At 38.5% G+C, this 72,089-nt stretch overlaps 1 protein-coding gene across 2 annotated transcripts; it reads right to left on the bottom strand.

Annotated features, from left to right (window-relative positions):
- Window positions 1-19,644: 19,644 nt before the first annotated feature.
- LOC149932387 (sex peptide receptor-like) lies at window positions 19,645-29,713 on the bottom strand. Of its 2 annotated transcripts, none has more exons than XM_090155463.1 (2): window positions 29,397-29,713; window positions 19,645-21,911 (listed from the first exon to the last, which is right to left on the bottom strand). In XM_090155463.1, the coding sequence occupies exon 2, from the start codon at window positions 21,787-21,789 to the stop codon at window positions 20,554-20,556; it is 1,236 nt and encodes a 411-aa protein (XP_090011589.1). In that variant the 5' UTR covers window positions 21,790-21,911; window positions 29,397-29,713; the 3' UTR covers window positions 19,645-20,553. The 2 variants fall into 2 exon arrangements, with proteins under 2 accessions (XP_090011589.1, XP_090011590.1); XM_090155464.1 differs by lacking the exon at window positions 29,397-29,713 and adding an exon at window positions 25,454-25,507.
- Between the last annotated feature and the right edge of the window lie 42,376 nt (window positions 29,714-72,089).

Genomic DNA, 72,089 nt, shown 5'->3' with positions numbered 1-72,089 from the left:
ATATATAAAGTATATATATAAAGTATATATATATATATATTATATCAAGAAGCGCAAAAAGTAGTTTTCGCGTGCTTGATGGCGAAACCTGACGAGGGAGAGGCTTTATGTATGTAACCACTCCTAATTAGAGGCTACATGGTTTTACACTCTCGGTAATGGTGCTTTTTGGAAGCTCGAGCTACAGCTGCGACTGAGAATATTTAACGTTGCCCGCAAGACGTCGCGAAAAAAACCCCGCGAAGGCGAAAACCTATTATGACCTGAGCGCTTTCTTTCCTCTTTAGACGACCGAAGAAGAAATATTTTTGTTACCGTAGCCCAGCCTTTCACTTTTTGGCCAGTCCAAAAAAATATGCAAATTCGTTTCGTTGGACGATAGGAACAGAAAAATTAGGTTCAGTCTACTGTGTATAACATTTCCAGCCAAAGATAAAATTCCTTGAACTGTTTCTTAATAGGAGATTCTATAAACTACGGGTTTATGTTAGTTTTATAATATGTAACATAATTACTCATAAGTATGCCTCTGTATAATATTCCCATTGAAAAAAATTCAATGAGACCTTGTTTCACGCGGAACATACATTGAGCGGACCCAAAAATGCAAAAATGCTTATAATCCTTGCGCTATTGAAAAGGTTACCATCCAAATGAAATCATGTGATCGCGAGGCACGAGCTAAACTTGACATGGACAAAACCAGAAACGCGCGAGGAATTCACACTAACTTCCGTTTCCTATCAGTAAAGTTGATGACGCGTATTTCGTCACGGAGTTGTAAGTGACGTAATTTACGTCATATCCCGTGAACAAGGTTTCATTAACGAAAATGCTTTTATGGCATACTTATGAGTGATTATGTTACATATGGTTTTATTGAACATACTGTTAAAGATAGGAGCGCGAGCTATTTTTTTAATTTAAGTGACTGAGTGCAAAATTGCGCGAGTCAATTTATATCAAAGAATTGAACAGCGTGTGCTAAAAAAAGGCAATTTTCAACAATGTTTTTATTATTTTATATTATAGAAAGAGCTATTAAACGTTGGAATAGTTCTTTGTATAAAAAAACGTCACCTTGTTTTTTTAACGTGGCTCTTACGTCACAGTCTTTTACTATTACAAGTCTACGAGCGCCCGCTACGGTCGCCAGAGGAATATAGGTTTTTCTAGCGCGCGTGCAAATCACCCGTGCAAAGAAAAGCGCGTGAAAAATCTAAACTTCAAGTAATTATTAATTTTATTAATTATTTAAATTCACGTTTGATTTTTATATTTTTAAGCATTAACAAATATTCTTCATATCTGCGAAAATTACAGCGCATTCTTTTGGTTGGAAAAGTTATTGTATAAAACAATTACGAGATTTAAGATGGTGTAAATAATTATCTTTAAATTTAATATTAAACAACAATGCGTAAAAATCACAAATAATGTAATTAAATAAATTGAAATCTAAAATGTTTTTCTAAGATTGTGTTTTTCCATTTAAACAAATTACATTGAATCACTTAAAATTTAAGCTTTTCAAAATCGTCTTTTATCAAACTTCCGTGATATTATTTCAGAATATAAAATATTTTCTTGCTCATAATTAAACAGCCTCAATTTTTCTTGTTGATGTTATTTTAGACCAATATTCCATATTTACTTAGGTGTTTTAACACATATTTCCAGTAATGTCCGGTGCCAGCTGTGCCGGGTTACTGGGACTGCTGTGTGCTCGTCGTTCCCCTTTGGGAGCTCTCTCCAAAGGGTTTGACTCTCTACCTACGTAGGTAGGGTGTCGGCTGGAGTTGCTACAGCATCCACTTTTAATCCCACTGCTGTGTGCGAAGTGGGGAATGGTCCACCCATTGCTGCACCTTCTGCTGGGTTGAGTGGCTTGCGTCAAAGGTGCGAGTATCAGTAGTAGGGTACTACTACCCATGTTGGATTTGTCACCTGTCCGGGCTTGTGGACGCTGGCGTAGGGTACTTTGATGATAGACCTCCAGTGGTATGGTCTCTGTTACTAGGTACACCGGCGGGCTATAAATTCTAACACACTGTGTATAAACTAGAACATTCCGCGGTGGATCAACGAATGTCACGTTTTTCTCCCTAGGAACACTGTTGATTGGCCTTAGGATGAAAGGTCTGTAGGCACTTCTATTCCTACCACCTTATGCAAAATTCAGAGCTGGTCGCGTGTTTTCTCGCTCCGTTCAAGTAAATGACGAGTTTAGATGTCGTGGCTGTGGCTTGCTCGGCTTATACAGCTTTTAAAATCTTACATTCTAAATTTAATTATTTTAAAGTCTTTAAACTTAAAGGGCAACGCAAGTGGCCATGAAGGGGGGGGGGGGTGCTTGATTTGGAACTATGTTTTCTACTACAAGTCGTAAGGAGGATTTCATACCTTGCGGAAACCTTATTTTCCTTGATATAGCCACGTGGTGCAATTCCGTTCTCATTCGCAAAATTTTCGGTTTTATTAGCTCAACACCAACGATTTTAGGCTTAGCTTAATTTATTTTATTATGAAGAAAAGAACTGAGTTAGTTTCCGAGAGTTTGACGTTGATATTTTCGATTTAACAATGTTTTGGAAAAAATTATTGGCCAATTGAATGTTTTCATTAATTATGGAGATTGAAACATAAGGCCTTGGACGCGGTATATCTCTGCCGTAAGCGTCACACACTTTGCCCTATTTCCAGTCTCCCTTAACCATTTCTAAATCATTATACCCTGACAGAATATTTATCTTTGTTTTATTAATTTTTTTTGTGTAAAGGATCCGATTTATTGCAGAGGGAAAGGCTATGGCAGATAGCGCATGCGCAGTCTTTCTTTTATTTATAAGATAATTTACCCCCTGCATGGCCACTTGCGTTGCCCTTTAACTATTGATTCTATCGGAATATCATGTCCCGCCAGAAAAATTAACGATCCACTAATCCGGAATCGTGTCGATTATGCGGGAAGATTATTAAATTCAACGAAGCTATAATTCCTTCCGCGTTCTAATTTACAAATTATCACGCGACGTGTCTAGGTGCCAAATCAGACGAAATTCTATTACTCCACGATAACGATAGAAAAATAAACAAACATAAATGTTTCTCTTGCAAATCGACACGACCTAAAACCTCATTAGTGATGACCCCAAACATTAAAAAATACCAAACTCCTGACGGTCACGGAAACCTTGATACTTTGGAAACAGATAGCGACAATGAACTTGTCTCTGATAACAGCAACAATGATTCTTGTAAGCCTTATATAACCAAACCAACTACGCTGTGAAATATGTTACCTAAAAACTCCAAATACTGTTTTAAAAATGAATTATGTGATGTAACGAAACAAAACTTAAAATTTAAGGTTGCTTAATTTAAATCCCAACCATTCGCTTAAAATCTTGTGTCTCGATAGCTTAGTCAAACCAGATGATCACTCAGACGGTTTTATCCAAGTAAAAAACTAACGCCATAAAAAGCGGAAACCCTCTACTTTCTCATAGGTTCTTAAACCAAAGATCGATATCCCCAATCACAATCGTAACTGCAGCATTTAAAAAACAACAAGAAGCCTTTACTCGTAGGTGGTAAGAAGTCTGATAAGATAAAAGCGATTACTAGATCTTTGGAGCTAAAGAAAAAACCTCTTTTTATATCCAGATTGTCCGCAAATGTGACAAACGACGAACTTAGAAATTACGATATAAAAACTAAATATCCGCATTACTCTTCTTTCTTATTTGTAGTGTAGATAAATTCGAGACATTATTCGATCCAATTCATTTCCCTAAAGATTGTTTGATTTTCGAGCTCTATGATACCCTTAAAGACGACCAAAAATACGTATTGGAAGATAGTACTAAATTAGACGATAACTTATTTGGCTTGAAGAATGTTAGCCCTAACACCTAAAAAAAACCAACGATCAGCCACAAACTAAAAATACAGAATGTTCGCGGGTTAAATAATAAAGGTGATGAAATTGTATACAATGTTATAGATTCAAACTCACCCATCTTGTCTCACAGAGACGTTTTTAAGCGCGACTGCCTCAAATCATGTGATCGTGTAACTGATTGCGGTGGGACCCTGACAGCAATATCTTCAGATTTTACATGTATAAGAAGACGTGACTTCGCAGATGACTTCGAAGCTGTTTAGTTACAAGTATCCCCTGCTGACTCAAATTTATTACTTGGTAACATTTACTGGTCTCCAGCTACACAAATCGATATGAAGTACTTACACAGATGCATAAAAACCAACTTATTTTTAACGGTGATAACATTCTTCTATAGTCGATTTCAATTGAGCTAAGGTCGACTGGAAACGTCATGATCGCTCGAAATGTCGTTATTATGTTAAGCAGAAAGCAGATATAATAATCAGCTAGGCTAATACCCAAGGTACCACCTTAGGCCTAAGTCATCATGCGACTGTTGAAGCCCTTAATTCAGGTGGCCGGGTTACAATGCGTAGGAGGGTGGTGGCAAGCCCTGCATGCCACGAGATCGAGCCAACAGCTCCCAACACTAACTATTACCGTTAACCTAGACAAGTTTTTATATTCGACTTACAAAGGAGACTAGCAGAGTTGTATATCTTGGATTTCGTTCAAACTCGGGTGGTAAGTAGACCTTTTTGTATCTTGAAAATCCCTAAAAGGGTGGACAACAATGGGCTTTCGTTTTGCCATGGCATCCAAAAATGTTTTCGACTACTTAAAACCTGATTTTCTCTACGGAAATTAACATTGGAAAATCGAAGGTTTCTCAAAAATTTAAAAAATTAATTAATTAGAAACAGAATTCAGAAGCTGTGTATAAATTTGGGTAAATTTTGGTAAATATACGTAAATAAGGTACGTTTGGTAAATTTGCTTAAATATGGGTAAGTTCGTTTAAATATGGGTAAATGCAAGCAGGGGGTAGAAACGTACGAGAAATGCGTTGTCTCATGCGATTCCCTAGTGGGAGAGGTGGGGGTGGAAGTTTAGTCTGAAAAGTTTCAGCGGATTCGTCTGTTTCAATATATGGACCTCGTGTCCTCGTTCGGGCCTCGGGCTAAAAAGGGATCACGCTTATTGTCAAGAAACAACCCAAATCTAACAAGTCGGCCAAGGCCGTAATATTAGTTCCACATGGATGAATTAATTAATTATTCTCTAAGCCTTGGCGCGTGTCAAAAGGTTAAGCATTACGTCAGACGTAAGCTTCTTTATCTGTATTGTAAGTTTGAGCTCCGTATCTCAAATCCACTAGGAACTACGAAGAAAATTCGCATACGCTCACTAACCCTTTGCGCGCGTTAAAAGAGTTAAACATAGGGTCAGACTTCAGCTTCTTAAATATATAAAAAGTTTGAGCCCCGTATCTCAAATCCAGTCAAGACTGCGTAAAAATGCTAAGCCTTCGTTAATTTAAAATTAAGTCTGGTAAAATATCCGCAATACCCTAATACCTACATCAAGTTTCAAATCGCACGCGAATAGCGTTAAAATTAGGCCAAAACAAGCTAAGCCTTGGTTAAATTACAATTAAGTCTGGATACCTCAAATCGCACGCGAATAGCGTTAAAATTAGGCCAAAACAAGCTAAGCCTTGGTTAAATTACAATTAAGTCTGGATACCTCAAATCGCACGCGAATAGCGTTAAAATTAGGCCAAAACAAGCTAAGCCTTGGTTAAATTAAATTTAAGTCTGGTAAAATATCAGCAATGACCATCCTAATAACTACATCCAGTTTCAAAGTTATACCTCAAATTGCACGCGAATAGAGTTAAAATTAGACCAAAACAAGCTAAGCCTTGGTTAAATTAAAATTATGTCTGGTAAAATATCCGCAATACGAACCCTGATAACTATATCAAGTTTCAAAGTTATACCTCAAATCGCACGCGAATAGCGTTAAAATTAGACCAAAATAAGTTAAGCCTTGGTTAAATTAAAATTAAGTCTGGTAAAATATCAGCAATGAACATCCTAATAACTAAATCAAGTTTCAAAGATATTCCTCAAACCGCACGCGAATAGCGTTAAAATTAGGCCAAATCATGCTAAGCCTTGGTTAAATTAAAATTAAGTCTGGTAAAATATCAGCAATGACCATCCTAATAACTAAATCAAGTTTCAAAGATATTCCTCAAACCGCACGCGAATAGCGATAAAATTAAGCCAAAGCATGCTAAGCCTTGGTTAAATTAAAATTAATTCTGGTAAAATATCCGCAATACCCATCCTAATAACTTCATCAAGTTTCAAATTTATACCTAAAATCGCACGCGAATAGCGTTGGCAATACACGGCTTCGATAAGTGAGTGTCACACTTATTTATTTCTTCTGGCCATACGCGGCTTCGATACGTAAATCGCGCACTCTGCGTAAGGCAAAAACGAACGTCAGCGGGAATGTGGTTTATGCGGCGCCCAAGGGCCCCTAATTTTCCTAGGGCACCGAAACCTGGCAAACCGTTAGAGCTAAAATAAATACGTAATTTAAAAAAGAAATTAAATTTTTAAGTCACTCAGTTGGGTAATAATCAGCGTGCGTAAATCAACGCTCACAATCGGAAAAGGGGGGCTTTTGCGCCCCCTGTTTCCACGACAGAGCTGAAACGTGCGCACATTGTAGAGGTACAGCGGTTATATAGATTAAAACTTAAACGGAATTTAAAAGTCAATCGTATCCAAAACTGTAAGACTGCGTATTTTTTTTTAAAGTGTCTAAGGGGGGTCGGATAGAAGAGGCTGGCAAATCGCCGCTAACTAAATTTAACCCGTGAAACTTGGTTGTGCAGATAGAGGCAACCATATTAAGTATTCTTAGAAAAAACGGTGGGGTTATTTCACCCCGTTCAAAAGATATGGAAGATGTTGCAAATGTGGACGACGACGACGACGACGACACTTCACAACATTCTAACGAAAACAATAGTCCCACTCTATATATACATATAGATGTGGAACTAAAAAGCCAAATGGTTAGTATTACAACTTTAATTATCATCGATGTAGTCATAAATTGTTTGTTTTAAATATAATTTCAGGGGTTAACTTTAAAAAACGCTTCAAAATTAATATCTTTGCCCAATGAAGAGATTGAATCTCCTGATTTACCTTTTGTAAAAATAAGTTTTAAGTGCTTAATTTCAAATGTTTTTCTATATTTTTATTCTTTGTAAACAGCTTTGCTTAGATAAAAATTAAGGCAAATCCAATAAAAATGATGACAAATGAATCATTCCATTACCAACGTATTAATAAACTTCGCTACAATTTCAATTTAACCCAACTTATGATTAAAGATGATTTGAGATAGTTCTTACAACTCTTGAATTGGCAAGATTTTCCCAAATTTAGTTTACACCTTGGTAAATAAAAAAACTTAGTTTAATATTATATCTGGTTAATGTAACTTAAAACAAATACCTTTGAAATCCAATCAGTAAAGTAAAGAAAATTTACGCTTCAAATCAAACTTGGTCGAACCAAAGATGGTCGAACCCTTGGGCCTCGTCCTCGAGTCCCGATTTTTTTTTTATTTAGTCAGCCCCGACCGCGAATACGAGATTTAAAACTGAACCGAACTGAATTTTTCAGACTTTTTACCCCCACGCTATTACATTGCCCCCCGCAACTAGGGAGCCCGTAGGAATCTCGCCGCATTTCCAATCTAGGGTACGTAGTCTAGATTATCTTTAATGCAAGTAATCTTGGATATAAAATGAGGGAAGTTCGAAAATTGATAAAGTAATATTCAAAATGAAACATTTTATTGGGATAAGAAAAGGAAGTTCAATAAACAATTAACAGTGAAATTGCACTACAATATAATTTACCCATTTAATGTGCATTTGTCCAAATTTACCCAATTTACACATGTTCTGAATTCTGTTTCTAATTAATTAAACTTTTAAATTTTGGAGAAATATAATTCACGGACCCTTAAAATCTTCCATTTTTTAATATTAATTTCCCTAGAGAAAGTTAGGTTTTAAGTTAAAAGTCAAGAGATTCCAACAGTTGACCGGTTTCGCCATTTTGGGGCTTATCAGTACTGTGTACGAACTCTGGCTTTACTCGGAAATCTGCCGATATCAGTAAAACTAATAAATGTTTATTAGGTTTTAAGTTGTCAAAAACATTTTTTACCGATTATTAATTGAACGCTCATTACAAAAATAAACACCCACTATATTAAAATGTATGCAACCATTTTTATTAGCACTTTCGCCTCGCAGCAAGAGGAGCCGGGTTCGATCCCAGCTAGTGGCACTGGGTGAAAATCCGGAACCACTCCTTCCGCGTAGAGTTTGTAAGTTATCTCCCCACTGGTTAAAAGGGTTTTCCCCAAGATCTTCGGTTTCCCCTTCCCATAAAAACTTGCTGAGGTTAACGGTAATAGTTAGTTTAGGGAGCTGTTGGCTCGCGTGGCATGAAGGGCTTGCCACCACCCACCTACGCATTGTAACCTGGCCACCTGTTACTTGATCACGCACAAGCAACATCGCTTATGTGGTCGAAGGTGGTGCCTTGGGTATTAGCTCTATTTTTTAAAAAAAAGTCATATTCACGATACGTTTCGGTGGACTAGATCCGCCGTCTTCAGTTGTTAACACTATTATTTAGTTGCCATGGCAAAACGAAAGCCACCCTTTTTAGGGATTTTCAAGTTACACGAAGGTCTATACTTACCACCCTAGTTTGAACCTCGGGTAGCCTCCTTGTTAGTTCAATATAGTAATTTACTTCAAATCAATCATGTCAAAACAATATCGTAGACTGATGTTTAGTTAATAATAGCATTACATCCGATCGTTAACATCCAGCAATTTGTGTCACGTACCACCGCTGTATAGACAACAACCACTGTAATATTTGCAGTAGCTACCAATTTTAATAGCTACCTTGCCTTTTAAACTGGTCTCCTCTCTATTTTATACACAACGTTAATGATGCAGTTATACACAAGATTGACAAATCATCTCAAATCTGGCATCGATATCTTTATTCCAAAAAGAAAGCCATAAGAATCACCCAACTTCAAACCTCCCAAAGAAAAATAAAGCCCAGGCATACCCAATTTGGCTCTCCCAAGAATTAATTAAATCTCTCAGAAATAAGAAATTCCTTCATCGCAAAAATAAACGCGAAGCCAGCGTGGCAAGCTACATTAAATTCACCGAACAAAGAAAACGCACAAAGACTCGAAAAAAAAATATGAAAATGCTGCAACTGACGGCTGTTAACAAGATGAGGTTTTACTAGGCAATAGTATTACACCAAGAAATTTCTTTAAACTTTTCATAACTGAAAACGATATAGGTGAAGCCATAAATAAACTAAAACCTAATATCTCTAGTGGCTTTGACGGCATCCCTAACTTTGTAGTGAAAAGTTGTTGCGATTTGCTAATTGAACCTCTACAACAATTCTCTAACCCCCGGAATTTTTCCTAGTTCCTCAAATATTCAAAAAAGGCTTTAAAGGGGACCCTACTAATTACAGACCAATCGCTGTATTAAATTGCTTAAGTATGGTGTTCGGTTTCATTATGCATAAGCATTTAAGTAATTGGTTTCAAGTAATTATACCTGATACTCAGCACGGATTCATCAAAGGCAGATCCGTAGAGACTAACATACTCTCTTTCTACAATCAAGTCGTCACCGAACTCTCTAAATCTCGTCAAGTAGACACCGTCTACATCGATCTCTTCAAGGAATTTGATCGTGTATAACAGCATAGCCTTTTACAAAAACTGTCACTTCTTGGTCTCTCTGGATCTATTGGAGTGGTGCAAGAGATACCCAGAAAATCGGAAGAACTTCATTAAATGTAACGGGGTAGTTTCATCAGTGGCGTAGCCAGAAATATTTCAAGGGAAGGGTTCAAATTATGTAAAAACCCTAAAAAGTTGCCTGATATATAATGCAAAAATACTCGATGACTTTCGAAATTCTTTCAAATGTCACGTATCTCGACTTGTTTGATTTCCGCTATGAGGTCAGAGTGAAATTGGTGTTTTTAACAGTTTATTTTCATAATTACAATAATAGTAAGCTCAATTTTAAATTATACAGTTAGCTATCTTTTGCTATTTCGGTTAATTACAGTTTAGAAGTGGTGCATACAGTGACCTAATTTAAGGTACTCACCTGTAACAGAAATTGAACACGATTCATCGAATTTCAATTAAAGTGAACCAGTTAAACCAGCTCAAGTTGATTCTGCAAGTCGAAAGAAATATGTCAAACTGCGCTAATCAGCCGTTAGTGATAAATTATGAAAAATCCAATAAAACAATATAGAAAATTGCTTTTCCAATTGCCCTCCGTTTCTAAATTGGAATATTTCGGTACAGGAGGTTAATTTTAAAGTTTCAATAAATCAGAAGTTTGAACTATGTATCGTTCCGAGTGTATTCGCTAGAGACGCTATAGAGAAATAGGATCGGGAGAGGGTGGCCAAAGGACAATTACAATTAATAACCGCGTATATCATTACTCGTATGTCAAAGACAGTCAGTAGCATCTTGTAAAAGCCTGTAAAATATCGACTTCCGCGACTCGCGTTGTTAATTAAAGTATCCGACGGTTTTGACGCCGCTACTCCATTTCACGAACGCGAAATTTTTACACTTCAAAATTGCGCGGTGTTTTTATTTGCTTTATTTTCGGAGAAAAATAACGCGAGAAGAAAATAAACAGAGTTGGGTGATATTTCATTTGTAAAGGCCGCGGCTACGAAATAAACCGTGGCAGCGCGCGCGTAGAAGGTTTGCCAGGAAGAAGCGTACCCCTACAGCGAGAAAATTAATCAAACGTCAACGATATCATCCTTTTCTTGCCCCCGCGCGCCTCCTTCCCCGCCCGTCGCGCGTTCTCAAAATGTACCCCGCTCTGGAAAACAGTAAACATTGGGACCGCGTCTCTCTTCGCTACTACACCCCATCCATCGGGCTCACCTGAGACTACGATGAATGAAGATAACCGAGCTATCGCATTTGGAATTAACTCTCCGGTAAGAGGCGTTACGTCGGATGTGGCATAAATAAACAAATGGCGAATTTCTAGCTGTAACGAAAAATCTAGCGTAAAAAAAGGACTTTGCTGATGGCGAAAGCCCGAGAAAGTGAAATATATAGTGTGGAAAGACAAATGTCAGACGGAACATTACTTTCGCTGTATCTTACTATTTCCAAGCGTATCCGCGGCTCACGGATGGGACGCTACGCTTCCTCCCTCCATCTCATTTGAATTAATCGCGACGTTTTTGCAATTATCTTTCCTTAATTAGGGTCATTTTCACGATGGAAAAGCGAAGGCAGTTAACGCTGACTTTCGCGTGAAGGCGCTGGAGATTAAATCGGGAAGTTTTATCCTTTTCGGAATCAGCTTGGTAATTTTTCCGCCATTACCCTTGCATTGGCGTTTTCGCGAGTTATCGTAATTGAATTGCCGATAATGTCGTTTCAATAGTATCCGAAAACGATAACCGTCTTTCGATATTAAAGTTAGGGCTATTTCTAACGAATCGATTTTACGTCATAAATCTTTTTACTCAAATTAAATCGTTTAGAAAAGATAATATGCATTCCGAAAATGGACGGAGAGAAGGTCAACATTTAAATATATAGCGGTATATATAGCTGCACCAAGAATGTTTTCGTGGTTAAATGATAATATGTAGCACCTCTGTTTTCATGATGCCACACAGACAGCGAAAGCCCGTGATCGTACCGAAGCGTTTCCCCCCTCCCGGTAGAAATAGGGCCAGATTACACTAGGAAAGGCGAGGGGGCGTGGTTTTTCTTCCGGGAATAACGAGGCGAAAAGGGTGCTATTATCTGCAAACCTGAATTCATTCTTGGGTTCACAAATATCTTTGTGGCGTTATCGGCTTTTATAACCTTCTTGATAACAGTTTGCATTTTAATAAATCACAATATGCGGTATAACGTTGTTAATCCCGGTAATAAGAGTCAGGCGCGAATCACAGCCATATGTTAGAGGATATTAGATTGTCTGGAATATTTTGAATAATTGAATATATTGATTAGTCTCAATTTTTTGTTCTACTGAAAAATTTACATATTAAGTGACTTTTGTTCAAGTTCCTTAATGCGAACCCTTAATTGATTTTCGGCGGAGCCCTTATTTCGCAGGGCTAGAAAAAGGGTGACTCTTTTAAAAATTAATTTTTTTCCATTTTTAAAAATTTTAATTTTGATGATGAAATGTTGCGTTAATTTAAAAAAAATCTAAATATGTATACAATAATACATCAGCTTTATAATTGATTTATATTTGTTGGAAAGTCGAAAATAAGCATAATAGTAATCGCTCCCCAACAGTTATAATATATTTGCGATAAAGAGTTTCTATTCAAAATCTATTGTTCTATTGAACATATTTTGTAGAATCCAGACTTATCATATAATACGTATTTTCACTTTGTTATGCATCGTAAAGTGGTATCACACTATAGTTTCCTGCCTGCTTTTGTCGACCGGAACTCCGGAAGTACATTTGGTGAGTCCCTTTCCGCGACCCGATTCAAAATCACTCTAGAATAACATTTTCGTCCTTGTTTTGCATGAAATCCGTTATAGTTTTACATATTTTTGAAGGAAGCAGTGATGGGCGCCCTCCTCTCATTTTGATCGGTTTTATCATTTTGAGTGAAATTGAGCTGTACTTCAAAAAAGGAAAACGGAAATGAAGAGATCACCGATTTCACCTCTCAAATGAGCAAGAAAGAACAGGAGCACCGATTTAACCTCTCAAATGAGCAAGAAAGAAGAGGATCACCGATTTCACCTCTCAATTGAGTAAGAAAGGAGAGGAGCAAAAATTTCACCTCTCAAATGAGCAAGAAAAGAGAGGAGCACCGATTTCACCTCTTAATTGAGCAAGAAAAGAGGAGCACCGATTTAACCTCTCAAATGAGCAAGAAAGAAGAGGAGCACCGATTTCACCTCTTAAATGAGCAAGAAATGAGAGGAGCACCAATTTCACCTCTCAAATGAGCTAGAAAAAATAAGAGCACCGATGAAGCTTTTCTAATAACCACAAATTTAGAGAAGCACCAATTTCACCTTTCAAATGAGCAAGAAAAGAGAGGAGCACCGATTTCACCTCTTAAATGAGCAAGAAATGAGAGGAGCACCAATTTCACCTCTCAAATGAGCAAGAAAATAGAGGAGCACCGATTTCAACTCTTAAATGAGCAAGAAATGAGAGGAGCACCAATTTCACCTCTCAAATGAGCTAGAAAAATAAGAGCACCGATGAAGCTTTTCTAATAACCACAAATTTAGAGAAGCACCAATTTCACCTTTCAAATGAGTACGAAAAGAGAGGAGCACCTCAAAATATCTTAATTACAGGAGCACCTACGATGGATTTTAAATTTATAACATTATACCATAAGTCTATGATACTGTTCCATAAGTTTGTCACTTTGGGGAATATTTTACTGAGGGCTAGTAACTAAGTGACGTCATTACAAGAAGAAAATCTCCCCCTAGCGAGGCGCTGTCAAAGGCTACGTGCGATGCGAGAGCAAGTGGACGCAAAACGGCTACGAAGCACGTAATGTCTGGTGAATAGCTCTTAGTAAATTATTTGCATGTGAAGAATAGGAAGTGTCACACTTTCGTAACAATATTACAGTTACGATTATACTTGTAAATGTACTAATCGCTTGTATAAATTTAGTGAAAATATCGATTAACTCGTGTGAATTTTGGAATTTTAAGCGAAAATAATCGATAAAATACTCTTTAAGAAAGAGAAAAATGAGAATGAAGACAACATGATAGGTACGCCTATTTCTCCTCTCAAATGAGCGCGCAAAGAGAGGAGCACCAAATTTTGCTCTCAATTGATCGTGAGCGTGAGCGTATATCACATTAGCGAATGCGAGCGCGCGTGAGATGAGCGGCGGTTGAAGCAAATGCCCATCGTTGAAGATCAGGAAGCGGCGGAGCTTTGTATATGCGGGTATGAAAAGTTTTCTTTTCGCGGTTTATCAAACAAAGAAAGCGCCGAGGGGCTCGAAACGGAGTGAGCCGCTGTCGGATGGTGGTGTTATATATATACATACATCGTATACGTATCTTTCTCTCGAGAGTTTGTACTGGAATTGAAAAGCATTCTCCCCCACGTCCTTCGCGTCGCCAAACAATACTCTTCTAAGAAAGTATCATCCACGTCGAAGCCGCAGAATCGAGGACGCCGTCTTTACCTGTTACCGAAAAAGCCGTCAAATCGTAGGATTTTTGACAGCTAGAGTGGACGCGACACGAGTATCTCGTCCGTACAAAGACTCGTAAGCCTATTTTTGAGAGCTCCGCGATAAAAGCAAAGGCCAATTAACGGAGTGTGGCATTGTCGTTTGTCATTTAATAAAATTGGAAGAATGACTAGTTTCGAATATACCACGTCACGAGCTTCCGAAGCGCTTTTGGCAGTTAAGTGGGGGCTGCTAGAAAGCTCTCAAATCTTATAGGTCGTTTACCTCTAGCGCACCGTAATGTTTGTACGCGTTGATTATTCCCGGATCCCCGACATTGCGCGATTTCGGACCATATCCTGACACGGAATTCCGACCATTGATGCGAATACCGGGTGTAGCTTTAGGTCTCGGACATGTCCGTGCTTTCCCGTCACACGCTGGTGTACTGGAATTCGGTATTCCAATACGAACGAAGGCGACAAACTAGTGACTGGCTCTCCGAATCAGTTCCCCCATCTCGCGCTACGAATATTTATTTCCCCTTCACGGAAACTCCGGCTCGTTGGAACTCCTTCGTTCGTAGGAGCGTTGCGAAGTGTCCCAAAAATTTACAATACATTCGCGTGTTGAAGGGAAGCGGGGAGTGGCCAAAGGGGAAAGGGAGCACCCAGTAACGATTTTCACATACCGACAGTTAATAGTTTTATCCACTATTCGATATAGGAATGCGGATAAGCGGTCAAACGCTGTTGTAATGGGTAAATCGTATCAATACGTTCTTTTTAGAACGTTATGAAATATCCGGATTACCGCGAGCCAAAAGTTCGACGACCCTTTCCTAATTCTTATAAATATCTTCTCGAAGCGATCAGTAAATCCCTGGGTCGCCGCGAACACGATTATGATCGCCAACTTCTTTTAAATCCCGGCGCACGTCTGGCGATGGATCAACCAAAATGAAATAATGTAAGCTTTCAATAGGGATATACTTAAAATGAGGTTTCGTTCAGATTGTACCATTTGGGTCTAACTTTTTTATTAACAGCAATCGCGAGGATACTGCCGTGCAAAGCACAAAAGCATTAACGACCAAAACCAAAATATGGAGAAAACTTTCTTTGCCTTAAGATACCCCAACTTACTTCTTTCAAGTTTATATAGTAGACTTGGATTTTTCAACTCAAATTACATTCTGGTACTAAACAATTTACAGGCCAAACGATATTTCAGAAATCTCATTGAAACCATGTCTTAAAACGCGAAAAAAATGCGTTTTGATTTGACTTTTAAAGAAAATAAACACATTAAAGCTGGTTTCACACTCGACGGAAAATTAGCAGCGTAAAGTTGAACGTTAGCGGTATATCGAATGGGAATCAATTTTCAGCTCGGCGTTTATTATCGTATTTCCGGCATATTTTCCGTCGAGTGTGAAACCAGCTTAATGCGTTTTTTGTTTGAACATAATGCAAAAACTTAAAATAATGCGTTTTGCAACAAGTCATTTCTCTAAGAACAAAAATTTTAAATTCGAAAATTAGTTCAAAATTGAATTTAACGTATAAAATAAGGATAAATAAAACCAAAATCTGTAAATCGAAAATTTGGTCGTTAATGCTTTTGTGCTTTGCACGGTAGGATAGCGTAATGGCGTTGTGAATCGGCCTCAATTCCTGGAGCCGGATCAAAGGAGTCGAATACGATTTTATTTCCCTTCTCGCGCGGCTTTCTGATTGGACGGAGTCTCGCGGGTTTAAATTCAAAACCGGTTCAAAGCTTCATCTCGTCGCGGCTAGGCTGCATTAAGGCGAAGGCAAAAGGGTGCTTTATCCTTCGTCCGCGCGAAGGAAAAGTGTGGAAAATTCCTTTAAGCTCGTAATCTCGGCACCTGGGCCTTAATTCTGGCCGGTCTCCCGAGGGGGGTTGAAGAAAGTAAAGCTCTTTCTCCATCCTTTGTTACGAACTGGGCGTCGTCATCTTTCGTTCGTACGTGGTCTCCACGGGACTCCAGCCCAGCCTTCATTAATCTAATACTTACGAAAGAGAATGTTTTTTAAACGTGCCGCGCTCCGGCCTTAAGGCCCCGCGCGTGCACAGCGAGGCCGAACTCCCAGGCTGCGAGAGTCTCATTTTCGTTCCGTGCCAATAGTTCTTTCATCACATCAATCTGCCGCCTCCTTTTTCGCCGCTTAAGATCGCTCCTCCGTACAGCACCTACTCGAAAATGTTTGCCCACCGATTCGCCCAGATTTCTCTGAGGTGAGCGCATTATGTTATTGCGAATAGCTTTTCAATCAATATATACAGTCGCGGGATTTGGCCATCGAACCGAAAGGAGCCCTTCGTCGCGCCACTCCGAGAAAACCAAATCATCTATCGGGACCCCTAAAGCCAACAAAAGTGATTTTCCTCGAGTGTAAGATTTGCCGCTTTGTTTACTAAAGAAAAATCGATTATCAGATGTATATTTTATCCCCGGAAGCAAAAAAAAATTCGTATAACGCGTTCGTGAAAATAAATTATATTCGCTGCCAGAAAATCATTTTTCCTTTTAAATATAACGTTTTATGAAATATTAATTTCAGTATACGAAGTAGTAGTAAAAATTCTTATTTTCAGCGCCCGAGGTATAAAGATTTTTTATGAAAAACTAAAAACCAGTAAACGTTTTTCAATACGCGACGGTAAGAGCCTTTAGCGTGGAACATTTATTAGACGGCTCGTATAGATGGCGCTAGTAGACCATACCCTGTAAATTAACTTTCCTCCGAACACTGGTGTAATGCTATTTGAACACTTCTACAGAGGTTTTTAGACCTAATATTTTTTTGAAGTACAAAACAATGTTTCTAATTTTAACTTTTTATTGGAACTACAAAGTGTACAGAGAGTCAATGGTATTATTTCATTATTTAACTTGTACAAGAAGCCGTAATGTAAATACGCTCGCGGGTTTTCTCAGAGTATTGGTACCGTTAGTCCTGGAAAAACTGACCTTAAATCAGAATTATTACCCAGAATTTTAGCGTAGCTTTAATTTTACACAATGTAAGCGAAACAAACGACGTTCTATATAGAAACAGAAAAAATATTCGGTTTTTACATGTACTATAAACTCATTCTTAAATCTGTCTCTTATCTTTAGAAGCCTCCAGTTTTGTAGCCTTTAAAATCCTTCCTGGAAGATAGTGCTTTAATGAGGCGTTTCGTGCTAAAGAGGGCGCTGGGAGGGGGTTGGGAGGGCGCTGGCAGGGGGCTTAAACAGTTCACCAGTAAAAGGCGTATATTTCGAAGCGCTCTTCGTGAGCGGCGGCCGCCTTTTTGGGGCATTTTTCCTTTTCACTTGACAGAACGAGTTATTAGGCTTAACGAGTACGGAAAGGCAAAAAGCGCGACTTGTTTAAGCCCGAAGAATATCGCGCAACACGCTCTGTTAACCCTCGCTCGTATTAACGTTAAAAAGAGCCTCTAAATAACAAAAACGCCGCGCCCCGAAAAAACTTGATCTTAACGAAAACGGAGCTGCTTGAAGACCGTAATACCCTGGTGTTTAAAAAAACTGACGTTTTCCGAAATCTGGCCCAAAAGCATTAGCGTATGAATAGCCGCTCGATCACCGACAGAATGAAGAGAGCTTTCCGACTGTAACGCGGGGATACTATCCGACATTGTCACGCGTCGTCGTTATTAGAAAAAGCACGCTAGGATTACGTTGGTAATTTATTCCTAAATTATCGTTGTTTATTTCTCGGTCGCTTCCGTATAGATATGTCGCGCGAAACCTATTAATAGATAACTTGAAATCAATACGCCAACACGCCGTTCTTCGGGAGTTTCGCTTAACGGCGCAAATTTTACCCGGGCGCCGATATTTTTCCAGTGATGGGCCTTTTGGATTTAATCTAATCTCCGAGCTGGTAGAGCCTAAATCACGAGTCGCCTTAAGCGATACCTCAACGCGTACGACACCGCCTCTGGATAATAGGAAATGGTCGGTCTCGCGGATGAGAAAATATTGGCTGTTGTCATCTCCGTAGGGAATGCGTTTGGGCTATATCCCTCCCGAAATAACACATCCCTAAGCTCCCAGGGTCTCCCCTCCCCGCCTCTCATCCCTCTGGACTCGCGGAGTTTCCTCTTTTTTGTCAGTTCTTCGGTTGGTGGTCGCGGTCCTACTCCGTAGCGCGCCTTCAATCAGCGAAGGAGTCGCTCTTCCAATAAAATAGGGGAAGGAGGTTTCTCTATAAAAATATTTAACATGACCGGAAGGAAGGGGTTTATTACTATTTTTCTTCGGCTTCCTTCGGATCCTTCCTTCCTATCTCGTCGGAGCGGTGACTCGACGATCCACGCTTTTCGATATCGTAAATCAAACGCCCTAAGATATAGAGAGTATTCGCTGGTGGTGCTGGTGGTCGGGAGAAAGTCGTCAGCTGTTTGCGGCTCTTCTCGACCTACCTTCCCGTCCCCCCTCAAGGCCTCGTTATCCGCGGAGGCCCCCGAGGGACCGTATTCGAAACAAATGGAAAAGGAAGGCCCGCCGTTGTACCCCTTCAGACTCTTGGTCGGGGGCTTAAGGAGTCTGCCCATCATTTAACTTCCGTAATTGAGTTTGATAGGAAAACTCGGCCCGGACCCGAACTAATATATATTTTGTTTATATAGAAAATATATAGCGTAGCAAAACACGCGAATTAATGACTTTTGGCGACAGTCAAAATGTTTGTTACCCGAATGAGTTCCCCCGCGCGGCCCCTCTTTGTCCGCGGGTGTATCCCCGGGTGGTTTCTTTTAAATTTATCAAGCTTGTTTTCGATGTCGCCTCGCGTTTGTTCAGTCGAGTGAACGCGAGACGTAGTTACTCTTTCCGCAAATTGCTATACGCTGTCAGGCTCGCTTCTGTTGGAAGAAATATTTATTGGATACGCTCGTTTTGACGTTAGGATATTTATTTTATCACGCATTCCCTTCATCAACAACAAAATTACTCGCGGCTCAATACGAACCCGATTTTATTCTTCAAAGTAGTTAATTGAAGATAGCCTTATAATTCGCTTCGTTTCGGTTTCATTCTCGCTGCTTAGAAACCATCGATCGCGCGGTACTTAGAAATAGATTTCCAAGAACTTTGTTCTTTGAGAATACATCGTACATATATCTATATTAGAAATCTCGACAAAGCGTACTATATGAATTTAAATTTCGAAAAATGGGAAAGCCAAGTTTCGTAAAATGGAAAATCCGACTGAGTCGCGGAAGAGTTGATTAAAAGAGCTTGTTAACCCGCTCCAGCGTTTCGTCTAATTTTGGAAAGTGTACACGGAACGAGACTTAGGACGCAACTTTTCCAATTTATTCAGATTCTACATTTACATTATATATATACTTTCGGAGAAAACTTGTAAACGAGCGAACCTTTCATATAAAACAGGACGATGGTATTTGGTTCTAAAATATACGATTAATTTTTCCGTTGAGATAAAGTGGCATTTGTCAAAGCAAAGGAGAGCCCCCGATATCCTAAGACTTGGCAATACCACTTTATTATTTTTATTATTTATATACTTTCGACTAAATAAAATTATACTTCCAATACTTTTTCCAAATTGTTTCCAAACATCGAATAACGATAAAATTTGATATACAAAATGTCTTACAAATACATTATATTGGCTATATACGCGACCGTTTTCTCTATCACAGTACCATCAACAAAAATAACATTTTGAACGTTATATATGTATATATGTTTTGTCTTTTCTTTAATTTCTTTGATTTTTTAATCTTATATTTATACTTATATATATATATATTAATATATCTTATAGTAACGTAATCTCGAATGTTTCAAGTATTTCGGTGAACAGTTTATAACACATTGGCGGAAACGAAGAGCCACGAACAACGCGTGACTGGGGTTTAGAACGGTTTTATTTATTACACTGTATGTATGGGCTATATAGATGATAGGCTCTGTTAATTTATTTACAAATGAAAGACAGGCAGCTTGTAATCGTAACAACTTGTTTACCATTTCGGGACGCTTATTTCATTCGAATTTAGTGAAGGATTTGACAAATAATATTTTTGAAAGGCCGCGGACAGTCCATAACAATTAATACGAACGTTTTTTTAAATCTTTATCATTGGAAAAAAGAAGCTTTTTTTGGAAACACGCGTGAGAGTTTGAAGCTAGAGGATATAATTTGTTTAAAAAATACTCTTTCCGTAGATTTATGATAAATATTCGGTGAGATTAGAGCGAGTTCATTACCCCGTATGAAAATGAGGTATCCCTCGTTAGGATTATAAGACTGTCTCGTTGGTGGAGGTTCGCGGTCCATTGACCAGGGAGTATCTCGAAGAGCCCTCCCGTTTGCTGACTAAATAACCGGTCATGAAGAGGTTCTTGAAGGTTTCACGAAACTGTCGACTCATTCCGCAATAGATGGCGAAGTTTACCGGGTAGCTGAGGATGATGAAGAAGTTGGTGAAGAGGATGGTGGCGTTCAGGTCATCGTAACTGGCGATGTTTAGTTCTAACGCGTTGGTCATGACGTGGAGCAGCGTGGTGACGGCCAGCGGAATCTCAACGGCCAGGAACACGGAAACCACCACGATCAGCATCAGCGTGGTGCAATTGCTATCGCGCAACTTTTTACACTCGTTCTTTTTGTTCTCTTTGAAGAGCCTGTCCCTTTTGCGCTGAGCCTCTTTGAGAGCGCGGAAAAGCAAAACGTTGAGCACCACCAGGGCGGCGCACGGACCAATATGGACGAACAGAATGCGAAAGACGTAGTAGCCCGTGTAGTACGTGTTAATCGAGACGATTTTGCCAACCCACTCGGCCGTCGTCATTTGGCAGCCGGTACGAACTTCGCCGTTGAAACGAAAATGAACCGTTCGGTATTGTCTGTCGAAGAGGCGAGTGGATTGATGAACGAGTGAGAGGACGAACACCCAGATCATGGCCCGAGCGACTCGAGGGACCGTGCACCAAAATCGAGCGGCGGTCGGGTGGCAGACGTAGATGTATCGCTGAACGGCCAAGACCAGCGTCAGCCAGATGGACGCCGTGTGGAAGAAAGCCGGCACCTGCTCGATCATGCAGTGGTAAGCGTAACAGGCACTGATCGGATACAGGACGTTGACGTGGTTGCCCAGAGTATACATGTAGAAGTACCACGGAGCCGGAAAGACCAGAGTCAAGAGATCCGAGATGGCCATTGTCAGCAGGACCATATTGGTGGGTGTTCTCATATGCGGCTGCGCCAGAACAACGACGATCAGCGTGTTGGCGACAATCGTGACCAGCAGCAGGAAAGGCATAATGTACCCGAACAAGGGAAGGGCGTACTTGAAAGGAACGTCTCTGGTGACGTTGACCAAGAAAGGAACGGGCGCCTCCGCCAGCAGCGAACCGTTGGAGCTATTGTCTCCCGCGGCCACTCCCCCTGCAAAATCCGCCAGCCCGTAGCTGACATTATCGGTGGTGTTGAACTCGACCAGAGTCGTCACTAGGGATTCGGTAAAGACGTCCATCGTGCTTAAGTCGTCGTCGAATCGCCGCTCTCGTATTGTCTCATAATAATGGACTCTTCGACAGCAGCTGCGAATTACGCCAACCTCCCGATGACTGTTGAGGAACCGCGCAGTGTCGCCTTCTGAAAATGGAATAATAAGGTTATTATTATAGATTTGTTATCACTCCCGATATCTCGTATACATTATGTTCCTAATAGAGAAATCAGAGAAACCTGACAAGCTCCCTCAATTCCATATGGAAGCCCTTATTAAAACCCCTCATTGAGCGGCGGCGAATCCGCGCGAGGATGATATCTGTTCCTTTTTAATTAAACCGTAAAATCCGCGATAAAAAATAATATTGGGGGGCAAAGAGTGTCCTCTTTAAAACTCGTTAACAATTTTAAAAAGTTCCTTTTGGCCCGCTGGGTTTTTGTGATTGAATGCCTCTTATCCATTAAGTACACGTTGATTAACGAGCGTAATAATGACGGACCTCTCCTTTACGCGGCGAATTCGCGATTTCAAGCCTCCGCTTTTAAATTTCTAATTTTGGCGGTCCTATGCTAAATACGTCCCGGGTTTTTAACGAAAGGAAGGAGCCGAAGAATAGGAGCGGCCGTACGAACTCGAGCGAGCTTTCGTCGGTACTCCGATACGATTCATTAAGCCATAGTCGGCCAACGTCAACATTCGCTATCTAAAGACCTCCGCTGTCCATCTCAACTTCTGGTAACAGTTTCGCGAAGAAAGGGCTCGGGCTAGTAAGCGAGTGGAGACAATTTTCCCTTCCTCGCGGAGTCGATAAGCGGCAAAGCCTTTGGACGTCGAAGCTTAATCTCGGCGGGGAGGGACGGAATATGGCGGCCCGCCACTCTTTATTCTTCTACTTCGTTTATCGCCTAATCCTCAGTATTACCTCTTAGCCAAAAGAAAATATAAAATGTAAGGCCTACTTAAGGGTAGAAGGTGAAAAGTAAGAGAGCGAGCATTACCGCTAAACATTTCCGATCCCGAGGCGCCAGTTACCGACTTTCACCGCCAGGAGGCACTCGGAAGAATGGAGTATTACTCGACGTTATGTTCTCGTTCGATAGTCCAAAAAGCTTCTGGATCACCTCTTATATATATATAATATTCTCCCCTCGAAGAAAAGAAGCCTTTTACGTCTCTATAAAAATAACGGAGCTGCCTGTCTTCGAAGAGAATCCCATATAAAACCACTCTAATGTTTACCGTAGCTATTTCGAAAGTTGACGAGTGACCGGGTTACTTTTGTTCTCTCCTTGAAAAGACAGTCGCCCTCTTTCTTCTTTCACGTTCTTTGATTGACTGAAAGCTATTTTGGATCGGTTTATCTAAACAAAATTGGACTGGCAATCGTATTTGTTTCGAGTTTTACGAAGGGAAATAGCGTTTTCAATAGTTGACATTTCTTTGGTGTTCGATCAATTTGTAGTTACGGCTTTGGAGTGAGGGAGCTTGGTTTCGGATATAAACGCCGAATAATGGTTTGAAATAGTCAACTATCGGGATTTAGATTTAAGATTAAGACGTTTTAAATCACAAAATCCAAAATAGCAGCAGTTTCATTTTTATTATTTTAGTATATTTATATTTTATTATTAAATTCATTCTGTTAAATTTTATCGTTCAATTACCTTGTACTCGCGAGTTCATTAAGGTTAAAAAATGATTGATATTTCAAGAGTAAATAAATATCTATCTATGAGCTCATTTGGTAGCGCTCACTGAGATATTGCCCAGTTTGTGAAATTCTACTTAATCCAGCCCTGGCAATACAATCTATAATAAGCTGTCTTCTACCTAAGGAATTATCATTCAAGTATTCTTCGTATTTGCAATATAAATCTAAATGTTATAACTGAGTTTCATAATACTAATTTATTTGAAACAAAATATACCGCAAATATCAATTTAATTACCTCCTAACTGTGGCTTGAAAATGACCTTTTCAACGAATCAACTCTCGTACTCGTCTAAATGAGAATATAATTTGGCCGAATTTGCTTTTGATCATTACAGTCATTACGCATCGTCGGGTCCCTTTGGCGCGTATTCGACTCGCGCGGATGGGGGATAAAACTGAGAAATGAATATACGTAAAATCTCTTCAGAGTGAGTTTTCCCACGACTACGCGCTCTCGGATAAAGGGATAACCTTCAAACGTTAGTGAACCGATATTCTGCCAAGCTGATTTTACAAGACCCTAATGTGTTTATAGATACTTTAATCCTCCAAATCTCTGGTTTTAGTTGGAAGCAGGCAAAACTGGCGATTGACCGCGGTCAGTCGGCGTGGCAGTGGAGACGCGGCTCGTCCTCTAAGTGGGCTATGGACTCCGCTCGTTTCTAGGACTCATTGGATTATAGAATTTGACCGATCGAGTATGGCGTAGTCCGGACATTGGCGCCCTTGATACCGCGGGCCAATAGAATTAACGGTTATTAACGGCAAGCTCTCTGCCTCCCACGCGCGAGTCTCGCCTTTAAGCGGAATGAATCGAAGCAACGAGCCCGCTGACTCCGCGAAAGTAATCCGATTAAACGTGTTTAAAGCCTAATCCCAAGACCAACTGTAAAACCAGCGAGCGACGGTGGCGCCACCGCCAGATCAAAGCTAGACGAGAATTCCTTTTCAATTTCGACTAAAAGGATCAAACATCCGAAGGGAAAGGTTGCCGCGAAAAAAGCTCCTCCTTCCGCCGCTCCGGAAAGACCATTTTTTGCGTTCTTTTTCCGCAGTCAACTAATTGTACGCCTCAGTAGGTGGATTACCCAATAATTGAATACAAAACGAAAAAGAGGGAGGTTAAATCGGTACGCGAAGGGGTAATGTAAAATGCCTTTTCTAATTAGCGGAAGAAATGGTCTGTGAGAAAAGAACTCATTTGGTTTAATGGCGAAACAGCCCCGCGGGGAAGCCTTCCGCCAATGATTCAAGAAAGAAACTAGATTAATTAGTACTAATCTTTTATGCCGTCTGTACTCGAAACCCAATTGCGCCGAAATGGAAACTGATATAAATAAACTGGGGTATAATGAAGCGAAAAACCACCCGAATCGTAATGCTCAAAACTATCCATTTTAGACCTACTGACTCCTGTTGATGTAATTTAACCACAGCACACCGGTGTTCAAGGAGAAGCTGCTACCTTCCAGCGGGCGGCCATACTAAAATTGAGGGGTAGGCGTTGGTTCTATCGAATAAAGGTTTTTATATTTATATATCACGATGTGGTTGTTTTTTTATTACTAGGCCTTAGATGGAAAATGACCAGTGGAACAAGATTTTTCACTATATGAAATAATTTTTGGAAAGAGAAAGGCAATAACAGAAGTATGTTATATATTGCTAATGTTATTCGCCGGTTCAAAAGGTGTTTCGACCGAGAAAGCATGGCTTATAAATAATTTTAAATCTTTACATTAACAACGCGTGATAAATTTCAACCATTGCACTCGATGAACAAATTCGAGGTTTTGTAGGAGATTCGCTCCTATTACAATTTGCGTCGAGCCAGCAAAATCAAGTTTCATTTTAATGTCTTAAATGAATTATTTCCACGTTAGATAAATGTTATAAACTCGTGGCATAAGTAACATAATAACAATAAGTATCACACTTCCTATTGCTTTAATGCTAATTTTCTAACCGAACCTTTTTTCGGCACTGATACTCTTCAAGCTGTGACTTGGACTCGCGACTTACCGTTTTGGATGACTACTTTTTGATAAAAATTTAAGCCTAATATCGGAGAGCACGTTCTGGAGTCGCGAGGGGCTTTGGCTTTGTTTTGAAGACCGCGTGCGAATCATGCGTGATAAAAAACATGAGCTCGTGGCGCCGAGAAAAACGTTTTACATTTTTATCATTTTAGCCAAGGTTTTAGCCTAATATTCCGCCTATCTATCGGAAACCTGATATTTTGGCTTAGCGGAACTCTCACATATTTTAGACACTAGAGGGTTCTGTGCTGTGAAAACATCTTGATAACGCAATAGCTATGAAAATCAGTTTGGTTGTAAATCTTGTTAATTGTCATACTTATTGTTATTATGTTACTTATGCTCGTGGCAATAATCGTTAAGCCCTACGAAACGAAAAGAACATTGCGTGTTAACCGTTTGTTCAAAATTGCCTTGGTTGGTAATCGGAATCGACCTACTTATTGATGTTAAACCGTTTAACACGATAACATAAATCCGAATAAACGGTTTAAATGTTTACAGCGTGTAAACGTGTTCATAGAATGACTCTTTTCTACAGGTTTATTTTTAAAGTTTTTAAAATATCGAAGAGTTAAAATTTTGAACCGTAAATTGAATACAAAGTTAAACCTATAAGTTTCCCAATAGGTGTTTCCATTAAAAAAAAAACAATAAAAAACTAAAAGTTTGAAATGATTTTCTCCGCGTCATGAGATAAAGCTTTTAAGTACTTAATTGGCACGCGCGTTTCGCACGTGGATTTCAAATTTCAAAATCTTTATCGACTTCAGATCGCGCTCTCTTTTTTTCAATTGACCGATTTAAAAATTAGGTTTTCACGCGTGACAGTACCTTTACATTGTAAGGTATATAACAGGCTTATTTACCTGCTTTTATCTAGGAGCAACAAACACAGCACCCCACACAAGGAGAACGCAGCCCGTCAAAAGTCGTCGATTTTCTTGCGTACAGTTTTCATTGGTTAGATGCAATATCGCCTGCTGCCGTCGGAAGGGGAAAAATCAGAAATTGTCTTCCCCCCCGCCTGTAAAACTTTCCGCATAAAGGCTCGTCAAATTAAATTTGTACGCAACACTGCGTTAGCGTGTTTAAAGACTAGCCGCGTTCTCCGTGCTGTTTTTGCTCCTAGGCTTTTATACCCTAACATGGCTGCGTATTTTCACGCGCAAAATGAATTTTAATATCCCCCAATAGCTAGTGTCACTTACACGTGACCTCCCGTATTTTATAGAAACAGACCATTTATTGTCAAATTTCGCTTAACACTTTTTAAAGATACGTTTGTTTGCGAAGAAACACGTCCAAAGACTGGTACGTGATATCCGAAGTAAATTATCTCTAGACACGACTCAAATGTCAACGCGTCGTTGGAATCGGAAATGTTGTAGACAGCAAATGGTTTCCGTTCGCATTCGGCCCTTTTTCCCCCGACGTCGGGTTAAAACGAGTGTTTGTCGTCTTCGGGTTCCCCAAACTAGATAGAAATTTAATCACTAGAGCGGAAAACGACGGGAAGGGCGCTCTCTCAAAAACCGTGTCGTAGTGAAAGAAGCCTTCGCTGGTCGTAGTGCAAATGTTTCGCGAAGCCGTGCTCGGATTCCGAATGAAGTAGTTCTCCCTTTATAAATAGAAGGACAATCGGATTAGAAAGATCTGGCTTTTGATAGGTTTTTTTCCGGCCCAATCGATCCGCGGCAAATAAAAGGGCGCGTATTACGGATCAATAAGATCTCGTATAAACCCGTACCGTTGCCGCGCTTTGCCGCTAAATAACTCGCTAAAATAGCTGCCGGTATTGCCGAAAGGGGTTCGAACTATCGCTTCGGAAATAACAAAAAGAAATTGCGATACCGGGAGGCAAAGACTCCTATAACAGTCAGACCGGCTTTGCGCGGAGCTACGTCTTCCGTCGCTCGAGAGATTACCCGCTTTGTCTCTATACGGCGAATAGCTTCGGGCCTACTGTAAAGCTACTCCGGAAGGACCGTTGGACTTTTCGTCGAGGGATTCTGAAATGAGCCGGGCCTCTTACGCCCACTTTATTTATTTGAAATAATAAAGATGAGAAAAAGGCGAATCATTTCCTCCTATCACTATAGAATCATAAGTGGATAATAAACATAAGTATGGCACAGAACGAATTCGGTTATTGAAAGTCTGTCGTGGAGTTATGGCGAAATAGGAAGTTTCCGAACAGGAAACTCGTCCCTTCCTACTCTTTCCGTTGGCAAAATAGTTGGTTAGTTTGATGGCGAGAAATACGAGCGTACACGCGTTAAAGGCCTAGGTTTTTTTTCTGCCTGTCCCCCTTTAAAATAACTTAGTGGAGCGCAAATACCCTGGTGGTAGGCCAACCGCTGAACATGTCGGCCTAATTTAAAGGGGGACAGGCAGAAGAAAACCTAGGCCTTTAAGGTTTGAAATTCGAAAAAACTAACTTCTGAAACGGATCCAGAGTTTATAATAGTAATTTTTATCTTCCGATTCAATAATTCATCATTATTTTCCAAAAGTAAGAGTTAATTACACTTTTGAAAGCATTTCAATTGTCAATAGGCCTTGGCTGGTCCGTCGTAAAGGATACCGGCGGACCGTCGCCGATTTTCCGGGCTTCCTCCAAATACTAGGAGCAGTTCGCGGAGAGTTGTCAGTCCGTCGGTACGTAATGGCTTACGATGTCATTGGCGAAACGGACTCATTAAAAAAATTGCATTGGTTGAATAGGAAGTGTCATACGTATGTTTCTTATCCCCTTATGGTAGAATGGATGTCCTTTCTCTTTTTATTTATTTAGCGCTGAATAGAAATAAGTAAGGAAAATAATTACCAATGTAGAACATTTCGATATTACGTCAACATTTTTAACAATCTCGAGAATTAATCATATCTTTGACATCAAAAGTCGGTAATATAGTTGTAAATATTAAATAACTTCTTTCAATTTAAAAAGTTCATAGAATTGAAATTGGAACTTATATCGCGGTCGAGAGAACGACCCGACCCGTATGAGACTCTGCATAAACAGGTTCGAGGTAGACAGATCGCGTCTGCGTTTTGTCTATTTCTGCGATCCTCTATTTTGAAAAGGGAGCGAGAGAGCCATTTAAATGATAATTTTCCTTTACAAAAGACGCGTGAAATTTGCCTATATACAGGTACTATTATATTCTAACCTAGTTAGGAATTTTGGTCGTCACGGATTCCAAGATTCACGTTTCTCAGAAATTTAGTCGGAAATAGTTCAATTTCGAGATACGGTACTATTACCAATTGCCCCTTTATAAATTAGAACTATAGGAATTTCTCTGTCAAGTATCGCTAGGCGACTAATTAAAATGGGAATACCGGAAGTGGCAGGAATTTGACCTTGACATTCGACAGCTAATTGTAGCTATCGCTATCTAGCGAGATCGTTTAAAAATTATAAAGCGGAACCTTAAAACTCTGACGAACTCCAGATTTGTTTCGGAATACAATCGTAGACATTAATTCGAAAAGCGGCTTTACGTAATTAGCGTAGTTACATTGTAGAAAATGACGCTTAAGCGTTGACCATTAGCGTGTCTGGGCAATTTATAACGGCCATTTCCCCAAATGAAACCTTACTTGGTCTGGTATAAACCGGAACATTTATTTATTTGAAACGCAACTTCCTTATATCGCGAAATCGTATCAGATTCGCGCTTGTTAAGAAACGTAAAAGCCGAGAAATTAAGCCGTCTTGATTTAAAGCGTACCCGCAAAAATAGGAAAGCCTCCGTCGAGAGTTTTAGTTTCCTCTTGAAAACTACCTGTTGCCGTACCCGAATATAGCTTGGACACACCCCACAACCATGCAGTAAGGCAGGCCTAGTGGAAAATCTATCGCTTACGTAATGTTTCTCCAAGACGTCCGGAAAAGATTCTTCCCGCTTGATGGGGTAGAGCCGGCCAACGTTTTTGCCTAACGGTCCGGAACTTTCGTAAACCGCGAGACCCGCGGTATAGAACGTGTAAAAGTGTGAATTAATATCTTAAGACAGAGTAACGTTTTTCGACGCGCTTTTATTGGCGCGAGAAATGGATCTCGGAATGGCGGAGTTCCTTCTGCCGGCTAAGTAAGCCGGCTCACGCTCTCTCGTGGACTCTCTGGGATCGACTGAAGCGCTTCTCCCGGCGGATCTGGCTCTTCTCGGGACGCTCTCCGGCGTGTCTATACGCAACGCGAGTAGGAGAGCGAACGACTCTATTTCTCTCTCTCTTTTCAACTCGTCCAGTTGGTTCTTCCCCCGCTTCCCCGTTTCCGATTTCCAGCACCCCCTGTTTGCGGCGCTTTCATCGGCCGGATTTCGTTCCGTTTCCATGGAGATTCTAGAAATCGACTTAACCCGAGCTACGCAGTTTTCTCTAAGTAAAAGAGCGCGCGGCAACTAAAACCGAAATAAAAAGAACGACAGAAAGCCGCCTTCACCGTTGGGATTGCTCAATCCAAATCCGCTCCTTCTCTTATCGGAGAACACTTTTTAACGATTTTATACTCGTTACTACGGACAGTTTAATTTTGGAGGACAAGGGAGTTGGAATATTCTTCGATCTCATCTCGTACCGGTCGAATCGAAACTCGGCGAAACAATTTGATTTTTGTAACTATTCAAAGCCCCTCACGACTCGAACTCTTTCGGGGTTCACGTATTTCATTCGAAGTTCAAATAGCCAGCCGAAGTTACCTCTTTCACTTAATCTAATAAAATTCGGAATTGTTGGTAGTTTTTCTCCCCATACATTGAAGCGAGGTTTTTTCGATTTATTGGATCGGAATTTCAACCCTTTAATCAAAGTTTTTCTCGAGAATTGATTTTTACGAGATAGATGACCTATTTACAAAAAGTTATCTTTTAGGGTGTACGTTATTACCGTCTTTTTTTTGTAATTTCGTGGTAAACATTCATGAAATATTTCATTTCTTTGAATTAATCATAGATATAGGAAACGTATATAAAGGTCTAGATAAAATATTTCAAAGGGAGTGAATACGGAGATGACAGCTAGCAGAAACGCGTAATTTCTGCAGGCTATCCTTATAAGACGCTATCTATCGGTAAGAAAGCTCGTGCTATCGTCGCGAGAGCCATTGTCTCCTGCTTAAAAATGATACTAAAAGTCACCAACAGATGGTGTCTAAAGACCACCGCCTGCGGAAAGGTCAAGCACTTAGTACTAAAATGCTAAGAGAGCTCGCGCTCTTGGTCACCTGCCTTCCTCGGTGTCTGCTAGGTGTCAATTCCGTATTTTATGTTAGGCTTAGACGCCCCGAAATTTATCTAGACCTTTATATACATTTCTTATATCTATGGAATTAATATAGCCTCTGGGGAAATTTGGGGAAAATATTTTCTTGTTTCCAGCAGGTCGGAATTATCTACCACCCCAAGAAGGTATTTATTTATATTAAAATAATTAACAAAGCCCCGTATCTCATTGGTTCCCTAAATCTGACGTCATCACGCGATGGAAGGGCATATATATTCCTCCACGTCCCGAGGTTAAGCTTATTAGCACCATGAATATATTCATTTCAACCATGAATATCGAACTATATCATTACCCTTTCTACCATCTGGGGCTAAGATGGGCGGTTTCTTTCTGCGTTTTACGTAATCACTTGAGCCAATCAGGAGACAGACATTTGTCATTGAATCGATCCACAAAACGATTCCGGGATTGCGCGATTTAACCGGTGAAGAAAATGACTCGTGATTCTTAGAAAAATACCTCTACTACTACAAAATCAATTGATAATCATAAATAAAGGAATTTGTTATTCATATTCTTACCTATTTTCGTTCAATCAAAAAGATATGTATTAAAATTTTAGAAACAAAATTTAACGCTAAGCCTTGGCACTGAAAATTAGTCAAGTTTCAAAACGTTGCCCTTCAATATAATAGGTGGATCTTAAAATTCATTTTGCGCGTGAAAATACGACGGCATGTTAGGGTATAAAAGCAGATAAATAACCTGCTATACCTCACAATGCAATGCTTGTTTTCCACTGGCGCGCGCAACGACGCGTTTCTCAGCTTTGAAACGTTCAAACGTTTTTACGCGCGTAAAGAAAATAACATTATGACGCGCGCTAGTGGAAAACAAGCTTAAAGGTACTGTCACGCGCAAAAACGTAATTTTCAAATCAGTCAATTTTTGAGCGGCGGCGCGTGACCGACGTCATGATAGCTAAGCCCCTCCCATCCTAGCGACTGGGGTCAGACTATCTAATGCAGTTCGATATTCAATAGGTGGTTTTTTTTCGCCTGTTCTGGGTTTTTTGAGCAGGATCAAAAGTGTAGCCCTATGACGTCATTTTACTCCAATTCTATCTTGACGAAAAAAACGAGTTGGAGTAAGAAGGGAGTAGTTAGAGGTTAAAGGTTATATATTTGTTTTGTTTTTAAAATGACGACCGGTGGTGAGATCATCAATATAGGACTCATTTTTCTTATTTCTTTAATAATAATAATAATCAGCTAGGCTAATACCCAAGGCACCATCTTAGGTCTAAGTCATCAAGCAACTTTTAAAGCCATTAAATAGCATTTAACAATTGGATATTCGTTATTAAAAGCTTGCCACGTGTGAAGATGTTCAAAACCCGTTATGTTTTCGTGAAACGAAATTTAAGCAGACGAATTTTCTATATAAGCTAGATTACTCCCTCTACACCTCCTTTCGAGGAGGAGTAAAAAGTGTAACGTTTGACCTCTGGAACAAGCGAACAAAATTCGGGACAGGGTAAATCTTACCCCGAGAACAGGCGAATAAAACGTTTTAGGGTAAAAAGTTTACACTTTTTGTCCTCGGACAGGCGAAAAAAAAACCACCTATTGTTGAAATGAATTAATACATTCATGTCAGTACTTTATTGGCACGCGCGTTTCGCACGTGTACTTCAAATCCCAAAATCTTTGTCGACTTCCGCGCGTGCTCTATCTTGAATAACTTTAGCTAGTGACGTAGAAAAAACATTTACACGTGACCTCCCGTATTTTATAGAAACACTTATTCGATTGATCGTTTAGATTACAAGTTTTGTAAAAGTGTTTAGTTTAATTCAAAATTACACTCTATTATAATTAAAACGGATCGTTTAGTCAAGACTAAAGCTAGTTTTTGTTGCACCTTGTCAGGTATCCAACATCAGCGCAAAATTACCTTTTCTGTAATTTTATTTTGGTGGAATGTTTTATGAAATATACGAACAAATATCACCGCTACGCCACTGCCTACAATTATCGTAAAACGTGTGCTGGTGTTCCACACCCATTACCTGAAGTTATATTCCCGGCCCAAAAATGCCTATCAATATGTCCTTTAGCAAAGCGTGCTTCAGATAACAAAGTTTATATAGATTAAAAACGGATAGAGTTATGTCAAATATAAACATTAATATTTTCCCGTCGTTATCGTAGCGGCTGATACTAGAGGCTTTACGACAAAGCTATCATTAACTTTATAAACATAATTTGTCGTACAATGTTGTACATATAATTTATCGTTATTAAAAAATATCCAACATACGCTGTTAAACCGTTAACAAAAGAACGGTAAAATTATTGACCTCAAATATTTGTTTCGCGTGTGGTACTCCTAAAATTTAGGTACGAAATTTATGGGGAGTGAAATAATACCACATTAGGGGTAATAAACGATGTATGAAATTCAGTGTATTTTTTCCGATTCATTTTATGAATTATTCAATCCCGAAAGATATCGTAATTTTAAATTCACCCTACGCTATGCATTATTTTCACCATATTCTACGCTTGAAAAAAAATCGAACTTGTATCTCGGCTTATATATAGTCGAGGGACTTCAAAAATAGAGTTTGGAAAACTTCGCGGCGTTGAATTTGTACAATAATGATTTTCTCGGGGAGTTTTTTAAGACTCTCTCGTGGGAGCTCCAGCCTAGGTTCTTTCGGAGTTAGTTTAAATTGAAATGCCACATCTTTTGGGCTAAGCCTTATACAGGCATAAACGGATCTAATTTGATCTTATACCAAAGAATGTTAATGGCTTAAGGCCACGTAAACAATGTTGTTAATGTATTCAACCATAGTGGATAACGTGGCGTTCGGGACCGGCTCAGTGGCACGGCGAGTCTAATCAATAGTCTAACGAGACCCTTCAAGACTGAGACAGAGCTTTTAGTAAATTAAAAGTGGAAACCTAGCGCTATGTTGAAACGTGAAAGGGTCAGTAAATTCTACGCGAGTAACCTTGTGTCAAAAATATCAGGTAACCGACGTTCTTAAGTTCAAGTTCATAACGTCAGTTTCACTGAAGTACTTGTTGATCTACTTCCTGAGACATACATCGACTTATCCTAGCAATTCGTCCAATCTATAAGCGGATATTGTGGGGTATTCTCTTAAACAGATTCTTATATTTCTATCGCAAATTAGTTATTACATTCACGAGGTTTTCCTTGACGTTCACCGCTAAGTTTGAAGGAAACGTCTCCATTTAAAGGAAAAGTCCAGGTTGGGTAAAACTTGGGTCTATTTGAAAGATCATGTTTAAATAAACTCAAAAATATCAGTCGTAAAATTGTATCTTTTTTTTAATGACGAGAAATTAATTTTTAAACGAGCCAAATTTACCCGCCAAGCGATCTGCCATTTTGTTTCGCTGTGACATTTTAGGACTTTAATTACGCGCTGTTCGCGCTAGAACAGCGCTCTGTTCCCTGCGCGCGCTTGTTCCGCGTGCGCTCTGCGGAGGGAAGGCGAAAGAAAATGGGTAAATTTGGCTCGTTTAGAAATTAATTTCTCGTCATTAAAAAAAGATACAATTTTACGACTGATATTTTTGAGTATATTTCGACATGATCTTTCAAATAGACCCAAGTTTTACCCAACCTGGACTTTTCCTTTAAGCGTTAGACGACTTTCTTGTAAGTCAAAAATGCAAGGTTCCACGCAGTTTCTAAAAATGGTTACTAGTAGGGACAAAGTCTCTTAAAATACGTAAGTAGATTCTCGCTAATAACGGTTCGCTCGAGTTGTCAAACTCCAGACGATAGAGACCGGTGCGAAAGCCCTTTCGCGTCTCTCAAACCGCTTTTATTTATTCCATTGTCCATCGCGGGAACGGCGTCTACAGAAGCCAGCTAAGGAGCCAGCGGATGGCGGCCGAAATTGATAGGTAAGGGCGACGGAACGGAATGTTTTCAAGAAAAACCAAGCCAGTAAAACTCGGATTCCTGACGTGCTCGAACCCGGATCCCGGGCAACTAATTCTAACCAATATAACCTCCTCGAATATTGTAGAAAGTCTTCCGAATTCTTAGACTCTGGCATCGTACACTAATATTATAGCCGCTCTGTTTGTCTATAAATCCTATATTTAGAGCGGGTTTCGCATCTGCGGAGAAACTGAACTCTACGACTCTTTCTATGGAAAATAGTTTCGCGTTGCGCGGACACGGGAAATATTGCAATTTGAAGCGCCTCTTTTCGCTTGGCACGTTTTAATCAAAAATTGGAGACGGACTGAGCGAGCTTGCAAAAATGAGCGCTACTCAATTTTCCCATCAACTAAATTTGATCCGAGCCAACGAAACTACTCGAACGCGTGACTCAAATATATCTCGGGTTAGTTTTTTCAACTGCCGGAACGCTGCCCAAGGTTTTCCTTTGGTTCCAATTTATTCGCCAATGTTGACTTTGCCTATTTCTTTCCATATATATGTCTCACCCGTTGTAAGCCTGGACGCCCTTGATATTTTTGTAAACTCGCGCGAGCTTCCCAACGCGTGCGAAGAAACATTTCGATAATACGGTTAAAACGCCCAGTTAACCCTCACCTTTTCTAACTATATTAATTATATTGGTAAAACTAAGACTATTTTATCAGTCGCGTCTTTACCATAAGCTCGTAAGCGCGGCGGAAAAATACGCTTCGTAATCTCTCTTAGGTAAAAAGTAGTTAATGTAAAACGCGTCTGAAAGGGATTTTAGCCGAAGGTGACAAAATTTTTGCTAGGAATTCTCAGCCGATATTGATTAGACGAATATGTAAATTAAAGAACAATGAGCTCGAGATGAAAAATAAAAGTCTAAAGGTTTCGGGTAACCTCCCCTTTTATAATTGATTTCCGTCGGTAAACTTTGCCGGTGTCATACCGGTTCTGGAAGAAATATCCATAGGGGTAGTTCACCTAAGAGCACTGTAGACTTAGTTCTTATAGGATGGCACTCTACGACAGTACCGACATCTGACGAATTCGCAAAGAAGCCGTAAAATAGCGAATTTTCAAAAGCGAGAAAAATCTGAAAACGAATTTTTCTTTCGTTTTTGTTCCTTTTTTCCATTCTGAAGTACAATAAATGGATCTTTTTGGGAGAGAACCTTCGGTAATTGCTTCTTAGCGTTAGCCGCTTTGTCCGCGGGGATGCGAGGGTCGCGAACGCGATTGTAACACCCTTTTTTGTTCCGATATATGCGAGCTCTCTCCTCATTAAGAGGCGAGCTCTCCCGTACGCGCCCATATGAAGAGAGAAACTCTGTTCTATTCCTTTCGATCGCGGAACGCCAACGAGAGATATGAAGAGAAAGAAAAAGATAAAACGATGGCCAACTTGAAGATCCCCGGAGGCCAATGACTGATTCTACACGAAGCCTCTTGAAGAGAGGAGAGGAGGTGGACGAAGGATGGGGACCATTTTTATCTTCTATCAGCATCCTCCTCTTCCTTTTTATCCCAATGAAGCCTACGAGCTTCCGCGACGCTGAAATCATTAGCGCTGTCGCGATATTTTCGCGCTATATACGACTCCTAGACGTTTTCTTTCGCTTATTGATGTCATAATTTTCATCTATTTCTCTTCGCTTTTCGACACACGCCAACGCAGTGGCGTTTCTTCGGTGGACCTCTTTAATCTTTACCTTAATATCGCTTTCTGTCAGAGTGTTTACGATGTAAGAAAGCGTAATTACTTATCGTTGGATTCGAGTCTCAAATCTCCCGAGGGGAATTTCGTGATTGATACGGTCGCGGTCGACGCGCCGTATTTTTTAACGGTTGATCAACGATGAATTCTGGCCGTTGAGGATGGTAATCGGATACGCTACAAAGTTGTTTTGAAACTCGAACGGCTACGACGTGTGTACTCAGTTGTAAAAAACGTCGGTTATACACTCGAGGCTTCTTAGATGAATGTATCAAATTTCTGGAGATAAAGTAAATTTGGGGAACGGCTCGCTAGCATACTTCGGTGGTAAAAGAAGACTAACGGGGAGGGGGGCAAAATAGGTCAAAGTGCATCCGAGATCTCCATTAAAGTAGGGCGAGATAAAGACATCATTTTCGATCTGGCTCGAAGAATAAATGAACGAATCAGAAGTAGAGAAAGGAGGGTGGTAGCGATTGCCCCGGATATCCGGATGCTCTCGCAGCTAGCATTTATATCGTACCATTAAGAAATGCAATTTCCTTTGCCGTTAATAGATGGCGTAATACAACTTACGAGACGGTGAAATTATGGACACAGTCCAATCCGCCATCAACGATTATCTTTCGGGGAAAAGAAAGATTTTGTATATCCCATCGAGCAGTAGGCCTACAAACTCTCTTTCATTAAATCTACCGACCTATATACAAACCGAAAAACACACTGATTAAGAGCTCGCGTGTTACAAACTGTTAAATAATGTTATTTCAAGTGCCTAAAGTCACGATATCGCGGAAATGAAAAGGAATAAATTAGCCCGTAACAGTAATATTAACCGAAAAATCCGAAAGAGAAAAGTCAATAAAATGTCTAAGGCACACTTTTGATAAATGCGTGTAATGTACAGTTACTAAATGGAAAGAATACGGTCTTTTCATACGTCTGCGTAGCGTTAACGCCTGCATTTTTCATAAGAGCCACAAGTTTGATACTCCAAACAAAATAGTTAAAATATCAAAAATTACTGAAAGCAGGGGCGTACAGAAAACGGTCTAATTTACAGAGGGATAAACCTTGATTTTTGCCAACTCAATCCTTATTTTGCATAGTCACTTGGCGAAATGTTTTAAAGGTGGGGTTACAATGTAGAAATTATAATCGTCCTTTTCGAAAGGTCGTAATGAAAACGGCTGGTGCTAATTTCAGAGATAGAGTCGTAATGAAAACGGTTGGTGCTAATTTCAGAGATAGGTTGGTGCTAATTTCAGAGATAGAGTCGTAATGAAAACGGTTGGTGCTAATTTCAGAGATAGAGTCGTAATGAAAACGGTTGGTGCTAATTTCGGAGATAGAAGCTCGAGTTTTTTAAAAAGTGCGAATTTGGTCACGAGCAAAAAATAAAAATAAATAACGGTTTCTTGAAAAGGTTTAAAGAAAAGATTTAAAAAGATAGAAGGAAAATCAGTTAAGATCGGGAGTTGGTTCGTATAGGACACTTCTAAAAATCGGATACAGATATTATCGTCACCACTATTAGATGAACTGTCAGACTATGGTAGAATAACGAATGCACTCACTTAAGCCTTGAACAAGTATTGATTATTCCATATATGTCGCGAAAAGTGTTCTAGTTTTGTTGTTGCTTAGCTATTTAGTATTTGGTTAGGTGGTTAGGAGTTTTTTCTTATTAGTGTTTAAAATAAATAATATCAGTCTCTGGCAATCTCTAAACTGGTTATTAATAACTCCGCTTATTTTATCCCCAAGACAGATTTAGTAGTTGAAGGACCCTCGCTAACCCAAATACGTTACGCGAGAACCCGGATGTATTATAAGTAAAGAGGCTGGTCACGGTGACTTCTAGAGTAATTATCCTAGTATAAAAACTATTTCCTCTATACACTCTTTTACGAAGTCGGCCATTTCATTACAGGCCTAATATAAAATAGTACAGGCAAGGGCGCCTGCACGTGCTCATCAGCTCGAGACGTCGCGTGCACTTGACCGCGTGAAGCGGCCTTGCATGCACTATTTGAAATCAGACCTGTAATAAAATGATGCTCTCACAAATAAGGATATAAAAGAGTGTATAGTTTAAAAAACTTCGCTTTACCAATGACCCAAATTATTGGGGAAGGCTTCAGCTTTCACTCGGGGTACGTCCCCGACTGAAACAAATCTCAGTCTTTAAAGTTCGTTGTAATTTATTAAGGACAACCATCCACAGAATAGGGCACATAATTTATAGCCTACGCGGCTACGGTTTAGTTAGCAGAATAGTTTTTAGAAAACTGAAATCGATTATTTTAACCATCCATAGAATAAGGCACATAATTTTTAGCCTACGCGGCTACGGTTTGGTTAGCAGAATAGTTTTTAGAAAACTGGTTGCGGTGACTAGTACAGAATTAGAACATAACAAATTGGTGTTACGGGTAAAACAAATATCGAAATAAATTGGCGATCCTTGTGTAATCATTTACGAGCGTTGTCAGTGTAAATTTAAATAAAGAATTTCGTTCGACTTCAACAAGAACGGTTTTCGTAGAAACGCAATTCTCTTCACGATAAATTAGGTGAAACCGCCACCCCGTTTTTAACTTCTACAAGAACGGGGTAAAAGCCGGAGAGCGCGTCCTATCTAATTCGCGCGAAGGATGAGTTTAAAAGGGCCAAGTTGGCGCTTTCTCCCTTGTTTTTAGTGGATTTTTACGACCCTTACTCTTTATATAAAGGGACGACTTTCGCAGCGTCAGCATCGTCATTAAAAGCTTACGAAAAATCGCCAGAAAAAACTAAAAAAAGAAGTTTTAGCGTAGAAGTTTTGGACGTACAGGGGTTTTAACGCTCGCTCGCTTTTCTGCTAAAAATAATAAACAACTCGTAATAGATTTAGCTTTTTAATGTTCTACATGCTGAAGCCTTCTATTTTTCATCCGCACTGTTAGGCGGCTCTCTCATCTCTAATCCCGCGGTTAGGTATAGCGGAGAACGGACGGGGCAGCCGCGAAAAGGTTCTTTTCGGAAATTACGTGCCCTTTTTAGTTGATTAGAAATGGGATTACACTAGACTGGCCTAAAATTTGTCGAGAGGGTGAAACGGCAAAAATAGCCCCGGCAGAGCTCCGAGCCGAAAGTGCACCAGTCAGCCTGCCAATAGATCATCGCATCAATCCCCGCCGAGTCTCGTCAAAAAAGGGATGCAGTTTATTTATAAAGAACCCTTTAAGGTAGAAAACTGATTTAAGTAAAGCCGTAAAGAACCGCGCGTGGTGGGCGTAAAACATTCGCTAACTGGGTAACTTTGTTTAGATCTTAAGATGGATCGTACTAAAACTCTAAAATGAACGTTTTCTGCCCGGGTTAAAGTTAAGGTCGTGCAGCCGTTATTACTTTTGGACTCAAGGTACGAATGTATGGTAAAATGTTAATTTGGATTCTCAAATTGGGTTTCTTTGGGCAAAATTTAGTAAAAGTATAAGTATTCGTAGCGAGTTGTTTCGCGGGTCTTATAAATTAATCTTTCTCGTTTTTATATATTATTCTTAATAGCTCAATATCGTCTGTAACGTTTCCTTTGCTGGTGATAAATTTGTATATGTAAGGGAAAGACATTTCAGGACTCGCTTCATCTAGTAACGCTCGAAGTTTTATTTTATGAAATTTTTTGGTCAGTGGATATTTTCGCAGTAACTGCTAATCTACTCGGTATTTATTTCAGAGAAACTACCGTAGTGAACGACTCAAACGTGGAAATTTCCGTCATGGCCATAGACATACATGTAGTAAACATTAATAGACGAGAAGCACCGTTAAACTAAAGAGATAACTTCAATCGCGTCGGAAGATGTAAGCTCTAAGGAACCAATGAAATATATAGCTGATTTAACATTTTTTGGGGGAATGATCGTTAATCTTAAGATTCATATTAGCTTTTTTTATGTAGTAAACATTAACTAATTTGAATTACATTTTCAACCAACCTGATTATTAAAATTCTAAATCTCGACCTGAGATTTGAGGTAATAGGTCACAGTGAATAAAGCTATAGCTACTTTTTTTACGGTAATGATAACTGCCACTAAAAGCAATCAAGTACGAGGGTCTTCTCGCCTTATGTAGCGCTAAGATAATGTAAAGGAAATATTCATTTAAAGATACAATTTTTGGCTGATTATGAAATGGGTAAAATATATTATATTAAGAACCACGTAACCGAAGAAATATAACTTTTATCGTAAGTAACGTAATAATGCTTTTATCAAACACTCATTGAGGTTTTCATCGAAAATATTATAATATTTGAAAAATGTTAATTTCCTCTCTCGCTCTTTGGGAGCGTTGTAAGTGGATAAGATATACTAACTTTATCGTCTTGTTGGATAGAAAGTTCATTATAATAGAAAGAACTGTTAATTATTGTGGGATTATTAATTCATTGAAGTTACTCGCTTCGGTATCGGGTCGCTAGAGGCAACCCATTAAATTATCAACTGCAACCTGAAATGGAATTAGGGCCCAACGAGACCCGAAATATCCAAATGTAGAAGCAATTTTAGGGTCGATTTCCCTCGCAACCGTAATGGAATCTCGAGTTCGTTTTCCCAGCGCCCCAATGAAGAAAGACCACGTTGATCGGAATCGTAAGCCTTTGAGGATTATATCGAAAGAGTCTACATCTAAACCCAATTACCTATCGACGTTCCCGGTCAAGGATCCAACCGGCGGCTGGTCTTCTGAAAGACTTGGCCCGAAAGTGGTTCGCGCGAGCGTGCGGGTCTCGGAGTCAATTCGAGTAGTGGCTACCTGTTGAGTATATTCTTCACTGGCAGCTCCGCCTTACTTGGAATTCGTCCGTTTGAACTCTTTCAACGTATCTGGCGCGGATCGGCGGCGAGTTTCTTCGCTGGGAACGCACGCGTCCTTCCGTGACCGGATACTCTCGCGAAGATGCGCCCTTTCGCCGCGACAGCCAGAAGAGATTCTCTCGGCATTGCTCTTTAAAGTTAGCCTCGGGTTCCGCCGCCGGCGCCGCCCTCCCGGAAGACTCGTTTCCGTTGCCATGGAAACGCCTAAATCATCTTAACCCCGTCTCTTACTCCGAGACCTTCTCTCGCGCCTCCGACAAAGTTGGCCGGCGCGTAAAAACAGAAGTAGCCGGGCCAACCTCCTTCAATTCCAGATTAACGCGTCGCTTAAAGTCCATTGGCGTTCCCTTACTGCCATCCGTTAAACTATAATAAACGAAGCGAGAGAGAAACGGGCCGTTGATAAGCCCTTCGTATTAGTTCTGCAAAAAGAAATAAAAGCGCAGGCCCCCGTGTAGTTTTCTTCCCCTTCGTTAAAGCCTAATTGCGCCCTTCATTTCCTATTTTTGCTTTTATGCCTAAAGACGATGCTGAGTATTATCAAAAATATATAACATCTCTCTGACGAGGGAAGCATTGATCCCCTTATGCCGTTTGAAACACGAACCTCGGAAAGGCACGCGTTTATCTCAAAAAAGGTTATGAGGAGGATAATAGTGCTTAGTGAAATACATCATAAATCACGGTGACGGTCAAATAATGGCCCGCGGACGTTATTTTATTTGGCAAGCATAAAGTTACAACTTGTTATGGTCCTCCGTCTGGTGAGCAATAATGTATTGTATTGTTATTTTAATTTTATAGTCGTTATGTTTATTATAGTCTACGATTTTATTTCGTTAATCACAAGTTCTACTGTAATTCAAAAGTATTTATTTTTAAATAACTTGACAGACAGAACTAATTTGCCAGTGTCAATAACATTACCGCCATCTATCGGTTTCCAAAATTAAGCACTGAATAAGGCAGCGCATTCTTAAAATTAATCTCGCGCAAAAGTACCATCTTGGTCAATTGGTATAAAATTGATGTTGACGGTACTTGTGGTATTGGAAAATACCTTTACATTATTGAAACTGGCTAATTGCTCACTAGTCTAAAACTAAAATATTATTTACAAATAAGTACATTTAAATTCTACTTTGTTAGGCATATTAATACACGCGATAAATTTCAGCCGCGATCAGTAGCGGATATCGTAGCATGGAGTGACACCCGGGGTGGATATCATAGTGTGCTACTTACTAGTCTAAATAACCTTTAAAGCTATACCTCTTCCCGAATGCCCATGAAAGTAGCCCGAAGAGCCTTGAAAGCGGAAGGAATACTCTTGAACTCTTTCCGAATGCCCATGAAAGTAGCCTGAAGAGCCTTGAAAGCGGAAGGAATACTCTTGAACTCTGTCCGAAGAGCCTTGAAAGCGGAAGGAATACTATTGAACTCTGTCCGAAGAGCCTTGAAAGCGGAAGGAATACTCTTGAACTCTGTCCGAAGAGCCTTGAAAACGGAAGGAATACTCTTGAACTCTGTCCGAAGAGCCTTGAAAGCGGAAGGAATACTCTTGAACTCTGTCCGAAGAGCCTTGAAAGCGGAAGGAATACTCTTGAACTCTGTCCGAAGAGCCTTGAAAGCGGAAGGAATACTCTTGAACTCTGTCCGAAGAGCCTTGAAAGCGGAAGGAATACTCTTGAACTCTGTCCGAAGAGCCTTGAAAGCGGAAGGAATACTCTTGAACTCTGTCCGAAGAGCCTTGAAAGCGGAAGGAATACTCTTGAACTCTGTCCGAAGAGCCTTGAAAGCGGAAGGAATACTCTTGAACTCTGTCCGAAGAGCCTTGAAAGCGGAAGGAATACTCTTGAACTCTGTCCGAAGAGCCTTGAAAGCGGAAGGAATACTCTTGAACTCTGTCCGAAGAGCCTTGAAAGCGGAAGGAATACTCTTGAACTCTGTCCGAAGAGCCTTGAAAACGGAAGGAATACTCTTGAACTCTGTCCGAAGAGCCTTGAAAGCGGAAGGAATACTCTTGAACTCTGTCCGAAGAGCCTTGAAAGCGGAAGAAATACTCTTGAACTCTGTCCGAAGAGCCTTGAAAGTGGAAGGAATACTCTTGAACTCTGTCCGAAGAGCCTTGAAAGCGGAAGGAATACTCTTGAACTCTGTCCGAAGAGCCTTGAAAGCGGAAGGAATACTCTTGAACTCTGTCCGAAGAGCCTTGAAAGCGGAAGGAATACTCTTGAACTCTGTCCGAAGAGCCTTGAAAGCGGAAGGAATACTCTTGAACTCTGTCCGAAGAGCCTTGAAAGCGAAGGAATACTCTTGAACTCTGTCCGAATAGCCTTGAAAGCGGAAGGAATACTCTTGAACTCTGTCCGAAGAGCCTTGAAAGCGGAAGGAATACTCTTGAACTCTGTCCGAAGAGCCTTGAAAGCGGAAGGAATACTCTTGAACTCTGTCCGAAGAGCCTTGAAAGCGGAAGGAATACTCTTGAACTCTGTCCGAAGAGCCTTGAAAGCGGAAGGAATACTCTTGAACTCTGTCCGAATAGCCTTGAAAGCGGAAGGAATACTCTTGAACTCTGTCCGAAGAGCCTTGAAAGCGAAGGAATACTCTTGAACTCTGTCCGAATAGCCTTGAAAGCGAAGGAATACTCTTGAACTCTGTCCGAATAGCCTTGAAAGCGGAAGGAATACTCTTGAACTCTGTCCGAAGAGCCTTGAAAGCGGAAGGAATACTCTTTAACTCTGTCCGAAGAGCCTTGAAAGCGGAAGTAATACTCTTGAACTCTGTCCGAAGAGCCTTGAAAGCGGAAGGAATACTCTTGAACTCTGTCCGAAGAGCCTTGAAAGCGAAGGAATACTCTTGAACTCTGTCCGAATAGCCTTGAAAGCGGAAGGAATACTCTTGAACTCTGTCCGAAGAGCCTTGAAAGCGGAAGGAATACTCTTGAACTCTGTCCGAATAGCCTTGAAAGCGGAAGGAATACTCTTGAACTCTGTCCGAAGAGCCTTGAAAGCGAAGGAATACTCTTGAACTCTGTCCGAAGAGCCTTGAAAGCGGAAGGAATACTCTTGAACTCTGTCCGAAGAGCCTTGAAAGCGGAAGGAATACTCTTTAACTCTGTCCGAAGAGCCTTGAAAGCGGAAGGAATACTCTTGAACTCTGTCCGAAGAGCCTTGAAAGCGGAAGGAATACTCTTGAAATCTGTCCGAAGAGCCTTGAAAGCGGAAGGAATACTCTTGAACTCTGTCCGAAGAGCCTTGAAAGCGAAGGAATACTCTTGAACTCTGTCCGAATAGCCTTGAAAGCGGAAGGAATACTCTTGAACTCTGTCCGAAGAGCCTTGAAAGCGGAAGGAATACTCTTGAACTCTGTCCGAATAGCCTTGAAAGCGGAAGGAATACTCTTGAACTCTGTCCGAATAGCCTTGAAAGCGAAGGAATACTCTTTAACTCTGTCCGAATAGCCTTGAAAGCGGAAGGAATACTCTTGAACTCTGTCCGAAGAGCCTTGAAAGCGGAAGGAATACTCTTGAACTCTGTCCGAAGAGCCTTGAAAGCGGAAGGAATACTCTTGAACTCTGTCCGAAGAGCCTTGAAAGCGGAAGGAATACTCTTGAACTCTGTCCGAAGAGCCTTGAAAGTGGAAGGAATACTCTTGAACTCTGTCCGAAGAGCCTTGAAAGCGGAAGGAATACTCTTGAACTCTGTCCGAAGAGCCTTGAAAGCGGAAGGAATACTCTTGAACTCTGTCCGAAGAGCCTTGAAAGCGGAAGGAATACTCTTGAACTCTGTCCGAAGAGCCTTGAAAGCGGAAGGAATACTCTTGAACTCTGTCCGAAGAGCCTTGAAAACGGAAGGAATACTCTTGAACTCTGTCCGAAGAGCCTTGAAAGCGGAAGGAATACTCTTGAACTCTGTCCGAAGAGCCTTGAAAGCGGAAGGAATACTCTTGAACTCTGTCCGAAGAGCCTTGAAAGTGGAAGGAATACTCTTGAACTCTGTCCGAAGAGCCTTGAAAGCGGAAGGAATACTCTTGAACTCTGTCCGAAGAGCCTTGAAAGCGGAAGGAATACTCTTGAACTCTGTCCGAAGAGCCTTGAAAGCGAAGGAATACTCTTGAACTCTGTCCGAATAGCCTTGAAAGCGGAAGGAATACTCTTGAACTCTGTCCGAAGAGCCTTGAAAGTGGAAGGAATACTCTTGAACTCTGTCCGAAGAGCCTTGAAAGCGGAAGGAATACTCTTGAACTCTGTCCGAAGAGCCTTGAAAGCGAAGGAATACTCTTGAACTCTGTCCGAAGAGCCTTGAAAGCGGAAGGAATACTCTTGAACTCTGTCCGAACGCCCCTGAAAGTAACTCGAAAAGCCTAGAAAGCAGTAAAACTTTTAAATTCTCGACTCTGTTCATCCAGTGTTCCGTGTACAAAAATCAACCAGATCAGCGCAGCGCTAGAGGCTATTTAAATAAATTAGCTATCAATTAAATTGTATTTAATTGGATTTTTTTTACAATAAGGAAGGTTAGAAATTTGGTACTGCACGGAAAATGAGAAGCGTAGGTTCCTTGTTCCTTATCATTTACTACGATGTAGAAATTATTACCTTAGTTATAGTAATTAAGTAAATATTTACCGATTTGTATGAAATTATGAACATAACTGATACAATCCAGGCAAGTAAAAGTCAATGCTACTTGTCACTATGAGCAATAAAGTACGGTTTTTGTTTCTATAATTTAGTAATGGTTACAGGATTTGGTAGAGGTAGGCAAGCCAGCAAAATTTAAAACAAATACTACGTTTTCATCATACGGATAATTGTTTTTGCGATAAAAATGTAACAAAAATGCGGTTCTTTATATTTATATACGATTTTCTTATCAAGTTACGATGTATAATTAATTCGCGACCAAAAACTATCGCTACGCCCCCTATAGTTCGCCATTGAAACCTAGATAGGTAGTGGCTAAAGCAGACGCCATTAGTTTTTCCTCGTCGTTATTTGTAAACTTGACTTTGTAAATAATGATACTTGCATTTTAATATATTTCTTACATCGTTTTCTTATATTTTGATTTGCTTATCTAAAAAAAAACGTTCTTATGAATTTTCAATTTGACTATACCAGACTCTAGATCATAAGCACTACCTAGGATAAGGAATTTTGCGGGCCCCTGAAGCTGGGGTAGGGGTCTGCTGGATCCGTTTTAATCCACTGGCCGTGATGCGGGGGGAAGTTCGCACCCAATAAAATGTCTGTCGAGCCCAAGAAAGGTACGTGTTTCATTTTAATGGTTTATATGGATACTTATCTCCTAAGAAATATGATAAACTTCTGTTATTATTAAATATAGCATATCTATATGATGTGATACCAAAAGTGGATATGACATCATATAGCCAAAGGTACGAAATCAAGCGAGAGCGAGACTTTTTTTATGAAATCATATCCACGATTTTAGAGCGGATAATACGAGGGGTCGGACATTTGTACAAAATCCCGTACACTTCTCAAGAATTCTCCGACGAAATCGCGAAATCCCTGACGAAATCGCAAAATCTCGGACCAAATTTCAAAATCTCTGACGAAATCGCAAAATCTTATGAAATCCCGATATCTTTGACGAAATCGTGAAATCTTTGACAAAATCGCGAAATCTTTGACGAAGTCTTTGACAAAATCACGAAATCTCTGACGAAGTCGCGAAATCTCTGACGAAATCGCGAAATCTTTGACGAAATCGCGAAATCTTTGACAAAATCGCGAAATTTGACCAAATCGCGAAATCTTTGACGAAATCGCGAAATCACAGAGATTTCGAAATCCCGTACACTTTTTTTGGGAATGTCCGACCCCTCGGGATAATACGGTTCTAGTTAAAGTAATAAAAGATGTATTACTTCAGCTACGTTTATAAAACGCCGAAAGTACGAACTAAATCTTCAATGTCGTATAATGATAATATCATGGTATTAATAGATTCATTAGTGTAAGTTGCGCGGTTGATTTTATTTCAATGGACGACGCAACGCTCATTACCTTTTTGAAGAACAAGCCGAGTGAGCTTAATTTAAGCGTAATATTTGAAAGAGGTACTCTCCCCTAATGGAAAGGTTTTACGAAGCGGCGAGCCTGACTAAACACGGCAGCCGGGAATCAAACGGAAAAAGAGAAGCGCCCGTCTCTCATCCGAGCGGAGAAATTCAAAGTTGGGAGGAAACTTTTCTTCGGCGGGAAAAATGAGATAATTAAAGCGAAACGCGACGCCGTTCTTCTTTTTTGCTCAAATATCTAGTTCATTTTTATGGGTAGCTTTTTCCTTATAATACAGCGCAAATTCATTTCACAGCATGGTACCAAATTTTTAAGCATTTACACTCACGATATTGGCAAGTTAATTTTCGAAGTTAAAGGTTCGGGTTCGAAGAGTCTAGTATAGATTGACTGAACGAGTCGTGGTAGAGTTAATTCTAGAGCCCATTCTTGAATTCGAATTTTTTGTATTATTTGACCAAACTAGTCCTGGTAGAGTTAATTCTAGAACCCATTCTTGAATTCTAATAGTCTAGTATACGTTGACCAAACTAGTGGTGGCAGAGTTAATTCTAGAACCCATTCTTGAATTCTAATAGTCTAGTATACGTTGACCAAACTAGTGGTGGCAGAGTTAATTCTCGAACCCATTCTTGAATTCGAATAGTCTAGTATACGCTGACCGAACTAGTCGTGGTAGAGTTAATTCTAGAACCCATTCTTGAATATGAAGAGTCTAGTATACGTTGACGGAACTAGTGGTGGCAGAGTTAATTCTCGAACCCATTCTTGAATTCGAATAGTCTAGTATACGCTGACCGAACTAGTCGTGGTAGAGTTAATTCTAGAACCCATTCTTGAATATGAATAGTCTAGTATACGTTGACGGAACTAGTCGTGGTAGAGTTAATTCTAGAACCCATTCTTGAATTCTAATAGTCTAGTATACGTTGACCGAACTATTGGCGGCAGAATTAATTCTAGAACCCATTCTTGAATTCGAATTTTTTGTATTATTTGACCAAACTAGTCTTGATAGAGTTAATTCTACAAACAAATCTTTTTTTCTTCAAATATTCTAGTATATAGATTGACCGAACTAGTGGTGGAAGAATAAATCCTAGAACCCATGCAAAATGACCTTGAATCTAGAGTTTAATTATACGAAGGCAGTTTGTATTTTGAATATATAAAAAAATAATAAATGGTCTCGTATGCGATAGCTGCAGATGGTTATAGCATACGGGTTATTATCGTGGAAAAATTATAGCGTTCTGAGAAAGAAGAAACTGTACAAATTTCTGTGGCCGAGGGATTAATTTTCCACGTATAATACCTGTATTTTCCCGATTAAAAAGATGGAATATGAATAGATGTTTTTAAATTAGTTTGGTATTTTCCCCCAAGTAAAAGGACCCGTCTACTAGTTTTTTTCCGCTCCATGGAAATTATTTTGAAACTGGAAACTCTCGTTCTTTTGTCAGTGCATGGGTTAGTTTCCTTCGCGACAACGATGGAAAACGAATACTCTAACCTTCTTTTCTATTAAAAAAGCGAGAGAAAAAGAGAGAAAGAGTAATGTGACTCTAGATGAGATTTTGGGCGCCCTGGTTGGGACGAATAACAAAATTTAATCCGCTTCCTTCCTGGAAATTGTTAAGTATCTGCTTTCGAGGAAGAAATTAAACTCGAAATATCCAAAACTAAAATCGTAAAATAGATGCAACTGATGTTAAAACGGCTAAAATCGTTCATTCGATCCAACAAGTACCGCTATACTTGGCTGGTTTCAAAGTTCCCAACCAGAGGCGTACCGAAGAGGGAGAGAAGCCTTGATTTTGCAAACTTTAAGCAATTGTTTTCGGAATCACTTTTTGAAACCTTTCTTTGAATGTTCTCTAAGAAAAGGTTCTCAAAACTACCAACTGGACGTCATTTTGTCATCCCCCAACTCCCCAAAAGAACTTCCCTGTTCTAAACAAATATTAATAATAATCAGTTAAGCAAATACCCAAGGAACACTAGTGACTTGTGAAACCAATTACCGTTGACTGAGCTAAATTGCGTAAGAGGATGGTGGAAAGCTCTTCATAAGGAGTGTTTCCGAGTTTTCACCCGGTGCCACATACTGGGATCGAACCTGGCTTCTTGCTGCGAGGTGAGGGTGCTAACCACTACGACGTGTAGGGAGCTGCTAGCTCGCGTGGCATGAAGGGCTTGCCACTACTCTCCTACGCATTGTAACACCGGCCACCTGAATTAATGGCTTTAAAAGTCACTTGATGACTTAAGCCTAAGGTGGTGCCTTGGGTATTAGCCTAGTTGATTATTATTATTATTATTATTATTATTATTATTATTTATTACGTTATGGATCCTCATACGTGTTTCGGAATTATTATAGAGCCTATAAAATTTGGAAGATATAAAAACTATCTTCGTATCAGCTCCTATGATAATGGCGTATTATCAGTTTGCGGCTTAAGAAGGCTGGATCCCCGATTCCCCGGGGCGGCAATGTTTTGTGACACCCCCCAGGCCCGTGCAGAAGTTTTCACGGGTCCTTCGTCTTGCACCCCCCCCCCCACGTCGAGCCCAAAAACATTCTTCAAGTTTAATCTTTCTGTATTGCACCCCCCCTCGAGCTTCTCCGATGGCACCCCTGGCTACCCTGGTACCCGGGGCGGACCGACCCCCTCGCCCCCCCCCCTTACGCCGCCACTGCGTATTATTATAAAAATATCCCGGCATCTTCGTCTTATCTTTGAAGAAACTGTACTCTGAGATAGCGCGTAGAAATTGTTAAATGATCCGTGCCTACCAAAAGCACTTCCGTGTAATTTCTAAACGTCAGCCGCACCGTCTTGACCAGAAACTAGGCGTCTTGAATTGCATTTTTCATCGGGGCTATGGCCTTTATCTCTCTCGTTGTGAATCCGACCGAATAATTGTTCAGTGTCGTCCCAAAAACATATTTATGGAGTCTAAAATATCATGTGCTTGTAGAACATCCTGACTTTTAAAGGTTAAAAATATCGCTTTTTATTCGTATACGCTAAGCTCTTGAGTTCGAAATATGTAATTTTTTGCCTTTGCTGTTTAAATGGCAGTAGGTTATATTTGGTTATGATCCGTCATATTTTGCCGAAACAATCCCAAAGCTCGTTCCTTTGATTCGATTAAAATTATCTTTGCCTTTAAAAGGTTTGAAGGGACGAAGTCATTATATTCCCACTCAGTTTTCGTAGTTTTGTTTTATTAAATATTATATATAAATAATATTATATTTTATTATATAAATATTATAGACCTTTATAGAAGTCTTTTTCAGTATTTGCTTTTGAGATAAACCGTAAAAATTGACTCGTTGTACCATACGAATTCTACCTCAACTTGAAATGTCTCAACGTAAACAACATGGATTGTGAAAATGTACATATTCATCCAGAACTTCAACTAGAAACTAAACGTTTATGATAAGTAAATGGCGCACTGCTATGAGGGGATTATACTTAGCTACCTACGAGGATAGACTACGGTAGTTTTTAAAAGTTAGTTTTCTTTCGTGAATTGATCTAAAACAAAAATTGATTTCTGTGACCGAAGATACGTAGCTCGTGGTCATCCAAAGCTCCCCCGAGGCTGGAAAACTTTCACAGGACACCAATGTTTGATTAAACTCGCGATGATTGGATTGATTAAGCTGGTTTCGATGACTCTGCGGACTATTATTTCCGGTTGTTACCAACGGCAGCGACGTTTTCCGTCACCATAGCAGGGTCAGATCCGTGCCCTGCGGATATCATTTTCCACTCACCAGTGCCCTTTCCTACTTTCCGCACTCTTCCACCGTGTTGATATAGGTACCGACGAAGTTTGAGAACGTGAGTGGGTCAATAGATTAATTTTTTGCTCTATCAGCGTATGTACCAAGAAATTGAGAAAATTTCATCCGGTTCTCCAGAATTCACTTCCCGCGAAAGAAGTTTTTCTTTCGTTTTTCCAAGTTTTTTACGTTTCATTTTCAATTTTTTTACAATTATTTTCTTCGGATGTATTTACGTAAGGGCACACCGGTTATATTAGTCAAGCTCTACTGATCAATGTTGATATTAAGGCTTTCACGGTATTGGTCCTAGTTTCTAGGCTGGAATATATTACAGAAATCACACGAAAAATAATACACGTAAGTATAACACTGATTCCAACGTTATGATTTATGTGGTCATTTTTTTAAACCGACAATCATTAAAAGCCATATCGTTGGGAGAAGAGGAAGTGTCTAACTTATGTTTATTACGTGACTTATGTAGAAATAAATATTTGTAAATATTATTTTTTATTCCTTAAATCTATCAAAAACCCTAAGGGATGGGAACACTAAATAAGCATTTGATAATAATTACGATAACAGATGGTCGATTAAAATCCTATTTCGATTATTATTATTCTTTACATCTACACATTGGCGTCGTGGCGACGAATTTACTCGAGAGATAATATTATCTTTGCGTGGGTGTGTTTTTTCATATTAAATCGGCCATCAGGTCGGGCACTAGAGTCTGAGCTATGTGTATTCTAAGGCCCCGCTCGGAGATAATCAAAGTATGAGTGCACAATTTTCTGAAACCTTTACTTCTTTGAAATTAAAATAATATGCCTCGAATATTTCGGCTCGTTAAATGGCGGCGGAATCTACGCTCGAGTGCGAAACTATCTCTGGTAACTATGTTTATAAAGACACGAAAAATAGATGGATGTGGTATAATCATCCATCAATTTATTTTTGCTACATCTCTCGAAAATATCGAATATTTTTCTCTAACCAGTAGCAACAACGTCTCAGAGAGTAACCGCTTTCGCGAAAGCGGAAAAAATCTTTGGTTAAGGGCTAAATCTTTACACGTTTTCGTGTATTCGAGTAATGGGGTCAGAACTCTTTAACTCCTTTCTCGGTAATTTCATTGCTAAAGTTGTGTTATAAATATGAATACCCCCTCAATCGATCATCTTTCGACCATCTTCAACCGAATATCTCGAGGTCGCCTCAACTTCAAACTTATTAAGGGATTCTTTTGAATTTTGATCCGTATTACACTATACTTTCGCTATTGGGCTAGCCTCGTGTGTATGTAAATGTGGTCTTGTACGCGAAAAGTAAACTCTGGTTATATATATAAAACTTCATACCGAAAAGCGATACTGACGTTGGACAGACGTATACTGACAAGTGTGAGTATAGCACAGGGACATATTGAAAGATTTATGAAGATTTGATTTGAATTTACGGTGTTTTATTGACGTAAAGTAAACCGGATGTTCGCAATCAGGCCCGGAAGTTAAGCCTGATTAAGAAAAAGTGTTGGGAATCTAGGGTTTGACCGGGAAAAAAATTTAACTGGCATAAACATTGCGTCGCCCTTAAAACAAAACCACGTATCTTTTCGATGGCCTTTTTGAGAAAAATGGAATTTTTAATTTTGCAGGGACTAGTGAAATCGCGTGTTAGGTTTTTACATGTGAGTTAATTTTATAGTTAAATAATTTCGTTGCAATATTGAATTTATGAGGATTTTAATTTAAAAATATTTTGCTAAAGGGGAATTTTTAGAGATACGTGGTTTCGCGTCATGAAGTGAGTAGGAGCTGAAAATAAGCAAGATAGGTTTAAATGTTTTCTCAATTTAAAAAAATAAATCCAATTGCAACTTATTAATGTTTTTAATGTTATATACGTAAATTGGGGTGTAGAATCTAAATATGTCAATTTTGACAAAACCACGTATCTCAAGTTACGTGGTTTTGTTTTAACGGTGACGAGATTTGGTTGTTTATATATTCTTCAGCGCTCTTTCCCGTTTTGCGATCTCTCGCGCTGCGTCACGGCTGATTAAAATCTATCATCGAGGAATAATTGTCCAACGTAATGTTCAATCATTATTATTTTATGGTTTTAAATTGAACTCTTTGTTCTTGGGTTTTGCCTCGGTTTTTGTTATTTTGGTTGATAGGAAGTGGAGGTATTTATTTGGGTCGAGTACGAGTAGAATGGGCTGATAAGCTAAAAATTTGGCTTCCCAAGAGCTACGAGTAAGAAGGTCGTTCTTTTCCACGTAGATAAATAGAGTGTGATACAAGAAATTTGATGGATTGCGAAATCCCTTTTTCGCGGAGCCGTATCCGTTTTTCTTCTCCATCCACGACCCGCCGGACCCCTCCGGAGAGATGTCTGCCTCTCTATCTCTCCCTCTGAGAGTTTCCACTTGGTTCTCTCTTCGATTCGCTCTTCGCCATCTTTTCCATCCCGAACCTCCCTCCAACAATCGATTCGCGGTGTTAAAGGTCCGCGAAAAGTCACCAACAGCGCGCGACCAAGGAAAAAAGCCCTCTAAGGAAAAATGTTGGAGAGACATCAGATTGATGACCGATAGAATGGGCCTTCTCTTCCTCTCGCTGGTAGATGGCTTTAGCGGATGAAGCTCTCTCGCTCCATTCTGACACTTTATCGTCCTCCTACGTTACGCTGCTACGCCGCGCATTTAAATGGAATGAATAAAAAATTCGCGCGCTCTGAACTCCCGGAATCAAAGGGATCGAAAATGGAACGTCTTCTATACTGGGCTTTCAAGAATTCCCGGAACAGGGTACCTATTTATCCCCGTGATAAGTAAATGGGTACACGTATAAGTTTATAAAAGAACATTTAATTTATTCTGACGGCACTGTTCTTTTCAACAACTTTTTGTACCGCTATATCTCAAATAGCTGTTAAAGTACAATTCGTTAATCTCACAATTTTCAGTGTTGCGTGATGAGTTATTTAAAACAATGTAAGTAATAAATCAGTAAAATTAAAGTGATGTTCAGACCATCACATTTTAGGCATCCTTTGACGTAGTAAATTTACAATATCTGTCACTAGGGGCTCGGTTAAAGTATAAATACTTCATCGGCGGTTTTTATTAACGGTATTTAAATACTTAATTTTAAAGCATTTTGCTAATTGTTGCCAACGCATTCTGTTGCTTGTGATTATATTTAATTCATTTTACAGTTTTATTTTGACAAAGAATATATAATGCCTAGTTTAAAAGCATTGCAATACCTGCCACTAGAGGTACTATGATAATTGGTGCTATTTATTAAATAATAGCACCAACACAGCAACTTCCGTACTAAGTAGCTCACAAAGTAAAATCTACGAGTTAAATTACATATAACAAGATGTCACGGGCATTTGATTATACACAATCCTCCCAATGTATTAAAAATATTTTTAATATTAAATTAAATTTTAACATATTTTCAATCATCTTGTACAAATTGAGTGTTTTTATAAACAATATCTCAATCACCCTGTCGTTTTACATAACTAACGCACTAATTTAAAACCACCAAAGAGTAATTTTAACTCAAAGAAAAATCCATGATAACGCTTTATTTAGAGCCCCATCCATTAACTATGAACAATATTTCAATCAGCATGCACATTAAATTAATTAGCGCACTTTAACAACGTAAGGGTAAATTTCACCAAGATGAGTGCTATTTCAACCACCGTCTACAGTTACTCAATCACCCTATCCATTAACATAATTAAAAACAATATTTCAATCACCCTGTTCAGTAGGAGCCATATTTCAATCACCCGGTTCAGTAGGAACCATATTTCAATCATCCTGTTCAGTAAGAGCCATATTTCAATCACCCTGTTCAGTAGGAACCATATTTCAATCACCCTGTTCAGTAGGAACCATATTTCAATCACCCTGTTCAGTAGGAACCATATTTCAATCACCCTGTTCAGTAGGAACCATATTTCATTCACCCTGTTCAGTAAGAGCCATATTTCAATCACCCTGTTCAGTAGGAACCATATTTCAATCATCCTGTTCAGTAATAGCCATATTTCAATCACCCTGTTCAGTAGGAACCATATTTCAATCACCCTGTTCAGTAGGAACCATATTTCATTCACCCTGTTCAGTAAGAGCCATATTTCAATCACCCTGTTCAGTAGGATCCATATTTCAATCACCCTGTTCAGTAAGAGCCATATTTCAATCACCCTGTTCAATAGGAGTCATATTTCAATCACCCTGTTCAGTAGGAACCATATTTCAATCACCCTGTTCAGTAGGAGCCATATTTCAATCACCCTGTTCAGTAGGAACCATATTTCAATCACCCTGTTCAGTAGGAGCCATATTTAAATCACCCTGTTCATTAGGAACAATATTTCAATCACCCTGTTCCTTATTAACAATATTTCAATCACCCTGTTCATTAGGAACAATATTTTAATCACTCTGTTCAGTAGAAACGATATTTCAATCACCTTGTTCAGTAGGAACCATATTTCAATCACCCTGTTCAGTAGGAACCATATTTCTATCACCCTGTTCAGTAGGAGTCATATTTCAATCACCCTGTTCAGTAGGAACCATATTTCAATCACCCTGTTCAGTAGGATCCATATTTCAATCACCCTGTTTAGGAACCATATTAACTTCCCGGACCGGTCGACGCAGTGGGATCAAAGCAAAACGATGCAAAGTCAGTCGAATCTATATACGGTTGCGCAAGCATGCAAGTCGGGGCTACCGGACGTTTCTTGAATATTTGAACTGTCTCTATTTTTAACCACGTGCACTCAAACAAATCAATAACAATGACAGAGGATTTGATTGACACTATATATCTGTAAAATTTCCCAGTATCAATCAAAATTGACCATTGCATATATGATAAACTGGTAACGAAACCATGACTTAATGCACTCTAAAAAAGAATGGTGTACAAAAGGTGTAAGTTTTGTGTATACACCATTTTTACACCATTTTTCGCGTAAAAAAGGTGTTAAAATAGTGTTAAATATAAAAAACGGGTGTTCATCAGATAAACGTGTTTACTAATGGCGTTAGAAAAGTGTTATAACAGTGTTGAATAAAAAGCAGGTGTTTATCTCAAATACAAGTTTATTACACTACAACAAAATGGTGTTCAAAAGGTGTACAATTAGTGTATACGCCATTTTTACACCATATTCCGTGTAAAATGGGTGTTAAAACGGTGTTGTACGAACCAATAGGTTTTTATCTGAAAACGTGTATTTTAACTCTAAAAAGAAGGGTGTTCAAAAGGTGTACAATCAGTGTATACGCCATTTTTACACCATCTTCCGTGTAAAATGGGTGTTAAAATGGTGTTGTACGAACCAATAGGTTTTTATCAGAAAACGTGTATATAACACTCTAAAAAGAAGGGTGTTCAAAAGGTGTACAATTAGTGTATACGCCATTTTTACACCATCTTCCGTGTAAAATGGGTGTTAAAACGGTGTTGTACGAACCAATAGGTTTTTATCAGAAAACGTGTATTTTAACTCTAAAAAGGAGGGTGTTCAAAAGGTGTACAATCAGTGTATACGCCATTTTTACACCATCTTCCGTGTAAAAAGAGTGTTAAAACAGTGTTGACTTTAATAACGGGTGTTTAACAAACAAACGTGTTTACTAATGGCGTATTAGGGTGTTAAAAAAGTAACTATCAAAATGGTGTTCAATAGGTGTACAATTAGTATATACACCGTTTTTACACCATCTACCGCGCAAATAGGGTGTTAAAACAGTGTTCGAAGAAAAATTAAGAGTTTGGCAGAAAAACGTGTTAATTGCACTCTAAAACATGGTGTTCAAAAGGTTTACAGTTAGTGTATACACCATTTGTACACCATATTCCTCGTAAAAAGTATGTTTCAGCGGTGCTTAACAAAAATAGGTGTTTATCAGAAAAAAAACATGTTTGTTATTGGTGTTAGAAACGCGTTAAAACAGTGTTGAGTAAAACAGGAGTTTATCAAGAGAAGAGTGTTATTTTACACCAACCTCACATGGTTTCGATTTCGCGTTCAAAATCGATTTTAAATAACAAAACCAACAACTTCGACGTGTATATTTATTTACCATGCAGTATTTCTCAGCGTGATATACATGTTTTGATTAATTGGATATTTATTAAGTAAATGGTAATGTTTTTTGCCGGCTTTAAATAAAGCCCAACTGCTTGGTTCAAAGTCAACTTTACAAGAATGGTAATCCGATTCAAATTGAATTACTACACAGATATACAGCGTATTGTTTACGACAAAAATATAACTGATTTCCGTAAAATAGGATATGTTGTCGATTTCCAAGTCTGTAATTAAAATTGCGCCTTTTCGGTAAGTTACGCGATCACAAATACCCTTAGTGACAGAAAATACGCGATTATCATTTCTTAAAACGTTAGATACGAGTGGAATTAGTGATAGGAGAAAGTCGTTTTTAAAGAATTAATTGCCACAGAGTTAAAATACAGAAACATTTGATGGCGTTCAGACAATGTTTTGTTATGTTTTTAAAATTCTTAATGTTTGTAGCAATATTTTCAAAATATAAATGTTTGGTTTCCATTCTCATACATAAGATTGATTCAGATTTCGACGGACGCCCGTGTACAAAAGTTGCTTTTTGAATATGAAACCGCCAAGTACTAATTGTGATGCATATCATTATAAATTGCAATATACTAAGAAAACATAGGACAACACAGTCGTATTAGTTTTACTGATATCGGCAGAGTTCCGAGGAAAGCCAGAGATCCTAACCAGCACTAATGAGCTCCAAAAGGGCGAAACCGGTCTGCTGTTGGATTCTCTGGCTGAAATTTTGAATTTTGATATTAATTAAAAATAAAATTGGTGTACGTCAACACCCTTATTTTAGCTTAATAGTGTTAATATACACTGAAGTGATGTTCGTGTAAATAGTTTTGTTTGTTAAATTGGTGTATTTCAACACCTTTACCATTTTAAATAGCTAATTTTATGGTGAAAAGTTTGGTGTCATTTGACACAAATAACCATAAAATTAGTAATTTATAGGGTGTTAAAATACACTTTGTTCCAAGAATATTTACAATGACATTGTAAAAATATAATAAATTACACTGAAGTAGGTGTTAAAAGCCACGCTTTAGGGTGTGAAATATGGCACCAACCACAAAGTGGAAAAAACGTGTTGTTTGACGCCATTCTTTTTTAGAGTGTGCTGCTCCACACACAGTTTACGCGTATTCCGGCCACGGAATATAAATTTTGGGCGTTATTTATATCCCTTGCCCATCAGCATATACTTTATGCTTTTATGTAACACCCTTAAAATCAGTCACTATCCTCGGAGCCCAAGCATCAGCATCAGTAGATTTGAAACTGGTTTCCCGTAACCAATGGCCACCACTTCTAAAAACCGCAAATTATCAACTCAATCCCTCCAAAGGTATAAATAACGGAATTATTTCCCTTCAAATTAAGGCCAACCCCAATGACATAGAACACATGTTAACTCAGGCTATTATTCCTCCTAAACATTTACCACCTGCAGTGCAACAAGAACTAATCCGTTTGCAGTCTCAAGGGATTTTAAACGCCAGTCACCGTGCCTACAGACTGGGTGCATAGAATGCTAATTATGCACAAGCCTGACGTTTCGCTACGAATAGTTGATTTTATAAAATGTCTTTACGCTTGCCCAACTTGTTGAAATGTTGCCCTGGAATAGTTCAGCCAATGCCTAAGAATGAGTTCATAAGCTCTTTAGTGTAAGAGAAAACGGATCCACAGCTGAAGCGGGGAGGCAACATTTCATCAAGATGGCCAAGGTTATTTTATAAAAAGAACAATTGAATTGGATCCACTGCAACTGAACCAGTGGCGGATATATATGGGGGTGCGCAACCCCCCTTGTCGCGGGCGGCTAAGCACCAAGCGCGGTTCATGGAAAGGGGAGGGTGCGCCCCCGCCATGTGCCTTGATGATTGGTTATTACTGTGGGAGATAAACGACGGCGCCTCTACTACGTGACCTTCGTCCAGCTGATAAAACAATATAAATGTAAATAGTCGTCTAGGCAAAATATAAATTGTTCTTTTTTAACATTAGTCGCTATATGCATTAACTTTTCTTTTGTTTCTAATAAACATGTTACGTTGCAATGACTCTTCATTAAAAGCGATTAGCTTGGTCGTCTATTTTCTATCAGGTTTTGGACCCAGTTAGTACGCAGCTACCGCTATGCCAGTCGACCTCTGAAGTTGGACCAAGTACTTAGCTTCTTCCTAATCATGTTTTCGAATGCAGACTCCAAGTTTACCATAGCGAAGCTGAGCGACTTGAATTACCAGCTTTGGAAAATCAAGATGAAGATGTTTCTGACCAGGGATAACTTGTCGTTAATGAAGTAAAACCAGCCTCGTATGTGCCGCCTGATTGGGATAAGCGCGATCGACAAGTACAAGCTCCTATATCCCTATCTGTTGAAGACGATCAACTAGGAATCAGCGTCGCAGAAGAAATGGCACGAGCGCCACTCACTCATCGAATAGCCCGAGCGTCAATCAGTCCTCAACGTGTCAGAGCGCTTCTCAGTCCTCTTCTGGCCAGCAAAATGGTTATTCCGCTTTCAATGCATCAAAAAGGAGTTCGTCCACGGCTTGGTATGTCGATTCGGGAGCTACCAGCCATATGGGCATCAATCGTTCCTTTTTCGACATCCTAGCACCGAAGTTCTAGAAGATTTATTTAGGGGACGACTCCGTTATAGAAAATAAACGGCGTCGGGCAAGGTATCATACAATGCATCGGTCTGAAAGGCCAGCTCAGAGACATTACAGTCAAGGACGATTGGTCGGACACTTGCCATTATTTTGTACGGGATTTCGGGATTTCGTAGAGATTTTGGCGATTTTATCAGTACTTTTTGAAGTGATTTCGGGATTTCAATGTTAATTTACATAGAAAGAGTTAAAAGATTTTGCGATTTTAGACAAAGTGTACGGGATTTTGGTAAATATCCGACCCCTCGGTCAAGGAAGTCCTATATGTTCCTAACCAGACGTAAGTTTGTTTTCAAGGGCAATACTTGTGACATATTCGAAGGACAGCGAATAGCAGTCACCACAGAATCAGATGGATGGCTCTATAGACTAAAATGCAAGGAGAACATCAACGTCATAACAACGGGAGCTGAACACAAGGGCTGCGTCCACTTATGGCACCGAAGATTTGGTCATAGAGATCCGAACGCCGTGACTATACTGGAGGCCCTGTGCTTAAAATACTTATGAAGGGCCCCCATAATGGTCTAAGTTATAGAGAATCAACGGCGTTAAAGCAAGTAACGGCTTTTAGAAGGTGATTTAATATTTTATGTTAGATACTTGTAATTTTGAGTCAAAATGGGTAAATGACGACCAAAAGAAAAGCTTATTTTAAATTTAACAAATACTAAAACAGCCACTATTTACTCGTATTTAAAATTCCCCGAAAATATTTCGTCGCTTAATTTGATGTAGCTCTTTTAAATTCATATGACTGTAAGTATAACGATGTTTGTAGGATCTGAGTACTAACATAAGTTTATGGTACTATATGGTACTAATATTTAAAAATACTCAATTATATAGAAAAGTACGTTATATAACGTATGTACTGTACTACTATGATTATTTTCGCTTCGCCAATTTGTGGGAGAAGACGTTGTTGCGTAAAATTAAGCCCCGATTATTTAAAATATAATAATTTGTTTAAAAAAATTAATTATAATTATTTAAATATAAATTGAGACTTTGTTTTGGTATCAAATAAGCACTTTCAGGGGAATCAGTTATTTATTAGTTGAACACTTACATTACAGCTACATTGCGATAAGCAGGGAACCAACTGGAATAAACCTAATAATTGACACAATATTATATAAGTGTCAAAGGAGGTGAGTGTGATAAATTTTTCTTGGGAGTTTACTTGAATTTACTCCTGAACTAAAAATAGCACCCTCTTAAGAATTGGTACCATCAATATGGCCACTTTATCCTACACATCTACGACATCAAATTTAATATCAAATAAAGAGTTATTTAAATATTAATTATTTAATTTAACTCTGTTATTGATCACACTTACTTCCAAATTGCGGGGCAATTGTGATGGGGGGGGTAATTGTGATGGGGTGGGGGTAATTGTGATCACGTGAAATCCGCGACCAATCGCAATGAAATTACATACTGAGGTTAAATATGGTGTCCAAATAAAGCTAAATTGTTTTCGTAAAATAATATATCTTTAAACTAAAGTACCGAGATGCTAATATAGCTATAGCTTTAAATAAATGGTATAGGGTGCAGGATGTTAAAATTTCAAACTCAAATTTAAAAAAACTACATAAATGAAAATTTCCCATCTCCTACCATTATCAATAAGTTAACACAGACCGATAATGATTATTTTAAATATATTTAAAGCTAATTTACATTAGGTTTAATTCTCAAAACACTAAAGCTCCGTTCAACACGATACCTTTTAATAAATGCAAATTTTCACCAAGAAATACAACTATTGAAGCCAAAAATATTTAGCCACTTTATTTTTAACCTACACAGCCTGTCAGACTTGGGGAAGGTTGTTTTTAGTGAGGGTTCAATCACATTTGAAAAAAATTGCTTGAGCTTTAAATAAATGGTATAGGGTGCAGGATGTTAAAATTTCAAACTCAAATTTAAACAAGTTGGCAAGCCAAAATATACCTCTCCTCGGAAGAGTTTGCCCTTGGGCGTATTAACTACTGGACACGGTATTATAATTAAAATAAATATTACAAATGTTATTGCCTTAAACAATTTTCAATATTAATCGAACAATAGACCTACTTTAGACCTTAAACGTTATTAAATTAATTAGGCAACATAAATAATAATAAAAACAGAATTAACAATTATTAGAACGCTCAAGAAACGTAATATATACGTGCGGGAAACTATTTTAAAGACAACAAGTTGGCAAGCCGAAATATACCTCTCCTCGGAAGAATGGTCCCTAGTGGTATTAATTTCTCGACCCGACCCCCAAAGATATCTCCGCAATTCAGAGCTATTTACGACAAACGTATCCTCGGTTCAAACCCTGCCCGGTATAAAATTTTAATTTTAATTTAAATAATTGAGACGAAACAATCGAGTTTAATTTATTCAGAATATTATAAATTAAGTAGTTACAACAGCGAGTTAGACTTACTAAAACAATGCACAATTGAATTTAACCCTTTTTACAGTACATGTTTATCAGTTGAATATAATACTAAGCAAATTTTTATGAAAGAAATATCTACAGATGGTATTTGTATTTTTCTCGCTTACGAAATACTTGCCGCATCTTTAACGCTCATTTTATTTCAACGCTCGTAGACTTCCAGTTGACGTTGTGACACATACCGCATGAAAAAGACCAATGCCGTCCAATTTCCAATATCATATAATGACTCGCACACCCAGGAAATCATTGACTGCGTTAGAAATCGTAGATATCCAAATATCCACACCAAATATATTTACAAGAAGCAAAAACCTTACCATCAACAAAGCACAGAGAGCCACTTGACTAACCGCCAGCTCTTAAAGCAATTAACGTTAAATTATCTCCTTTGAATTAACACAACTATATATAGGTCGTTAATAATACCCGTAAATAAATAACAAAAAAACTAACAAAGTGGACCACCCACAGGGTCTACCCTTTAACCCTCTTATCTCGGCTGACTACGCTAAAACAAGATTTAACCTTTAAAAAAACCAGATTAGGCCTTCATAAATTCATTAATAAAAAAAGACTTTATTACCTATTATGCTTACGATGCGTGTCTTAATTTCAGTGAACTTAAGGAGCTATCGGTGGTTCTGTGGTAGAGCGCTCGACTGCCAAGCCGAATGGTCTGGGTTCGAAGCCTGGGTAGCGCATTTGTTTTTAATCAATAGAGAAACGCTAAATTAGAATTTCTACGATGCAATAGTTCAATTTAAATTCTATTTCAATTAAACCAAAATTTCGTACTCTATTAAATACGCTTCCGATAAAGCTGAAGGTCTAATTTTCAATAAGGCGTAACAAGTGTCGGTGGTTCTGTGGTAGAACGTCCGCCTGTCAAGCAGGAGGTCTCGGGTTCAAATCCCGCCCGATGCGATCGCAAATTGATACTAAGACGAATACCGTGTACAACTGGTGGAAGCCCTGCCATTGGACGTTGAGAGGTAGCATTACACTCAGCACTCGGTCCGTCCCAAAGTCATTACGAAGAAGTTGGAGAGAAAACGCCTATATAAACACAACAGACTCAACTTGCACAACCATCAGAACACAAACACAAGAAATTCAACACTCACAACCTACGTATAAATATTACGAAAACGTAAAACACCAAAACAAACCGCAAATGAATCAGTTAACGCTCACCGTCACACGGTGGTTTTGCCAACCCTTCGAGAAACTGCGAACGCAGAGATCTCGAGAAACTGCGTACGCAGTGATTACACTTTGCACCGAAAATGCGAACGCGTTCGCAGGCCTGACAGACAGACCCACAGACAGACACGGTGGTTGTATAACCCCTCCTAGGGGACTTTGTCCCCTCGGAGAGGTAAAAAACTACATAAATGAAAATTTCCCATCTCCTACCATTATCAATAAGTTAACACAGACCGATAATGATTATTTTTAAATATATTTAAAGCTAATTTACATTAGGTTTAATTCTGAAAACACTGAAGTTTGTTCATTTCATAACCGTTAATTTATGCAAATTTTTCACACCGAAGCAGAATTATTGAACTCAAAAACAATTTCACTATTTTCATTTTAACCTACACAGCGATTCAGACTTGGGGAAGGTGGTTTTTAGTGAGGGTTCAATCACATTTGAAAAAAAAATTACTTGAGCTTTTAAATAAGTGATATAGGGTGCAGAGTGTTAAAATCTTAACAAAGCTCAAGTTTTTTTTTTCAATTGTAATTGAACCCGAGGGGTTAACCACTTTTGAAATCCGGTGTACAAATCAGCAGTGAAATCACTTCAAATCAGTAGCTTTCATAACGTTAAATCAAAAGTGAAATTACATGAAATCTGAAACCAGGTGTACAAAATTGAACCCTCATTAAAAACAACCTGCTCCAAGTCTGACTAGCTGTGTAAGTTAAAAAATAAAGTGGTAACATATATTTGGTGAAAAATTTGCATAAATTAAAGTTTTGTGTTGAACTTGCAGATTCATAGTTTCCAGAATTAAATGAAAAGGTAGTTGTTATTAAATATAGTTGAAAATACGCATTTTTAATCTGTGTTCACCCATTGAATATGGTAGGAGATTGAAAATTTTCATTTAGACAACCTTTTGAAATTTGAATTGTGAAATTTTGATACTCTGCACCATGTCCATATTATCATTTATTTAAAACTCAAATTTGAAAAAGTTGTCTAAATGGAAATTCACATTTCTTACCTTAATCGATGGGTGAACACAGACTAACCATGCCTATTTTCAACTATATTTAATGGCAACTTCCCTTACTTTGAATTCTGAAAACACTGAAGCTCCGTTAAAATCTCAACCAAGCTCAAGCTTTTTTTTGCGAATTGTAATTGAACCCTCATTAAAAACAACCTTACCCAAGTCTGACTATAGCTGTGTAAGTTAAAAAATAAAGCAGTAGCATATTTTTGGTGAAAAATTTGCATTAAAGTTTTGTGTTGAACGCAGATTCAGTGTTTCCAGAATTAAATGTAAGGGAAGTTGCCTTTAAATGTAGTTGAAAATAGGCATTGTTATTATGTCTTCACTCATTGTTTATGGTAGGAGATGGAAAATTTTCATTGAAGCTTTCTTCTATGTGATAACCTTTATATATGCAAATTTTAACCCTGAATCGCAATTATTGAACCCAAAACATAATTAACGACTTTTTTTAACCAACGCAACCATAAGCTTCAGTGTTTATAGCCTTAAATTTAAGGGAAATTGCCTTTAAATATAGTTCTTTATTAGTCTGTGATCACCTATTGTGTAAGGCACCATTTAAAAAAAATTGGGATTTTTTTGTTTTGAAATTTTAGCAGTTATTTAAATCTTTGCTCTATTTTGTGCAATTGCATTTAATCATAACTGTTGGAAGACAAAAAACACGCCTTAAACCGTAGTGCTTAAGGTTCATTTATTAAAATTATTTTATTGTTTAGCTGCAGTACACTCAAAGAAGACATTGAAGAGTTTCATTTATAAAACATTTTGGCAGTATTTATTATAATCGAGATTGAAAAATGTTAGTCTGGTAGAATTTATGTAATGTTATATGAACTACTTAATTTTAAATAGCCAGAAAAGTTAATTTTTTTGAAATTAAAAAAAAGTAAATGTGATTGTAATTTAGCCACTGTAAAAATTGTGAATCTATTTTTAGTAAATTTTGTTAACTTAAGCTGTTTTAATTCTATATAGCTGTATCACGTCTTTGAAATAAATTAGTTCATTCAATAATTTACTTTTATATATTTATATATTGTACAATTAACAACTTGCTTACTGTAATTAACACAGATTCAATATTTACGATAAAAAACTTCTATGTTTGAATTTCTGCAACCTTTACACCTTTTCTGTAAATTTTACAGAAGCAAAGCTTTTGGACAAACAAAGGTGTTGTAATATTTACCAACTTTTTCTGTAATTTTTACATAAGTTAATTTTTTAGATAGACAAAGGTGTGGTAATATTTACATCTTTTATCTGTAATTTTTACAAAAGCAAATCTGTTAAATGAACTAAGGTGTTGTAAAATTTACAACTTTGCATTGGTAATTTTAACAGATGTTGCTCTGCAGAAAAAAACAAAACGTTTGTAAAATTTACTACACATGTTCTGTGAAAAGTACTATTAGTTTTTATTGTAAAAAATACAACCCTAAAAAAAACCGAAATAAATGGTAAAATTTACAGAAATATTCTGGCATGAAGTGCTTCCAGAAACTTTCTGTAATTTTAATAGAACCCTTTTCTCTGTGTATTTTTGTTTACTACTATTTGTGAGCCCTGTTTTGTCGTTAAATATCTGGACGACTATAGTGAAATTTGAGCAAGTGTTTTCTATATGTTCATTTGATGTGTCTTCAATTTTTTCGGTCGATACCAGATGTTATTTAGGCGTAACAGATGCTCTAATTTTGTTACGGTCTCGTTCTATAGATGTTACAATATGACACCGGCAGAGCACCTAAAATGCTTTTAGTGCACATCAGGAGGACATCTACCGTACACATAATTGCATCTGATGAACACTAAAAGTCCATATATGCAAGTGTTTAACATGTGTCAGGTGCTCTAATTTTGTTACGCTCTTTAGGTGTTTTTTAAACGTGCTGTAAGCGTCATAAAGATTTGCAGTGTAGATTAAGCTTAACCTTTCCTTTTATAGTAAGTTATAAGAAAATTATAAAACGCTGTCTTATAAACCATAAATTATTTTACCAAAATTGAACATTGATTATCTGATCACACTTAAACCACACGACAAATTTTGAAAGAGTTGTTCTAGATTAAATTTTGAAAACCTCAAAATTATTAGCAAAAATACAAGATTTTCCCAGCACGTAAAACGATAACCAGACTACAAAATACCAAAATATGAAACGGATTTGCCATTTAGGAAAAACAATACAGAACTTTTCTTTTGGGTATAAAATATCTAAACACAAGTAGAAGAGTATAACATTTTTGCAACTAAAAATTTTAAAAACTAAATTTAATTTTAAACAATATTGAAAATATTCAATATGTGTATAATTAAGCATATTTCAGTATCCATTCATCAAATATTTTATTATAATAATATTTGGGGATCACACTTACCTTAATTGACCATATGTTATAAAAAATTTGGTATGGTCCACCTTCTAGATGTATGTATTTATATTTTTTTAAATTGTGGTTTTGAGGTTTAAAATACTTTAATTAATTTTAATCGTGGCCACGCGGTGTGCATAGATTTGAACAGCACCATTAAACTCTATAAAGCTTTTTATAAGAAAGCACTTGCATTTGATATTCTTAAGTTCCCATAAAACTTATCGTTTGTCCCTTATATATACTAGGTTTAGTTTCAACGGAAATTACGACGCCATCGTTGAACGGTTGCACTACAACCGTAATTTCATAAATAGGCTTAAAAATAATTTTATCACTAAGATACTTGTGACTTACCATAATCCCATACGTGCACCCCAACAAGTTGAAGCAGTGACAAAAGCGAGGTTTTTATGTATTTATAAATTGTAATTATAAAGTAACAATAACATTTCCTGAAGTTTAATAAAAAAACACAATGTATCGTACATTTTCCATTGGCCTGGCTCGCGCCCTTGCCTCCTCTAGCAGAAGGAATGGAAAAGGCCCCTTCAACTCCTCGCCGTTAAGCGCTGCAGCTGCTGCGGCCTTGAAATTTATCTCCGAATACGGGTCTCGATTTTCCAGAAGTGAGTCAGTAACTCGGCCTGCAGCTGCAAGAACTTTAGCATATAGGTGACGGTTGAAGTTCCGCTGTTAAAGCTCTGGCAAATTTATCTCCGCAGGTATACGTCACGTAGCTCTTCTGTAGCAGTATCTCTTGCATATAAAAGACCGTGACGGCATGGAAACAGTAAGCCCCATGCCCCCCCCCCCGGGAGCCACCCCTGCTAGAAGTCCCGGTACCAAGTTAAAGGCACGAGGGTATAGACCCACGAGAAGAATTAACAACGCCGCCAATCTCGTCTCAGACGGAGTCACCCAATAATGCACTACTACCTTTGTTACCATTGCCTTCAAGGCCGAGCAGTCAGTCACAGGTGTATCAATTCAATATTTACGATAGAGCTCAGCCCAGGAATTCGTCTGGAGAAACATCAATAGCTCGTTTACGATTTATCAGTTCCAGACATAATAATCTAAGGGAACTCTACAATGTTGCAATAGCAACTTCGTAAGCCACATTTCACTAAACTATTTTATTAAAAGTGTAAAAGATTTTTACTTCAGATGTTACGAGGAAGATTTTTAATTTTTATGTTCAATTTAAAGTACTAACCCTAAATAAAATTCACAAAGTAGTTTCTATTAATATGGACACTTCCTAAAATATCACTTACCAATAAACTTATTGTGTGTATGCTATTGTATACGATTTTGATGGTAGATAAAACTTAAACTCCAAACTATTCAGCTTATTAAAAAATGTCCTTATTTGGAAATAAATCCCCTTATTTAAAAAAAAACACTTATTTGGAAATAAATCCACTTATTTAAAAAACCCACTTATTTTTCAAACAAAAACACTTTGGTAACGTAAGTGTTTTCGGAAATAGTATAAAAACAGACTCTGCCATCCAAATTTTATTAATTCTTTTGTCAGAGAAGATTAGTTGTAGTTTACCCTTTTTATTAAACCATGGAAAACCAAGTTGAGATGAGTATAACGAAAACTACACTAATATTTTCTATTAAAAACGCTAGAATACTGGGTAGGATTTTTTTATTTCATTCATTGCATATAATGCTGATCAGATACAAAAATTGGTATTGCCAAACTATTGTTCCAAATGAGAAGGAAGGATACATTGATGTTCACTTAGCTAGCTTCGCAAACATAGGGACTATTTTTTTATCAATTTGGGAGTTTTATCGAAGAACAACATCAAGGTAAGTCCATTTATTATTAATAAGTTTAATATCATATCTACATTGTAGCTTATTTCATTATTTTTCCATTTACTTTGCAGATCGAAAGACGCATGGTTGGTGCAACGCTGGAAGAAGAAGAAGTTATGAAAATCCTGTCATTTTTCAAGGACGAATCAACTTGAGCAGCCTTCTATAGTTGATCATCTTGTTTCAAACAACTCACAGTCATCATTAATATCCTACGATACTTCTATCATTCAAAAACGAAAAAGATCCCTTCACAACGAAGATATCCCAATATCCAAAAAAATAAAGAACAATGTTTAAAACCAATAAAATGGTTTCTTATAGTTAGATCCCAAAAGTGCTTGCTATTAGTTTATCGAATAATCTCACTAGTGTTTTTGTCTTTTCGTCTAACAAAGTTGAATGTATACAGGGTCTTTTTTTTTGCTCGGAAAAGTGTTTTTTTTCAAAAACTATTTATAGTACCGATTTCAAATTTGGAAGGTCAATTCTCTATACCGGGGGACATCAGTTTGAGAAATTTGAGCGTTTTCGGTAATGTTTTTCACCAATTTTGAAAAATTATTTTTCGACCACTAGGTGCGAGATAAAAAATTTCTATTATAAAGTTGTAGGCCGTCATCGAAAACCCTTAAAAATTGTTCACTCGACGAAAAACAATTTATTTATCAGTGAAAATTCGAGCTTGAAAAATTTACAAGTTGGTGAAGCCAAATTACGATTGTTTGAAACGATAATTGAAACCGAATTACCTAATCCAGTTGAAACTTTGGTTAAAAAAACGACCGGATTTAAAAAACACGAGGCTATAAGTCAATCCTAAACATGCATTGGGTATTTAAAGGAAAACTTTGGGAGATTATTATCAGTGTTTGATAATATTTCGAACAATGCCTCGTTATTCAGTAGCTGAGCGTACCGAGATAGTTGCCATTTACTATGGAGAAGCAGCGCAAAACCTTAGAAGAGTGACTGAAATCTTCGCAGAAAGACATCCAAATGGAGCACCATCTGTAAATACAGTAAGACGAGCAATTCACGATTTCAATCAATTTGGTAACTTGCAACCTAGGTTTCGCGGATTGGGTCAACCGGATTTAGACTTCGAGAACAATGTACTCGCGTACTTTGTGGCATATCCTCGTCACAGTTGCGCTAACGCCGCTGCTGATTTGGGTTGTTCTGCAAATCGTGTGTGGAAAATTCTTCGTAAGAATCGCTATCACCCATACAGAGCTACGCTCCACCAAGGACTAATTGACGGAGACCATCAAAGACGTTATGAATTTAGCAACTGGTTACTAAATGCTGTCCAAGAAGATAGACAATTTTTGCGCCATGTTTTGTTCTCCGACGAAGCGTCATTTTCTAGAGATGGGCCCTTTAATCATCAAAACAGCCATCTTTGGTCTGACATCAACCCACATTGGGGTTTTGAATATCATCACCAGGTTCAATTTGAACGGGTCAATGTTTGGGTTGGACTTGTTGGAAACCGTTTGATTGGTCCCTTTTTCCTGCCGACGAACCTCAACGGCCAAAGGTATTTACATTTTCTACAGAACGAACTGACTGACGCAATCGACGACCTTCCATTGGCTGAAAGACGTCAGTTGTGGTTTCAGCAAGATGGCGCCCCTCCGCATTTTTCCCGGCAAGTAACTGAGCACCTCAACAACGAGTTTCCTGAAAGGTGGATAGGGAGAAATGGTCCAGTGCATTGGCCAGCAAGGTCACCTGACCTAACACCGCTGGATTATTTTCTCTGGGGATTCGTTAAAGCAAAGGTATACGCCACGCCCATTGAAACTAGGGAGGAACTCATTAGACGAATAATCAGTGCTTGCCGAGACGTCACACCAGAAATGGTAGAGAAAGCGTTTGAGAACTTAATTGTCCGCGAACAAACCTGTGTTGCAGCCAATGGTGTGAATAAAATATCTGCATTTAAAAACCAAACGTGTACATTTTTTCAAGTGTGAAAACTCTACTACGTTTGTATTAGACTTGTTCCCTTTTCAATTATCGTTTCAAACAATCGTAATTTGGCTTCACCAACTTGTAAATTTTTCAAGCTCGAATTTTCACTGATAAATAAGTTGTTTTTCGTCGAGTGAACAATTTTTAAGGGTTTTCGATGACGGCCTACAACTTTATAATAGAAATTTTTTATCTCGCACCTAGTGGTCGAAAAATAATTTTTCAAAATTGGTGAAAAACATTACCGAAAACGCTCAAATTTCTCAAACTGATGTCCCCCGGTATAGAGAATTGACCTTCCAAATTTGAAATCGGTACTATAAATAGTTTTTGAAAAAAAAACACTTTTCCGAGCAAAAAAAAAGACCCTGTATAATGAAATAAATTTCCAATAATTAAAAAAAATATATGATTATAATTTCATAATAATAGACCAGCTAGAATTAAAAGGTCTTAAACTAATTTTTAAAATTAATACTTTCATATGCTACTGTTGATATTAATAAATACTTAGTGCGTAGTAAGATTTTAAAAAGAAAAAAATTAAATACGGTAAATCAATTTTTAATTTGGCTGCTTATTTCCCACCAAACGATATCCAAATCTTCTATGTAATCAACTTCCTCTGGAGCGTCCCAAAAATAATATATTTTTTTTAAATATTGAGCATTGTTTATACTCCCCATTCCGGTTCCTCTGAATTCTACAAGAAAGAAAAAGAGATATCCTTAGCATTTAGGTCAATCTAATAAAAGATATTCGCTATTTAAAATTTTTCTATATTATTTAAAAAATAAATTTCTAATAAAGAATGGAAAATGGAGAAATTTAACCATAAAAAAGATAAACTTAGATTTACGTTTTATGGTAATGAAGAATAACTATTTTACCTGCGGACCAAAAAATATATTATCATCATACCCCTCAGGTACGTTTGTCCAGCTATAAAAGAAAAAAAATATGATTAAAGTATCTTACTCTACATCGATAAAAAATCAGGAGATGATTAAAAAATGGTAACAATAAATTAACAAAATTCAATTCTTACCTTGGAAAAAAATTTCCGAAGACACTTGAAACTTTAGATTCTCTGTTTTACTGAGAATCGTATTATGAATTATTCATTTTCATTTGAGAGGTATTTATACCTAAGCACCATACA

Source organism: Leiobunum rupestre, chromosome 8, assembly GCF_980474605.1.
Source record: "Leiobunum rupestre chromosome 8, qqLeiRupe1.1.hap1, whole genome shotgun sequence".
Lineage (NCBI taxonomy): Eukaryota > Metazoa > Arthropoda > Arachnida > Opiliones > Sclerosomatidae > Leiobunum > Leiobunum rupestre.
Note: the sequence above shows the minus strand (reverse complement) of the source record. Positions and strands in the feature narration are given on the sequence as shown.

Excerpts from the sequence above, each read along its gene's own strand:
- LOC149932387 (XM_090155463.1), bottom strand. The coding sequence starts at position 21,789 with ATGGACGTCTTTACCGAATCCCTAGTGACGACTCTGGTCGAGTTCAAC.